Source organism: Protomyctophum parallelum, assembly GCF_964188405.1.
Source record: "Protomyctophum parallelum genome assembly, chromosome: 1".
In the NCBI taxonomy this organism is placed as follows: Eukaryota; Metazoa; Chordata; class Actinopteri; order Myctophiformes; family Myctophidae; genus Protomyctophum; species Protomyctophum parallelum.
The window spans coordinates 15,658,411-15,730,499 of NC_139697.1; the positions used below are offsets into that span (position 1 = coordinate 15,658,411).

General features: G+C 43.0%; 4 protein-coding genes across 5 annotated transcripts in view; 1 reads left to right on the forward strand and 3 right to left on the reverse strand.

Annotated features, from left to right (window-relative positions):
- LOC310860070 (oxidation resistance protein 1-like) overlaps positions 1–10,768 on the forward strand; it is a gene marked incomplete at both ends in the record, with an annotated part of 15,157 nt that extends 4,389 nt beyond the window's left edge. The window contains 10 exons of the mRNA XM_083766832.1: positions 356–540; positions 2,412–2,599; positions 3,831–4,008; positions 4,201–4,345; positions 4,676–4,756; positions 5,220–5,306; positions 6,443–6,595; positions 7,792–7,887; positions 9,688–9,761; positions 10,633–10,768. Of these exons, the coding sequence (XP_083622958.1) occupies positions 356–540; positions 2,412–2,599; positions 3,831–4,008; positions 4,201–4,345; positions 4,676–4,756; positions 5,220–5,306; positions 6,443–6,595; positions 7,792–7,887; positions 9,688–9,761; positions 10,633–10,768 (1,323 nt within the window). The remainder of the gene's footprint in view (positions 1–355; positions 541–2,411; positions 2,600–3,830; positions 4,009–4,200; positions 4,346–4,675; positions 4,757–5,219; positions 5,307–6,442; positions 6,596–7,791; positions 7,888–9,687; positions 9,762–10,632) is intronic.
- A 1,385-nt stretch (positions 10,769–12,153) lies between these two features.
- On the reverse strand, positions 12,154–19,548 carry ntaq1 (N-terminal glutamine amidase 1). Of its 2 annotated transcripts, none has more exons than XM_083779776.1 (6): positions 19,414–19,548; positions 18,185–18,284; positions 18,029–18,079; positions 17,131–17,276; positions 14,060–14,184; positions 12,154–12,989 (listed from the first exon to the last, which is right to left on the reverse strand). In XM_083779776.1, the coding sequence occupies exons 1-6, from the start codon at positions 19,476–19,478 to the stop codon at positions 12,886–12,888; spliced, it is 591 nt and encodes a 196-aa protein (XP_083635902.1). In that variant the 5' UTR covers positions 19,479–19,548; the 3' UTR covers positions 12,154–12,885. The 2 variants fall into 2 exon arrangements, with proteins under 2 accessions (XP_083635902.1, XP_083635903.1); XM_083779777.1 differs by having other exon boundaries at positions 18,185–18,279; positions 19,414–19,546.
- A 960-nt stretch (positions 19,549–20,508) lies between these two features.
- On the reverse strand, positions 20,509–37,888 carry lrp12 (low density lipoprotein receptor-related protein 12). Its single transcript, XM_083779706.1, has 11 exons — positions 36,705–37,888; positions 35,728–35,784; positions 35,430–35,562; positions 33,549–33,748; positions 32,851–33,206; positions 29,971–30,120; positions 29,417–29,638; positions 28,658–28,924; positions 27,651–27,853; positions 26,762–26,894; positions 20,509–24,756 (listed from the first exon to the last, which is right to left on the reverse strand). Exons 1-11 carry the CDS (start codon positions 36,766–36,768, stop codon positions 23,680–23,682), a joined length of 2,862 nt encoding a protein of 953 aa, XP_083635832.1. The 5' UTR covers positions 36,769–37,888; the 3' UTR covers positions 20,509–23,679.
- A 1,509-nt stretch (positions 37,889–39,397) lies between these two features.
- On the reverse strand, positions 39,398–48,061 carry rnmt (RNA (guanine-7-) methyltransferase). Its single transcript, XM_083779764.1, has 11 exons — positions 48,040–48,061; positions 46,541–46,634; positions 46,229–46,358; positions 45,309–45,440; positions 44,113–44,228; positions 43,777–43,958; positions 42,831–42,995; positions 42,553–42,670; positions 41,541–41,639; positions 40,868–40,901; positions 39,398–39,872 (listed from the first exon to the last, which is right to left on the reverse strand). The coding sequence occupies exons 2-11, from the start codon at positions 46,628–46,630 to the stop codon at positions 39,835–39,837; spliced, it is 1,104 nt and encodes a 367-aa protein (XP_083635890.1). The 5' UTR covers positions 46,631–46,634; positions 48,040–48,061; the 3' UTR covers positions 39,398–39,834.
- Positions 48,062–72,089: the final 24,028 nt, after the last annotated feature.

Here is a 72,089-nt window from a genome sequence, read left to right on the forward strand (position 1 = left end):
AAAGTGGCGCTGTTGTGCCAGAAACAGAGAGAGAGAGATAGTGCTGCACTGTTGCCTGCTAATGAGAGACAGAGAGAGAGAGGGGGGGGGGGGGGGGGAGAGAGAGAGGGGAGTTGCAACACTCAGTTCACACGGGTGTGATTTTACAATATAAAATGGGGGTCTCAGAGATAGAAATGCAAGTCAGTAGCCTGTTGCATATCAAACTGGGGGGCGTCCTTGAAATGAATGAAAATCAGAGCTAAAACATTTCAGATGAAAGTGTGACTAAAATTGTATGTGTGTGTGTGTGTGTGTGTGTGTGTGTGTGTGTGTGTGTGTGTGTGTGCGTGTGCGTGCGTGTGTGCGTGTTCAGGGTACGGTCGGTGGGGTGCTACTGGTCACTCCCAGCTTCTTGATGTTCGACCCGGATCGGTCTGACCGATTGGTCCAGCAGATGGGATGCGAGGAGTTTGGCGTCATGTGTTCCCTGGAGGAAGTGATGTCGGCGTGCGCGTGCACAGAGGTCACCGACCCCCAGATCAGACTGCAGCTGCCGAGGTGAGCCTCCCATTTAATTTGATATGGTTATAATGTGGTTATATTCATGTAGAAAACAGGAGAAGACACGTGGTCTCTTCGCACTGGGAGGAGACCCCGGGGCAGACCAAGGACCACGTCCCAGTGGGAGGAGACCCCGGGGCAGACCAAGGACCACGTCCCACTGGGAGGAGACCCCGGGGAAGACCAAGGACCACGTCCCACTGGGAGGAGACCCCGGGGCAGACCAAGGACCACGTCCCACTGGGAGAAGACCCCGGGGCCTCACTGGCCTTGGAACGTCTCGGGATCTCCCAGGAGGAAGTCACTAATGTTGCTCTGGAGAGGGAAGTCTGGAGCTCTCTGGTGGAGCTGTTGCCCCCGCGACCCGACTACGGATAAGCGGTTGAAGATGGATGGATGGATGGCACTCTTCGCCAACGTATGAATGGTTCTAGGTTGCTAAGCAACGGATACGACCGTAAATGAACCGGAAAGGTTTGCTTGTGTATGTTTGCAATGACACACACACACACACACACACACACACTAAACTACACACTGTCTGTGCGTCTCCATAGCAACCTGGACCTGCCCACGCCAAGTGTTTCCCATAGCAACGACAGCGCTAGCCCCGCCCAGTCCTGCTCCGAGTCAAAACAAACACACCCACAAGACCTGACAGAGTAAATATATGCCACACGCAACCCCTATTGATTGATTGACTGATTGATTGATTGGGTACTTAATTAGGAAGACATGTAAACACCACACACCTGCTGGAGGACTTAGTCCATGAGCCAGACAAGATTTCATTATCAAATGAGTGGGAAAAAACATACCTATATTAAATTGTTTATAGTGTCAATATAAGTAAATTAATATACGATAACCCTTCCACAGGAGTAGCTTTTTCATATATATCATTTTTTTTTTTTTTTTTTACCAGGTGATGAATAGGAAATTGTCTATCTGATATCATTATATCATATCTGATATCATAACATCAAAGCTCGACCATGGTCTTGAACCTTGAGATTGTTAGTGTCAGGTGATGTTTTTTTTTTTTAACATAAATGTTCTCGCGGGCAAATCCATACATTCTACCTTAGAAGTCGTGGTTTTACTGTTGGTACATTAAAGGACAACTTTTTTTTTCAACCAAGGTTCATGTTTTAGGTTGTTATTAGAGAAACTAAAAGATGAGTGTTCTTTTTTTTTTCATTTGCTGCTTTCTTTCGTTTTAGGGATTTTAGCTGTTTTTGACAGGGGGGCGGGGGCATTCGAGCATGGGGCTAAATATGTATTTTTTTACAACATTTTATAGCGATTTATTTTTAATTATTTACTATAGTCCTAATAAACCCCTGGAAATTTCATCTGGCCACAAAACATCATGAGATCTACTGAATGTGTCAAACTGACATTGAGCCTATGACACACAGTGTGGCTTCCCCCCAGTAGGCTACCTTCACATTCAGTAGATCCTGTGATTTATTTGTGGCCAGATGTAATTTCCTGGGGTTTATTAGGGCTAAATAATAAAAAAATAAATCTCCATAATATTTTGTAAAAAAATACATATTTAGCACCATGCTCGAATGCCCCCGCCCCCCTGTACAAAACAGCTAAAATCCCTAAAACGAAAGAAAGCAGCAAATGGGAAAAAAAGAACACTCATCTTTTACTTTCTCTAATAACAACCTACAACATGAACCTTGGTTGAAAAAAACTAAAGTTGTCCTTTAAGTGCCAATACTTTATTATTTTAGTTTTCACGCATGTACATTTTGAATGCAGGACATTTACTTGTAACAGAGTATTTCTACATTGTGGTATTGAGAGCTTTTACTTAAGTAATAAACAAAGTGCTTGTTGTTCTGACGCCATAGGTCAACGAGGGATGGTCCAGAACCTGACCCCAGGTCAGCCCCGGCATCCCGGGAGGACGACCAATCAGACTGTCAGGATGCCCCGGCCCCGCCCCCATCCCATGAGGATGACCAATCGGAGATGGACGAGCTGAGGAAGCTGTGGAAGGCCAATGAGGAGCAAGCTGAGGAGTTAGCAGGAAGTGAAGGTAAACGTCTCTGGGAGGCTATAGTGCCGAATGGCCTTCGCGTTTGAGTAAGGACGCGCTGTGATTGGCCAGTGCACTTGTGCACATACACGCTGTGATTGGCCAGTCAAAGTGGCAGTCGGCTACATTGTAGCAGTGCAGTGCACTCATTGAGTTTACGTGAATTCAAGCAAAATAAAATGTCACGACTGAAAAATGTTTGCTAGGCCAAGTCCTAATATGTAATAAGTTGTGAAACAACATGAAAGGAGCCACCACACACTAGCCACCACACACTACCACCACACACTAGCCACCACACACTAGCCACCACACACTAGCCACCACACACTAGCCTCCACACACTAGCCACCACACACTAGCCACCACACACTAGCCTCCACACACTAGCCACCACACACTAGCCACCACACACTAGCCACCACACACTGCCACGTGCCACCACACACTGCCTCCACACACTAGCCTCCACACACTAGCCACCACACACTGCCTCCACACACATAATTTATACAGTATGTATGATGTTTCGGTAGCCATACTGTACAGGTATAACCAGTTAAAGAAATTACAGATTAAGGCGTTAACGATTGTGACAACAAACACCAGTTCAAATATCTGAGATCAATAGAGTTTCTGGAAGACTGAAATACCTATAATAATACAAGCTTTACATATAGGCTACCTATAATAATCGCACTGCGACGTGTTGTAAAGCTTGTAGATAGACTATTTTTGAGTGTGTGTCCCTGGGTCTGTCTGAGTACGAAAGTAGCATTATAGCGTTTTTTCACAACCAAGTGTCACTGTTGCACAGCCTAACACACAGACACACACATGCCAGGGAGGGCCAGTACAGTACAGTACAGTACAGTACAGTACAGTACAGTACAGTACAGTACAGTACAGTACAGTACAGTACAGTACAGTACAGTACAGTACAGTACAGTACAGTACCACACACTTCAGACGGGTCAGATTCTAGGGAATCCAAATGACTGAAATCAGTCGTGCATACATGGCGACTGAGAATGTTGATCTAAATGAGTTTATTGGTATTATTTCCGTCATAGTGGTGCAGTGCAGCGCGACAGCGGAGCGGGGCTTCAGACATCTAAATGAGTTTATTCTTATTATTTCCGTCGTAGCGGTGCAGTGCATTAATAGAGTTTGTTGTTATTATTTCCGTCATAGCGGTGAAGTGACTTTATTCGTATTATTTCCGTCGTAGCGGTGCAGTGCAGCGCGGCAGCCGAGCGGAGCGGGGCTTCAGACATGCGCTTCCTGTGCTTGCGCGTCCTGAAGCCGATGAGGAAGACATTCGTGTCTCTGGCCTGCTCGTCCATGCAGCAGTACGCCCTGAGAGAGAGAGTCAAACACCAGTACTGGTTCTGTGTTCCACGAGAGAGGTACGCACGCGCACACACACACACACACACACACACACACACACACACACACACACACACACACACACACACACACACACACACACACACACACACACACACAAAACTATTATAAACTGTTAGGGAGGGACTAGTGGAGAAGAGACCCGCGCACGCACAAATATGAAATGTTTCTCTCTCTCTCTCTGTCAGATCACATCACATCCTGTTGTTTTTTCTCGGAGAGGGGGAGGGGAGGGGCAGTGGGCGTGGCTTCCTGGTGGTCAAGAGGAAGGGGGGGTCGGAGCCTGGCTCTGACCAACCACCTGTCGCTGATATCTCCACCAAGGACTGGGAGGTAAGATAACGTGTGTGTGTGTGTGTGTTTACATGCCTGTCGTGTTGGATACAGCATAAATTCCAAGCAGTGCAGCCAGGTGTGCTGTTGGTGCGTTCATACGGGCAGATGAAAAGATGAAAAGACAGATGCATGGTTTCATCTGCCCCGTGTGTCTGTAATAGAGCGGTCATTATCCAGAAATAACACACTGCTGAATTCAGCCATTGACCGATCAGAATCAAGCATTGAACCAAGCCATGTGATAAATAGACGTATACGCGCCATATACAAGCACATCAGCATAGACCACAGGTAACGTTACGTGTGTTTGTGTGTGTGTGTGCGTAGGTTGTATCTCAAGCAGAGTACCAGCGGAGGGTTGATGCGTTGAAGAGTGACGACCTGCGATCGCTCTGCAAGAGACTACAGGTATACCTGCTCACATATAAGTTATATAACCCCTTCAATAGACCCCTAATAACCCCTTGAGGGTTTAATAACCCCTTCAATAGACCACTAATAACCCCTTTAGGGTTTAATAACCCCTTCAATAGACCACTACATCTTTAAGACATTTTTCAATACCTAAAAAAAGTTAAGAAAACAAAGACATGGAATTCAATGGGAAACAAATGCCATGGCATGCAGTCACCTCTCGGGTGCTTCTGTATTCATTCCTACTAACAACAACACTACATATTTAGGGAAGTGGTGCCGACAGATTTAGCTGTTAGCAGAATTGTATCACGGAGCCCTAGGAGGCTACGCTAATCCTATAGGCAAGGGATCCCAAACCATTCAGGACAAAATAACTCTGTCTCTCTGTCTGTCTCTGTCTCTCTGTTTCTGTCTCTCTGTCTGTCTCTGTCTCTCTCTGTCTCTCTCTCTCCAGATCAGTACAGCAGAGGTGGAGTCAGAACCCTTCAGACCCACTCTGAGCCAGACCAGCAACCTGCTGACCCAGGAGCACGTGCACAAGGTCACACACACTGTGTGTGTGTGTTTGTGTATGTGTATGTGTATGTGTATGTGTATGTGTATGTGTATGTGTATGTGTATGTGTATGTGTATGTGTATGTGTATGTGTATGTGTATGTGTGTGTGACAAATAGAAGGTTAAAATGCCTTCATGACACGGATGCTGTCCTGGTGTTAATGGGTTACAGATGATGTTTTCATTATTTTAATTCCAGTGTGTTGTTTTTTTTAGCCTACAAACAAGGTGTTGCAGTCAGGCTGATGGATGCCATGGAGATATTAATGTCTCTGTTATCATATTTCACTGGGTCTGTCAAACCGTAGATAGAAGCATTGTTTTACTATACCAGTACATTGAGCACAGTGTAAGCACATGTGCTTTTGAATCGTCAACTTCAGTTTTCCCTCCACTACCATGCTGAGCACCTTGATATTCAATTACATCAGATATTGTATTTTAGAAAAGTTCCATATCTCCATAATCCATATTTAAACTTTTTATATACCCATATTGTGTCCCAAATATAAGACGACCCCCATTTTTCTTGACTCATTTGTGGAAATCGAGCATCGAATGTCAAATAGTCTATAGTCCCCGATTATAACACAACCTCGTTTCTTATTGGGCCAATAGAGCGTCGCAGTCCCTCCCCCTTTCAGAACGACCAGTGGCCCAGGAAATGAAATGCAATGCATTTCTCCTATCGGATTTTCTTTAAAGACGGTTACGCCGCGGACAAAGCCAACTCGGATCGTGAGAAATCATGACAATGAACACAATGTTTTGGGCCGATCAAATAATTTATAAGAAGAAAAACAAAACAAATAGTGTTGTCTCCTGCCTTTATTTTCTTCTTTCTCTTCGGCCCAAAATATTGTGTTCATTGTCATGATTTGTCACGATCCGAGTTGGCTTTGTCCGCGGCGTAACCGTCTTTAAATAAATACTTTAAAGAAATGCCTATGAGAAAATGAACGGCGATTTCTTTTCCGGGTCTCTCAAGGGGGCGGGACTGCGACGCTCTATAGGGTACATATTCTTTAGCAAATTAATGCCCTATACTTTGTCATACTACAGTGTCACACAAAAGTATAGCAAAAATAGCAATCGGCGCCTCTCTTTCCTGTCCTATATAGCTGGGTAAACACCTCCCCCCGCGTACGATTGGCTACAACTGGTCGCTGGCGTTCAGCACAGCCACTCACGGCATGAGCATCAATACGCTGTACCGAACCATGAGGACCCTGGAGACCCCCGTCCTGCTGGTGCTGAGGGACACCCAGGGACAGGTACGCACACACACACGCTTGCTATGATGAATCCCCATTCTGACCTGAGATCAGATTCTAAAAATGTCTTCTACATCCTGACAGTTTTCTGAAAAAGCGATGTTTCTATGTCAGTCGTTCTTCGATTTTTCAATCGAAGACCTACAAGCTCGTGCCACCGAGTGGCGCGCTACGAGCTTGTAGGTCTGCTATTTTTTAAATAGCTAAAGCATAACGTAATGCTAACACCAAAAGGGGTTCCCGCCCCAAAATGGGTTAACTATATAGAAGTGTCTATTTTTACGTCTCTAAATGTTTTGATGAATTGAACATGGTGGACCCTCTTGTAAACAAGTGTAATGCTTAATTGGGTCGTCCACTCACAGTTAACAGTCTTTGTATTGAGTTTGTGCTTGAAATGTACTGTCATTCTGCAAACTGTTAATAAATATTTCAATCAATCAATCAAAGCACACACACACCCCAAACTACCAACAACAATAAGATGCGGCATCAAGGGAGAAGATCAACCATGCCAGCAATACAGACTGCTTCCAATTGTCTATGAAGAAGTGGACAGCTGCATCATGTCATATAATCTCCGCCTGTCCCCTGCATTGACCTATAGCCTCACGTATAGCCAGCCTTCAGCTGCTAACGTATTGCCCACATCGATACGTAAGGCTATAGAATAGACCTCCTTCAGAGGACAGACTCTTTCTTGTAGGACCAGAGACGAGGGCGTGGCTGCACAGAATAAGAAGAAACAACATTTCAACAGTGACTCAGCAGCAGTGTACCAAGCTTGGTCGTTTAGCTCTCAGAAGCAGCCTCATACAGTCATTGTATGCCACTGTCAGTCGTCTGATACTGGCCTGCTTGTATTGATTGACAGGTGACACTGATAGACAGGTGACACTGATTGACAGGTGACACTGATGGACACTGACAGGTGGCATTGATTGACACTGATTGACAGTTGACACTGATGGACAGGTGGCATTGATGTGCAGGTGACACTGATTGACAGCTGAGAGAGACAGACACAGTGAGAGCCACAAATACATGCAATAGAAGTTGTAACTTGTTCCCATGTGCTTACATGTCTGTCTGTCTGTCTGTCTGTCTGTCTGTCTGTCTGTCTGTCTGTCTGTCTGTCTGTCTGTCTGTCTGTCTGTCTGTCTGTCTGTCTGTCTGTCTGTCTGTCTGTCTCTCAGGTGTTTGGAGCACTGGCGTCAGAGCCTCTGAAAGTCAGCGATAGTTTCTATGGAACTGGAGAGACCTTCCTGTTCACCTTCTGTCCCGAGTTTGAGGTGAGGTAGACCTACAGGTCCTGTCAGGTTGTAAAGACCTACAGGTCCTGTCAGGTTGTAAAGACCTACAGGTCCTGTCAGGTTGTAAAGAGCTACAGGTCCTGTCAGGTTGTAAAGAGCTACAGGTCCTGTCAGGTTGTAAAGACCTACAGGTCCTGTCAGGTTGTAAAGACCTACAGGTCCTGTCAGGTTGTAAAGAGCTACAGGTCCTGTCAGGTTGTAAAGACCTACAGGTCCTGTCAGGTTGTAAAGACCTACAGGTCCTGTCAGGTTGTAAAGACCTACAGGTCCTGTCAGGTTGTAAAGAGCTACAGGTCCTGTCAGGTTGTAAAGAGCTACAGGTCCTGTCAGGTTGTAAAGAGCTACAGGTCCTGTCAGGTTGTAAAGAGCTACAGGTCCTGTCAGGTTGTAAAGAGCTACAGGTCCTGTCAGGTTGTAAAGAGCTACAGGTCCTGTCAGGTTGTAAAGACCTACAGGTCCTGTCAGGTTGTAAAGAGCTACAGGTCCTGTCAGGTTGTAAAGAGCTACAGGTCCTGTCAGGTTGTAAAGACCTACAGGTCCTGTCAGGTTGTAAAGAGCTACAGGTCCTGTCAGGTTGTAAAGACCTACAGGTCCTGTCAGGTTGTAAAGAGCTACAGGTCCTGTCAGGTTGTAAAGAGCTACAGGTCCTGTCAGGTTGTAAAGAGCTACAGGTCCTGTCAGGTTGTAAAGAGCTACAGGTCCTGTCAGGTTGTAAAGACCTACAGGTCCTGTCAGGTTGTAAAGAGCTACAGGTCCTGTCAGGTTGTAAAGAGCTACAGGTCCTGTCAGGTTGTAAAGAGCTACAGGTCCTGTCAGGTTGTAAAGACCTACAGGTCCTGTCAGGTTGTAAAGACCTACAGGTCCTGTCAGGTTGTAAAGAGCTACAGGTCCTGTCAGGTTGTAAAGAGCTACAGGTCCTGTCAGGTTGTAAAGACCTACAGGTCCTGTCAGGTTGTAAAGACCTACAGGTCCTGTCAGGTTGTAAAGAGCTACAGGTCCTGTCAGGTTGTAAAGAGCTACAGGTCCTGTCAGGTTGTAAAGACCTACAGGTCCTGTCAGGTTGTAAAGACCTACAGGTCCTGTCAGGTTGTAAAGAGCTACAGGTCCTGTCAGGTTGTAAAGAGCTACAGGTCCTGTCAGGTTGTAAAGAGCTACAGGTCCTGTCAGGTTGTAAAGACCTACAGGTCCTGTCAGGTTGTAAAGACCTACAGGTCCTGTCAGGTTGTAAAGAGCTACAGGTCCTGTCAGGTTGTAAAGAGCTACACAGGTCAGGTTGTAATTGTAAAGTGTGAGACCTACAGGTCCAACTCGGCTGGCGGTGACAACTCACGACAAATAAACGCAATTGTTTGGGCCGGACAAATAATTAGAATGAAGAAAAACAAAAATATATAAAAAGTGTTTTTTTCTTCTTTCTAATTATTTGTCCAGCCCCAAAACATGTTTTTATTGTTGTCATTAATTTATTGTCACCAGCTGAGTTGGCTTTGTCTGAGGCGTAAAGGGTCTTTAAATAAATACTTTTTGAAACGTCTATGGACAAATGAATGGGAAATTCTCTTCCGGTGCCCTCGAAGGGGGCGGGACTGCAGCGCTCTATAAATGGGTGGCAACATTTCAGCCAATCAGCATAAAGTACCCATTTAACAGCTTAAATTATATAGTGTTCCAGTTTGTTTAATTTGTATCCTGTGTGTACTAGTATATAGTTCTGTGTTAAATGAGTTATATATCAGTTTTGAGACTGTGTGTGTGTGTGTGTGTGTGCATGTGTTCCAGGTGTTTAAGTGGACAGGAGACAACATGTTTTTCCTGAAAGGAGACATGGACTCATTTACCTTTGGAGGAGGAGGGTGAGACACACTCTACTGTCCTACTGTACTGTACTGTCTGTTAATGTTCACGTCCGTTTACAATTCTACCATCCTGTTTACACTATGCTTATAGTACATTTTAAGGTCAGCCATTCTTTTAGGTCAGTTTAGAGTGGAAAACGGAAGTACTTGAGTAGTAAGCTCGCCATTTCCGACCCCGCGCAAGCTATTTACCACTTGTGGCCACACGACCGCAGTCTAATGTCCATTATGCAAATGAGTCCTTTTGATGAGGGCTAGGTGAATAGTAATGACTAACCACAGATTGCAATGATGCAGATTTATTCTTCGTTCTTTTGGTTAAAAAATAAGGTTTCCAAAAATAGTTCACAAAAAAAAGGTAATTCAAGAAAAAGGAAAACAATAAATTTACAAGCCTCAAATTCAAGCCCATGTCTATTGCTGTATACCTTTTACTGAGGGTGTGCTTGAACTATGAACTGAGCTACTGACTGGTTTCCAAGGGCAGAGCTATCTAGCATTATTGTGCACTTCCCTCTATAAAACTGTCTGGAATCTTAACCCATTTTAGGCGCGAACCCATTTTGGTGTTAGCATTACGTTATGCTTTAGCTATTTAAAAATAGCAGATCTACAAGCTCATAGCACGCCACCGAGTGGCGCACTACGAGCTTGTAGGTCTGCTATTTTTTTTTTTATCGAAGAACGACTGACATATAGAAACAGATTTTTCAGAAAACTGTCAGGATGTCAGACATTTTTAGAATCTGATCTCAGGTCAGAATGAAAACTGTCAGGATATAGAAGACATTTTTAGAATCTGATCTCAGGTCAGAATGTGTTAAGTGTTAACCACGTTGCTCTAACAGCCCGTCTCTCTCCCCTGCAGAGGTGACTTTGCCCTCTGGTTGGACGGGGATCTGTACCACGGACGCTCCAACCCCTGCAAGACCTTCGGAAACCCCAGTCTGTCCAAGAAGGAGGACTTTGTGCTCCAGGACATCGAGGTCTGGAGCTTCCAGTAGACCCAGCTATGGAGCTTCCAGTAGACCCAGCTATAGCCTCCGACCCAGCCTCCAGACCAGGTCTGGAGCTTCCAGTAGACCCAGCTATAGAGCGTCGCAGTCCCTCCCCCTTTCAGAACGACGAGTGGCCCAGGAAATGAATCGCAATGCATTTTGCCCATATAGGCTTTTCTTAAAGTATTTATTTAAAGACGGTTACGCCGCGGACAAAGCCAACTCGGATCGTGACAAATCATTGATGTGACAATGAACACAATATTTTGGGCCGATCCAAATCATTAGAAAGAAGAAAATAAAGGCAGGAGACAACACTATTTGTTTTGTTTTTCTTCTTATAAATTATTTTATCGGCCCAAAACATTGTGTTCATTGTCATGATTTGTCACGATCCGAGTTGGCTTTGTCCGCGGCGTAACCGTCTTTAAATAAATACTTAAAGAAAGTCCTATGGTCAGAATGCATTGCATTTCATTTCCTGGGCCACTCGTTGTTCTGAAAGGGGGAGGGACTGCGACGCTCTATAGCCTCCAACCCAAACTCAACTATATCTCTGAGAAATATGGGAGAGGGGATGGGGGAGGGGAAGCCTCGCCCCGCCGCAGGGGCGAGGCTTCCCCTCCCCCAACCCCTCCCCTACTGGGCGGGGCCTTGCCTTACTGGGCGGGGCTTTTCCTTTTCTTTTACATGACTTGGGCGTTCACACTACAGTATCTAGTCTCTCCAGACAGACTGTGGACTCACGTCAAGGAAAATAGGGTGCTGTTTTTCTTTTTTTGCCGACGGGCTCTCAGATTGGCATATCTGTTATAATAAAAGACTTTTCAGTATACCAACAGACAGAAGAGAGACAGACACAGGGACAGAAACTCCAAAACAGTTACATTTTCTCCTGGTTTGTGTGGAAAATATATATATTTTAGTTTCAGAATGTTCTATAGATAATGTGAATTGTGTAAAAAAAAAGAATCACACCCGTCGTGTGAAGTGAGCTCAATTTGCGTCCTCACTTTCGTCTTCAATGTTTGTGTTTAGCCTACGTAATATTTGTGTTTACACAAACACTCCAAAATGGTCATAGGAGGGGCTAGAGCCCCTCGAAAATAGTCAGAGTCTGCTGCTAGTCTCCGGAAGCGCCGGTTTTCAAAGTGGGGTCCTGGGGCCCTGCATAGGTCCTTGAGAGTATTCCAGGGGGTCCCCAGCTACTTAATAGGATCCAAACGGACCCTTAAGGGTGCCATTTGTACCTTTAAACGGGTCCATTTGTACGCTCTCATAGTTACAAGGATTCTGATGAAGGAAAGGATTTTAGAGTGTCTTGTCAGTAGCGCTCTGCTGCTCTCTGGTGGTTCTATAGGAATGCTGCGGCCTTCAGTACAAAATGCACTTACTTTATTTTTCATTAATAGGAACAAAAGGAATATAATGAAGATGATATATCCATAAACATATACATCAGTTCTATATTATATCACTGTAGAAATTAGACACCTATAATAATTAGCATTACTGATTTGCTGGTGTGCTGTGCCCTGATGTTACTGATGTTCAGTTCTGGTGTTTGGTGTTTTTATGTTCGTTTAATGTTTTAATGTTTCAATATATAATGCTACTCCTGACCTGACATCACTTCCTTTACTGATGACCGGACAGTTTCGGTGTCTCTGATGGGCGGGGTTTAATCATTCTGGGGACGATATGATTGGCGGAGGGAAGAGAAGAGGATGAAGGAAATAAATGATTCAATACAAATACAAATGTCGACCTACACATGTGTGAATATTGTATGTTATGTTTTTGTGTGTGTGTGTGTGTGTGTGTGTGTGACTACAAATTCAGATTAGGTGTGCGGATTACAGTTTAGACATGATGTGTACAGATCTTATCTTATCTCAAATTAAGGCCTATTCATAGTCTGGATCTTCGGTGGTGATGTGACCACCGAACTACAACATGACGTCACTGAGGTGACCACCGAACTACAACATGACATCACTGAGCCGCGGTGAAGAGCAAACCACCGCAACCGCTCCAGCCCTTCTCCCTGTACTTCTGATTATGTGGACATAAATAATCATTTCAAGTGTGTGTGTATGTGTGTGTGTGTGTGTGTGTGTGTGTTATGTATGTGTGTAATGTTGTATAAAGTTCGACAGGGTGAATATTTGACCAGATCCTACGCTGGAGTCCATGCTGATGAAGTCATCCAGATTCATTGTGCAGTCTGAGGAACGCGCACACACACACACACACACACACACACACACACACACACACACACACACACACACACACACACACACACACACACACACACACACACACACACACACACACACACACACACACACACACACACACACACACACACACACACACACACACACACACACACACGTACGTTATGGTATTATCACTCTAGTAACTAGTAATGTTCCTTCCTACCTTTCTCTACATACAGCAAGCCAGTTGTAAACATCACAGATTGAGGCTTAAAACAATAGCTTTTATTAAACTAGGCTGTAGAGCATCGAGTCGGTAACGATGGAATCGACTCGCCATCAGACGCCTTTTGTGGCGGTTCTGGACAAACGTGGGTCCGACCGACTCGACACCGGGCACTGCACTCCCTGTGGGGGTGTGGAACGCGTGTGTCAAATTTGAAGTTGGTGGGGCGAACGGTTCTCGACTTACGTGCATTACAGAGGTACACACACACACACACACACACGTACAGAGACTTGGTGCATTTATAAATACATTAGTCTCACGTAGTAACTATTCCACTAGCCTCTGTAGTCGGTACCCAGGCTTTCATTTTCGTCGGTGCAAAAAATGAAAGCCTGGGGAAACGCATTGGCCGCTCTGGTCTAGAAGTGGGAGTCAAGCCTTCCGGGTGGGCGTCGCTCCAAATGATGTGACGTAGCGCTGCACTAGGGGGGGGGGGGGGGGGGCTGACGGACAGATCGGTGAACCAATCAGGGCGTGAGCAAACCCGCCCCCCCTAGACCCTGGCGTTGAGGACCACTATATTTCCACACTCACCCCAGAGAGCCACACACTGCATATACTGTACATACTGTCTGGCAGCAACCTCCTATCTCCGTATTTAAATTGAGTAATGAATGCCTATTTCACACAAATGTAGCAAAAACAGATCTACAACTGCGACGCATTTTGAGCTAATATATCCGTATTCCAATATTAACCTGTGGGCCGCATTAAGTGAAGGTGGAGGCTGCATGTGCCCACACGTGTGTGTGTGTGTGTGTGTGTGTGTGTGTGTGTGTGTACCTGGTGTGCGTATACAGGGGTAGGGAGGGGGGGGCATGCGCCACGCCCCCTCATCGTCCTTCATGTGGGAGCGGTCCGAGGCAAACGTCAACAGGAAGCTGTCAGCGGGGTTGACTCGAAACTTCCTGTTTGAAAAATAAGCAATCAGTGATGCAAAATAGCCTGCATCCTGCAGCTCACTAAATTGAGAAAGGGCGCAATCATGTCACCATCCAGGGGTCCTGGGATGCAATACTACTAGAATAAAGGCGCTAGAGTGCCCTGCAGATGAGGCAGATTTTACTCTGAAAAGCCCCGCCTTCCATTTCCCCCCTAAAACCGGGAGGTATAATGTTCCATTACTACCTCGCGCTGTCAAGTGTGATCTCTCTCTAGAAGCTTTAATATTCCAAACGATTAGGACATAACAACGGTGTTCTGATCAACACTATGGACAGCGCCGTAGATTCAGAGATAATGACAAGATTTGTCGGCACGTAAACACCAAGGACTATCTAAAGAGGACGGGAATGGTGGACTCCATGTTGCTCCCTGGAAGGAAAGAAACATGCGCAGTTGAGACCAGGAAGTTGTACATGCCCAAATTTGGGCATGTATGCATTGCCCAATTTTGGGCAATACATGTCCAGGAATTCTGAACAAGGTGTTGCCTAGCAACGGGAGCTGACAAAAAAATGGATTACAGCGATCCCGTTTGATACATTTTTGTGCCCCCTCCGTGCTTTCTTCACGACCCAGAGTGTGGGTGAGTCCACAACTCACATAGACTCCATATTTGGGCATAACAGTCGACTTGAGATACAATATTTGGACATGGACTACTCGATGGACATGACCTCGGTCACCACGATGAAACAAGCAACTGTATAAGGCAGCATACGCCACTGATCATAGAATCCATTTTTGGGCGTGACCGACATATTGGGTCTCCATATATGGATATGACTGACTAATAGTGACTATACAGACTATATAGGTAGCGACACCATTCACATCACCAGAACTCAAGCACCGTAGACAGCCATATAAAATTCAGTGAGATGTAGGCAGAGGAGAAAACTGTTTTGGTTGCATGCTGACCCAGTTTTAATATTTGAGAGAAATCACATTTATTTTCTCCCACAACTATATTCTGGCATTTTCTTCTGTGTAACCTGTTACACAGACAGACAGACATCTGGCATAACACCTATACTGTGCAATTCACCTGGTGAAACCATCACCAGGGGGGGCGCTCTCTCTCTGGTGTTTTAATTTCAGGTATACCATGCATAGGAAGGCTCTTAGTTTGGTTTGTATTTGTTTGGTTTGTATCATAGCCCTGGCCCTGGTTGTCTTGGACTTGAAGGGCAGTGCCAGTGCAGGTCACAATGAATTGAGAACAGGAGGTTGTGAGCTTGGCTTTGCAGCGTGCAAGACGGCCGGCCTGTACCCAGGATTTGGATCCATACCAGTTCCCATGTTCCTCGATCCAAACTTTAAGAGATTCCCCAACATCAGCGAGTATGGCCTACCTTTTGGAATTAAATCACAAGAGACGATCGTAGACGACATTCTGTCAGCTACAGGAATCTACGGTCTAGGGGAGGAGCTCGACGGGTTAAAAGCAAGAAAAGGGCATATTTTGGTGTACATAAAGTTCGAATGGTTATTAATTTCATTTGTAAGCTGTGATCAATCTGATTAAAATGTGTATAATCCTTTTACATTCTGTCACTTTACCATTTGGGGTGTGTGTGTGTGTCCTTGTGTGACTGCATGCTCTACTACAGCTGTGTGTGTGTGTGTGTGTGTGTGTGTGTGTGTGTGTGTGTGTGTGTGTGTGTGTGTGTGTGTGTGTGTGTGTGTGTGTGTGTGTGTGTGTGTGTGTGTTATCTTTCACTCTCTATCGCTCCCAGAATGTGCAGAATGCCCACTTTCAAGTTTTCACATGTATAAACAACCTTTTGAAAATATCAGATCTACAAGCTCACAATGCGTTGCATTGCGACGCATTGTGAGCTTGTAGGTCGGCTATTTTCAAATGGCAAAAATGTATACCGGTACAAGGCCAGAGTGGTTGTTAATGCATGTTGTGTAATAATAATCTAAATCTACAAACTAACTAAAGTTTTCAAATAAATGTAGACAATATTTCCCTCTGAGATGTAGTGGAGTAGAAGTAAAAGCACTGACATTTGGAAATACTCAATTAAAGTAAAGTACAAATGCCTCAAACTTGTACAGAATTAAATGTACATATAGTTACTTTCCTCCACTGACAAGACATGGAGCTCCATGAGTGTAAAATGTTTTCTAGCTGAAACCTTTCTTTTCATAACACCCCCTTCACCTGTACATTGTTAGAACACATAGTACAGTATGAGCATTATGAGCCAACAGAAGATGTATTATGTAGCAAAGTATGTGCTACTGTACTGTATAGTATGTAGTCGTGTGGAGATAGCGTCCTAATTGGCACGGCGTACAGTGGTGGTGACGAGGCTACTGTAACTGCTGCTGTGCTGACATGCCCACGCTTTGTGTGATCAGCGTCAGTCTGACAATGATATTCTTCTTTCATCCTCGCAAAACATTATACTGTATATATACAGTATATACATCATACTGTCTGCCATAATGGTATCCTGGCCCTTTCCTTATAAATACGGTACCTGTGGTAGGAGGGTTTGAGCTCTAGTTTATATCCTATGTGATAAATACGGTACCTGTGGTAGGAGGGTTTGAGGTTTATATCCTATGTGATAAATACGGTACCTGTGATAGGAGGGTTTGAGGTCTAGTTTATATCCTATATGATAAATACGGTACCTGTGGTAGGAGGGTTTGAGGTTTATATCCTATGTGATAAATACGGTACCTGTGGTAGGAGGGTTTGAGGTTTATATCCTATGTGATAAATACGGTACCTGTGGTAGGAGGGTTTGAGGTCTAGTTTATATCCTATGTGATAAATACGGTACCTGTGATAGGAGGGTTTGAGGTCTAGTTTATATCCTATATGATAAATACGGTACCTGTGATAGGAGGGTTTGAGGTCTAGTTTATATCCTATATGATAAATACGGTACCTGTGATAGGAGGGTTTGAGGTCTCGTTCGGAGCGGAAGGCCAGTTTAGCGTACTGCGCCAGCGGACAGGGGAATGGCAGCTCCGTGTCCAGGTCATAGACCCAACTCTGACCCCTGCTGGCATGGAGGAGAATCACATGGTAGTCCTGCAAACCGTGGGTGGAAAAACAAAACAAGGTGGCTCGCAGCAACTCACTTTAAAAGTCTTTATTCAGTAACGGCAGCGGCAAATACATTAACATTTCCACCTGATTTTGTTGACTAATACTATGACAAAAATGTTTGTCGACTACCTTTTTTCACTGACAAAAACTAAATGGAAATTAAATGAAAACTAAGCTATGATGACTAAAGACTTAAATATATATATTGACAATTTCATCAACAAATAAAAACCAGATGAATAAAATAGCCGATCTAAGGGCCGATTCATACTCCTATTTTACCGCTGTTTCGGCGCTGTAGTGCCGAAATGATTTCGGCTCGTCAGAAATTTTCAGTAGCACCGAAGAGCCGACTTTAGGACGGTACCCGCCCCCCCGAACCTCAAATGACGTCAAATTGTAGGCTCTTCAGCGCCGAAACGACTTTTATTCGGCTCTAAAATAGGAGTATGAATCGGCCCTAAGCCAATAATGATGCTGCTCTGGGTCTAATCAACCCAATTGATGATATTTCTAATGTGATTAATCCGTTCTCAAATCATTTATATTAACGGCTATGCTCATTTCAGCACGGCTGGATAGCTTAATTCAACCAACTTCCAGGTCATAAGAACTACCAGTAGTAGTAGTGTGTGTTGTGTGTTGTGTCATTGTGTGTGTGTGTGTGTGTGAGTTGTGTGTGTGTGTGTGTGTGTGTGTGTGTGTGTGTGTGTGAGTGAGAGAGAGAGACCAACCCAGACTACAGGCTGATCCCCATGTCCTGACTTCTGTTTCCACAGAGGGATCTGTTGAAAGACAAACACGCGCGCACGCACACATTATTATTTTATTCTAGTATACATTATTTCAGGGCTAGGTCTATGTGTCTCTGATAATATTATGAAACCCACCATTCTGTTGTCGTTGGAGATGAAAACTGCGTGAACTTCCCCCAACGTGTCTGGTTTCTCTGCCTTGATGAACTCGCACAACTTCCACACGTTTTCTTCACTGCGCGACAATTATACAGAATGTGTAAATGTAAATGTTGCATTTATACATAGCACCTTTATCCAAGGCGCTTTATTCACACACACAGATAGTGGAGGAAACCATGCGAGGCACCAACCAGCACATCAGGAGCAATTAGGGGTTCAGAGTCTTGCTTAAGGACACTTCGACACCAACTCTGGGGGAGCCCACAGGGATCGAACTGTCCGGCTGTTCTACCGGCCACTCTACCCCTGAGCCAATGCCGCAGAATCTCCCATTTAAAGTTTCCAAATGCATACATAACATAATCTTTTGAAAATAGCAGATCTACAACCAGCACTGCATCGTGATTCGCGACGCATTGTGATTTGTGAGCTTGTAGATCAGCAATTTAAAATGGCCAAAATATATACAGTATATGGCTGTACTGTATAAAGTAAAAGTAAAATATTTGCCTCTGAGATGTAGTGGATTAGAATAAAAAAAATACTAAAAGTACAACAGAACTAGTACAGTACCTGTAGACTACAGTACCTGAGAAAATGTACTTAGTTACTTTACATCCACTGCTAATTTACTTAGCTCTAGAATTTCTCATATCATATGATTCATATCGCATCACACACAGTACAATAGGCCTACATGTATTCCATAATAGCACTGCAATGGCTGATATTCCATACTCATATTCCATGTATTATATACCTCAGCAGCCATAACACAATAATAGAACACGCATACTATGGCTCTTGTCTAGAATGTCTGAACCAACTTGTGCAAGAAAGAAGCATTTACATAATTATACATCAAAAACTTCCCTCCACGAAAATGCATCTAGTCTAGTGCTGTATCTATGTCATTGTCTGTACAGTGTGGAATTTGTATGGAATAGAATCCGTTCTACACCATTTATTTGACTTTGCAGGTGATTTACACACAGTAAACTCCTAGTCCTCAGTGCTACATTTGCTAATACAACAAGACTAGCCATGATTCATGATCATCATGGCAGTCATGTTCCAGGGCTACAACAAGACTATACAAGACTAAAATGTACACAGTAAACTCCTAGTCCTCAGTGCTACATTTGCAAATACAACAAGACTATACAAGACTAAAACGTCAAATATGATTATATTTAGGGTACCAGTAACAACTCGTGTAAACGCATTCCTCCCTCGACGGCGTGATGTTTGTGTAGTCTTCATTCATTATGACTTTTTAAACTAAATACAACAACAGAAAGCAGTGGAGCTACAACATAAACACAACTAAACAACCGTTCCGCTTGCTTGGTGTTACAGTAAACGTGCTCCGGCGGATGCCAACACGCTGCATAAGGTACTTTTTGTGCCTTGTAGAGAAGTTCCAGGCACCATTCTGTTTGTGTGTGTGTAGCATAGAGTATATACTCTAAGTTGTGTAGTACTACTGAAAAATATATGCATATTTTAAATATACTTTAAATTAAATATCTTGACATTTGATAGTCAATGTTTTCACCAATAATATTCATAATGTTTAGAAATGTCTCTGAGCTGGGTTGGTCTCTCTCTATCTCTCAGAAACCCGGAAATGGCTTTCTGGCCGACACAGCATTTGGCATCTTTGTATAATCGCCCACAGCCCTACACAGTTCTCAAGAGGCCCGGAAATTAAGGCCCTACCTGGGCCCTCATCAAACCCTGTACACTCAAGACACTGCCCCCGCTGCCACCCTTAGATCTCCATATATGGAGCTGACCTGTTCCGACATTCCATAATGTTGATCTGACCTAATCAAACCCTGTACACTCAAGACACTGCCCCCCTTAGATCTCCATATATGGAGCTGACCTGTTCCGACATTCCATAATGTTGATCTGACCTAATCAAACCCTGTACACTCAAGACACTGCCCCCCTTAGATCTCCATATATGGAGCTGACCTGTTCCGACATTCCATATGCTGATCTGACCTCATCAAACCCTGTACACTCAAGACACTGCCCCTGCTGCCACCCTTCGATCTCCATATATGGAGCTGACCTGTTCTGACATTCCATGTTGATCTGACCTCCTGTACACTCAAGACATGCTCCATTATGGCCAGTAGAGAATTCATTCCATGTTGATCTGTCTGAGCCCCCATGCCAAAGCGCCAGTGCTCGCCCAGACCATCCGTCTGGGACGCGACTTCTGGCCCTCAGGGCGTCTTACTGGTAAATATCAGACCATTTAAAAGCAAACTGAATGTTTTCAGCTCAGTTCAAAGTTTATTATCACAGACAACAGAATTTTCAACATTTATGCCACATTTACTTTACAGTTTTTCGTTCTTTTTTTTCTTTTCTTTTTTAAGAAGTTAACGGAAGAAACAGAAACATTCTTTGTTTCAACATCTTTCCCCCATAAATAAAAAGTATATATATCTTTTTTTTTCATTCTGTTCATAACATTGCGGTGACGTCATTGCATCATCCTTACTTTATAACAGGCAGCGTTAGTTTAACGCCTTTATCATCACTTAACAAAAAAATAATAACAATAATAATATAGAGCACAAGACAACTGGGACATGCATCTCAGGTACCAGCTACTGAAATTAATATCAATAATAATAGTAATAAATATACACACTCACACCAGGCTCATCAGAGTACCAAAAGATTTAACAAACCAAATAAATAGAACGTCGGGATTACTAGACCACTGGACCGCTTGACCAGTGAGAAACTAGTAGTAGACCAGTGGTCTACTGGTCTGGACTATTGACTAGGTAGTCCAGTGAACAAGTACCATTAACCCATTAAAGCCGGGTGTCATTTTAGATTTAAGCTATATATATATATATATATATATATATAGCAAATTAGCAACATACGTTTTTCAGAAAACGCTAAGGATTTAGAACAGTAGTTCTTAAAAAAAAAACGAAAAAAAAAACTGATATACAAGTTCACAGTGCATCACTTCGTGCAGTGCTGAGAGCTTGTACATCTGCTATTTTTTTACATTTTGGAAAAATCTTGGAAAATAAATCTGGGGTTGTAATAAAAAAAGAAAATAAAAAAGAAGAATGCAGAGGAATAATTTCAGAATAAAACATAAATATAAAAATAAACCGTAAGAAATGGTGAAAATAGCTAAAAAGGCTATTTTCACCATTAAAACAGGCTTAAGTTCAGTGGTTCATTCAGGATAAGTCATTTTATTTGTAAGTTCCAAGAAGAGAGGAAACACTAAGTAGACCAGCGGACTAGCTCAGTGGTTCTCAACCTGTGGGTCGGGAGCCCCAGGGGGGTCCCCACATGATTATTATTTATTCAAAAGCAATTGACAAACTATATGGTACTATAAAAACTGGATGAAACATTGGTCAAATTGTCAAATACTAAGAGTAAGGGGGGGGGGGGATGGGAAAATAGACGATCTACAACTAAGCTCGTAGAGCTTGTAGATCAGCTGTTTTCACCATATTAAAAATAAATAAATAAAATTTTAAACTAAATGTAATACTTCAACTCAAGTGCTTCGCAGGGTGGGTATGGGTAGGTCCCCAGTTCAAATGTGATTATTCTGGGAGTCCCCACCGGAAAAGGTTGAGAACCACTGGACTAGTAGCTGACCACCACTCGACTAGTTGACCAGGACCAGTATTATTAGGGACGGTTCAGTAAAGAGGCAGTAGGCCTGTCACAATGATTACATCGCCGTCTAATTGCCCTTCGTTAAAACCACACCCCAAAAAGCGTCTATTATTTTGCATGGCAGAGTTGTTGAAACATACACAGCTTAACTTTGGAGAAAGTTACACGACTCAGCCACCCAGGTGATGGCAATAATACTAATTATTACCGTAGTCTTCCAATGCATTACATGTAAACGATCGTAAGTTGATTGAGTTGCATAGCGTTGCACCCTACATTTCTAGTTTATTGAAATAATGTCATGCACATTTTATCCGCAGGCCTGGTTGACTACATTTAGAAGACATTTTGAAGCTCTTGCTACTGAAACGATGGAGAAATCCCGTCATTTACCATGCGTCTCAATGGGTGAGAAGAACAGCTTCCCATGTATCCTTCTCTTGCCAATATTGGACAAGGACAGGGTTGAGGAAGGACTTAGCAAAGGGCTAATTATTGGAGATACTTTTGCATAATCGTCAATCACTTCCATGTTGAAAAATGTCCATACATTTTAAAAAATAGAAGAAATGACGTGTTGTTGATCAACTATTTCCGCTTTGTTTTGTCACGATTATTGTATATTCAAGTTATTTCTGCCCTATGTAATTTGTGATTACAAAGCCTAAACAGAAATACAAATTATTCAGCAAATTAAATGTGTAATCGTGACAGGCCTAGGAACCAATAGACCAGTGGCAGGTCCAGGAAACGGTACCAGTTTTGGGGCGGTAACCCCTTTTGGTGTTTTAAGCATTATGTCATGCTTTAGCTATTGAAAAATAGCAGATCTATAATCTCATAGCACGGCACAGAGTGCCGCACTACGAGCTTGTAGATCTGATTTTTTTTGAAAATGTGTGAAAATGTGGCGTATATCTTTGAATGTATATTCTTTCAGAGCGAATGTGTAACTCAAAGCTTTTGCTGCTGTCGTGGCCCCTGGAACAACATATTTTCAGATGGGGTTTTGGTGGCCAATTTACATTTCTGGGGTTCTTGACATGGAATAGTTACGAGAAGAGAACCACTGACATTCAAAACAAGGTTTTTCAGAAAACTGTCAGGATTTTGAATTCATTTGTAGAATAAAATGGGTTAACAGGTCCAAATGCATTGTTGTGTTGTTCAGTGTTCATTCGTACCAGTCCCCAGGGAGACGTGATGTCTGACTGTATTGTCACCGTGTTACACAGGTGATCGTACCGCGTTGGGGAGGAGTCACTGATGGTACCGCCCCCCCCCCCCCCCCCCCCCCCCCCCCCCCGCCAGCCCAGCAACAAGGGGGAGGGGGGCAAATTAAAAGGACGGACCAGCAGGGAAATAAGTGACCGTGTTTGTGTCGCCGTACCGAAGTTAGTTTTGTCCAGAGTTGCAGAAAACAAGCCAGAAACAGAGCCCAAGTTGAGTTGAACAGAACTCGTCAAGTCAAGTGAACAGAAGCCAGTCTTTCCATTCAACCTGTGGGATTGTTTTTTTTTTTTCTTTAGGTCGTCTGGTTCCCAACTATGTGACCAAATGGATCCTCACGAGTTTACAACTGGAACCGAATGGACCCTTGCAGGTCCTTGAAATGAATAGCTTTTCGTACAGACTACCGAGGGATGGAACCGTATTTGACGTCATAATGGTTCCACTCTCTGGGAGGGGGGGGGGGGGGGGGGGGGGGGGAAACCACAGTGTGTTTCAGTTCGTTAGTTAATAAAAGGTGGGGTTAATTGAGTTTTCTTTTACATCAGTCTTAATTAGCAGAGCAGCAGCAGCTCGTCATCGCTGCTGGCGGCCTCCAGACACTGGTCGGGGATCTGAGCTGTGTGGACCTTCCCACAGCGCTCGCACGGCCCGTCCCTGTTGCTGCCGCGGTGGTGGTGCTGGTGGTGGTGATGATGCCGCTGGGGGGTGTGGCCTAAGGAGGAGGAGGAGGCGGGGCGGGGCAGCAGGGGCCGGCAGATCTCGGCGACGCCCCCCAAAGAGGAGGCGGAGTCGGAGTCGGACGGCGGGATGAGGAGCTCCACGTCGTCCTCGTCGTCTCGGCTGGCTCTCCTCTCCGCCGCCGCCGCCGAGGCGCTGCCGCTGTCCACCAGGTGGTGCAGCGGGCTGCTGGCGTTCTGCTGGACGTGGTTGTGGTTCTGGACGGGCCGCAGCCTGCAGCGAGCCCAGGCCAGGCTGCGGGCCAGCCGGCCCAGCGCCGAGCTCAGCTGACCGCCGCCGCCTGCCACCGCCGCTGTGTTGTGGTGGAGCTGTGAGGAGGCGTGGCCCGCGGTGACATCAGAGGCGGGACCACCACGGGGGGACGCCGCCGCCGGTCCGACCGCGGCGGTCACCGCGGCGGGAGAAGACCCGGCCGGGTCCCTGGTGTTGGCGGTCGACGTCACCGAGACGATGGCGGCTTCCACCGCCACGGCCGGGGGCGTTTTCTGGGGGAGCGGGGGCGCCACCGGTCCCCCCCCTACCGACGACGCTGCGCCCCCACCACCACCTCCTCCTCCTCTCTCCCTCTCTCCGTCCCTCGCCCCTCCTCCTCCTCCTCGGTCGCTCTCCGTGTCCGTGTCGTCAGAGTCCAGCGGCAGCGGGCCGCGCCGGCTCCCGGTGGTGGTGGTGGCGGTGGTGACTCCGGCGCCGCCGCCGTCCTCCGGGTCGCCCGAGGAGACCAGCGCCAGGGAGCCCGAGCGGCGGGAGCGGGACAGGCGGAACAGACGCCTCCAGAGGTTACCGCCGCCGCCACGGCGGCTGGACGAGGAGGAGGAGGACGAGGGGAGGCGGAGGGAGGTGAAGCCCAGCTGGGAGCGAACGGCCAGACGAAGGTTCTCCAACACGGACGCCTGGACGAACAGACGGACACACAACGGTTAGCATTAAGACCTCTGGACGGACAGACGGACACACAATGTTTAGCATTAAGACCTCTGGACGGACAGACGGACACACAACGTTTAGCATTAACCCATTTTGACAGTTTTCTGAAAAAGCTATGTTTCTGTGTCAGTCGTCCTTCGATTGTTCAAAAATAGCAGACCTACAAGCTCGTAGCGCTATGAGCTTGTAGATCTGCTATTTTTCAATAGCTAAAGCATAACATGATGCTAACACCAAAAGGGGTTCCCGCCCAAAATGGGTTAAAACCTGACGCCTGGACGGACACACAACGGTTAGCATTAGAACATCTGGTGCTGCTGCTATGGGAGCAGTAGGCAAAATAGTAGCACTTTCAGGAAATGAAGAAAACCTTATATTTTGAAAACAAAGCAATATTACTGCCTCATCAAAGTTGGTGTTGTGACTTTATAAATTGTCAGTTACTTCCATGAGAGGGGGAGAGGTGGTGCAGTTTTAGCAGACAGTTTGAGGGTCGAATGGTGTTGGGGGTTTTTGTCCCAAGCGCCTTTTACTCCTTTTCATTGGTTCAACACACAGACATAAATGGCGTTCAATAGCACTGATTTATGAAGAAATAAAATCAAAAACCTCAAAAATGGAGTTACGTGGTTTCCTCCCAACAATATATTGTCACTGTGGGAAGAAAACCTCATATATCCATATTTTAACTTTATATGATTTTAAAGGTAAAATTTTAAAAAGAATCACCCAAAAAAGTACTTTTATTACACACCTCAAAGCCTTGAATTCATGGACATTTATTTGTTTTGGTGGCATTCCTGAGCCAATATTTCATGACCGGGGGAGTCTTCAGCAGTCCTGCTGACCAGGCAGCATCAATTTATTGGTTCAGGGATGCGACAGAAACCAATACATCACCATGAATTCCAGGCTTCATGTAAGTAGTTGTGTAACTGATAGAAAATTAGGTCATGTATTGGGTGAATGCTCTACTTCATCATACAAGAGTGTTGCACGAAAGTCATGAAAATAGCCGATGGGAGCTTGTATAGTATATCGGCTATTTTCACAATTACGTAAAGTCTCGCTTTACGTTTGTGTAGACGCCCTGCTGAAGACCAGTTAATGGTCGAAACATGTTGGCTGATGCCTTTTTAATTCAATAAAGGCTTTCCTCTTTTTAACTTTGAGTGCCCAGATCGTCTCTCTTTTTTCTATATGCCTTGATCTCATTTGAGCACCTTTTTAGTACCATTATCACTGAAGGAGCCATTTCTGCCTGTGTGTACCTTTAACCCGTTTGATGGGCGGGTTCACCATGGGAGGTGTGTGTCACACAGGAGTGACTTATGAGAACACAGGTGCAACAAGCCAGGTTGAATGGTTTGGTTAGGTATGGGCACAACAGGCTATGATCACACGGTTTTTACCGTATCATTGTATTTGCATAACTAAAACTGCTGTATTACAAAATGTGTATAATAAATGGGAACCTCACCCTACAGCAGTAAATGCCTGGACAATATATTACATACGCGTCAAAAACAGTTCTTGCATGTGCCCAGCCGAGAGGCCAAGTATATAGTTTAAGCTTGCCTCTATAATCACCTTTTTATAACTCCGGTGAGCACCTGGTTATTCCCTCTTGTTCTCCTACACAACTAAAGCAGCTGTGTATTGTTGTGTAATTATTAGTCACATATTGATATGTGTGTTAGGTGTGTGCATAGACATATAAAGGTAGACGCCTCTTCCGGCTCTGGGCCGTCTGTATCTCAACGGAAGGCAACAAGGAGGCAACGGGATGCATTGGCAAGCTTTCCCGAGATTCCTTGTGATGCATATAGCGGAAGCAAAACGGAAGAACGGAAGGGGCCAATCAGAGACGCGTGCCTTCAAGATTCCACTTGACTTCCTCCTCCCGTTGCAGACACGTCGCACCAATGAGGCATCTGTATTTATTTTGTATCTATGGGTGTGTGTGTTTACCTGGTTTCCAGAACACACGGGGAAGTCTTCTACGGGTGGGATGAGTCCCTGGGCGATCAGCTGACCATAAGAAGGCGGGGCCTCCCGCCGCAGTAACTCCGCCTCCACGCGTGACAGCTGGGTCTCGAATGACCTGAAACGACCAATTATCATCAGTCACAGGGCCAGAAAGCCGCTAAGCAGGGTCCAATCACAGATTTAGATGACCGGTCATTGCAGTAATACTGAGGACATCCATGTTAGGGGTTAGGACGGTTGAGTTAAGGTCTAAAGCTAGTATAAGTTTTGATTTAAGATAGTATTAGTTGGGTTTACGTTTTAAGTAAGTATAGGTCAGAGAGGGTTATACATATCTTACATCTGAGGTTGTTTTTGTATACTATTTAAAATTTAAATAGTTGTGCGAAAGAAAATTTGTCCCAAAGTGACAAAGAAATACTGCTACTTGTTTCAAAAAAGCCTTATACCCTGTATAACATGTATATATTAATGATGCAATGTGAGATAGCTCTGTTTACAATTTTTTTAATATTTTGACACTAAAGGTGGTTGCACACTGGATGTGTTTTTTGGAAAACACGCTGCTAAAAATCCAAAAAACGCATCCAGTGTGCAACCACCTTTACTTTGGCCATGTAAACGTATGTTTTCTCATGCCAACAAAGCTCATTTTAATTGAATTGTATGGGTTTAGGTTAAAGCTAGTATTGTATGGGTTTAGGTTAAAGCTAATATTCTATGGGTTTAGGTTAAAGCTAGCAATAGATATGTTTAGGTTAGAGATTATTGTATGAGTTTAGGTTAAAGCTGGTATGAGATGGGTTTAGGTTAAAACTGGCAATAGATATGTTTAGGTTAGAGATTATTGTATGGGGTTAGGTCATCGTACCTGCGTTCGAACATGCGTAGGGAGTAGAGCTTGCAGGTGCAGCCCAGAGCGATGACCAGTAGTAAGCCACAGATGAGGCTTCCGATCACGGCGGCCGTGATCACTCTGGTGGGGACAATGACGGGACAGTTGTCCTCGTCACTGCCGTCGCCACAGTCGTCCTGGGCGTCACACACCCACGACTCAAACACACAGCGGTTGTTCTGAAGACAAGACAAGAGAAGAGGAATGAGCCCACAGCTCATCCTTTGACTGTACATGCATCTATTGTTACCTTATCTATCAATCAATCAATCAATCAATACCAGCGTACAGTGGACGTTGGGGACTATAGATCACCTTCTAGTTCTCAACCTTTTCAGGCTGTTTTCTGTTTACTACATTTTAAAATACTAGAGCAGTGCCCGTTTGGCACAGGCCTACTTGGAACGATGCCAAGTTGGAAATGCAAGCTTGCCCCACTCAGATATTATGTCTGTGTCCCTTTTATGCCCAAATATGGAGTTCTTTGTCAGTCATGCCCAAATATGGAGTATATGCCGACGTCAGAATCATGTCAGAACAGGCCAGCTCCCTGTGTCCTCTGCCCTGTCCAGAGCCCGGGCAGAGGCCTTTTTGGGGCGGTTCTGGACTACTGTGGGTCCGACCGGGCACTGCTCCCCCGGTCGTAGTGTGGAACACGTGTGTCGAATTTGAAGTCGGTGGGGCGAACTGTTCTCGAGTTTTGTGGATTACACACACACAGACGTACAGACAGACAGAGACTGCATTTATAGATTTTAAAATATTTAAAAAAAAAAACTCCAAGATTTTTCTATAATCTAATCAGTTCCTTAAATAAACACAACAACAAAACGTAGTGAAAATAGCAGATCTAAAAGCTTCGTGCCCCATTGTGACTGTGAGCTTGTAGACGTGCTATTTTCACCAATTTGGGTGCCCTCTTTTGGGTCTTGAGCTTAAAACGTTAAGAGGGAACCACCACCGGGTCTAGTACAAGTGGTCACCTTGCAGTGGAAGTTCCCCGGCTGGCAGAAGAAGCAGTTCTTCTCGTCGGAGCCGTTGGGGCAGCGGTTCTGGTAGTTGCAGCGGTCCGAGCGGGGGTAGCAGGCTCCGTTCCGGGAGCAGGGGAACTCGTCCTCCTGGCAGGACGAGCAGTTGAGCTCGTCGCGGCCGTTGGGGCAGTGCCAGTAGCCGTCGCAGCGCTGCTGCTCCGTGTAGCAGCCCCAGTTCCCCCCGCACGGGACCTCCCACGGCAGGCAGAACCCGTCCACCTGAACCACACACACACGCAGACAATGAGTCATTTTAACCCATTCTGACCTGAGATCAGATTCTAAAAAATGTCTATTACATCCTCACAGTTTCATTTTTAAACTTGGTTTGCATGCTGAAAATAGCAGATCTACAAGCTCACAACGCGTCGCACTGCGACGCGTTGTGAGCTTGTAGATCGGCTATTACGACGGCATCAAGGCCGCCAAAATACATTTCAGGCGACTAAGTCAACTGTAGATTTAGTCGACTAAAACCGCATGACATTTAGTCGACTAAAACTAGACTAACACTAAAACATTCTAGGTGACTAAAACTAAATGAAAACTGTTCAAAAAACAAAACAAAAGACTAATATGAGTAAAACTAAAATCAAATGTTGCTGCCAGAAACAACACTGTCACACACACTTTTTTCTGTGCACAGGCATGGAATCCAAATGACTGAACTCAGTCGTGTCAAACTGAGAACTGTTAATCAACGGGTGGTACCTGGTAGGTGACGTTGAATCCCCGCGCCGCGTTGATCTTGTCGGCGTAGAAGTGGATGGTCAGCTGGCCCGCCGAGGAGACGACGCTGAGCGGCGCCCGCGAGTCGAAGGCGGTCAGGACTCGGAGCAGGCGGCGAGGAGACGCGTCCAGGCCGTCGTACACCTTGACGTAGTCCCCGTAGCCCGTACCGTCCAGCTTGAAGTCTATGAACCGCAGGATCACCTGGTAGAACACACAGGGGTGGGAAGAAAAGTACTTGCATGTTTTACTTAAACTAGACGAACACTAAAACATTCTAGGTGACTAAAATGTGACTAAAACTAATTTAAAACTGTTCAAAAAACAAAACAAAAGAGACACACACACACACACACATTTTTTTTTTTAGATCTGCTATTTTCGGTGCACAGCATGCTTTCACAGAAGACACGCTGGCTTCTACAAGCTCGTAGGGCGCCACTCGTAGATCTGCTAAAGCATAACATAATGCTAACACCAAAAGGGATTCCCGCCCCCAAAATGGGTTATATTCAGAGGTCGGGGTCATTACGTACCTTCCTGTGGTCTCCGGTGTCAATGGTCCAGGTGCAGTTGCTTCCCGGCGGGTAGAAGTCGGGATAGTTGGGCGAGGAGAAGGATCCGTAGAAGTTCTTCAGGCGCTCGCCGCAAGAAGGAACGTCACAGTCGATCTCGTCGCCCAGGTCCTACACGTTGCCAGGACAACACAACATCAATATGTCATCATCACCGACTAAGATCCCAATAATGTATACTGTAAATATTTTAATATGTTAATTAGATTATATCTCTGCTGTCTGGCAGAAACCATCTAACTCCAAAGTGTTCATTTTTCAAGGAAATGAAGAATACCATATATTTTTGAAACAAAGCAATACGGCCTCTTCAATGTTGGCATTGTGACTTTATATATTGTCAGATACGTGCATGAGAGAGGGGGAGATGGGCGGAGTTCGCTGCTTTAGCAGACAGTTTGAGGGTCCAAAGGAGTTAGCCGATTTTTGTCAGAAGAACATTTTAATACTTCCCAATTCAGTTAAATTCAATTCCAATGGCTTTATTGGCATGAGAAAACATAGGTTTACATTGCCAAAGCAAAACGTGGAACAATACAATCAAAACAAAATGATTGATGTTACAATTGGAAATCAGAATGTCCAATAAATCAATTTCTACAAGTTCACTTTTCATTGGTTCAATATTTTTGAGGGGCACTAGCCCCTCCTATATTCAGCTATTAGTGTAGATTTTTGTCTTACACAAACTTTCCCATTGACAATGAATGGAGAATTTACGTCGTGATGATAAGAACGCCCTTCACTTCACACGGGTGTGATTTTTATTTAACCCACACAGACGTAAAAGGTGTTCAATATCATTGATTTATGGGGGGAAAATAAATAAAAATAAAAATGGAGTCAACTGGTTTCTGCCGGACAGCGACGATATTTAATAAATACCCTTTTTCTTTCACACAGAATCAAATGTTGTGTGGTCATGATTCACCAGGAGCCCGGAGTGCTTGGTTCCCTGCTTAAAATAATTTCCATATATATATTCTTTTTAAATCACCAAAGTCTGACGTAATTTACACATCTAGTTCCAGGGCGTTCCCAGGACCCAGCTAAATGATAGTTAGGAATCAAATGGACCCTTATGGGTCTGTAACTCAGAGTGTGTGCAAATGGAACCAAATGTATGAGTCTGTAACTCTGTGTATAAATATAGGACCCAAATGGAACCTAATGGGTCTATAACTCAAGAGTGTACAAATGGTTCCAATTGTACACTCTCAGAGTTAAATTAACATTGTTTTTACAATATACATTGGGATCCCAGATATAGAAATGCCATTAAATGGGGGGTTCGTAGCCTAATGCATGTCAAACTTAAGGGTCCTTGAAATGAAAATGGTTGAGAATCACTGCTAGAGCCATAAACATCTTATGGGGGTCCCTGGCATATATTTACTAGGGCTGACCTCGATTAGTCGAATAGTCGACTAATCGATCGGAACGGGTCTCAGTCGACTGACCACCTTAGTCGACTATGCAAAAAAAAAAAAAAAAAAAAGATATTATTATTATTTTTTGCCCCAAAAAATTGTATATAAAAATACAATATTTACAAATATATACAAAAATATTGTATTATTCCACTAGGTCTGTGGGGGACATAAACACATTTGAACATTCTGACTGTTCAAATCTCCAATGTGCATCTGGAGTGTGTCTGCCTGTGTGGCAATGTGCCACTGCCTGTGACTTGAATCGCACAGTGTGCTGGCCTGATAGACTCCAGAATCTCAATCTCACCTGCTGTGCTCAATCTGGCTAATGACAAGCCTCTCAGTTGTTAAAAAAAAAGATTTGAACAGTCAGAATGTTCAAATGTGTTTATGTCCCCCACAGACCTAGTGGAATAATACAATATGTTTGTATATTTTTGTAAATATTGTATTTTTATATACAATTTTTTGGGGCAAAAAAAAAAGGTTTTGTTTTTTGCTTAGTCGACTATTAGTCGACTAACAGCTAATTTATTCATCTATCAGTCGACTATACAAATCCTTAGTCGGGGACAGCCCTAATATTTACTATTGTCAATTTGGGGGTCCTTGACATGAAACAGTTTGAGAACCACTGTCCTACAAAGACAGATGCACCACGGTGGATTCAAACCCCCCAAGGCTTTGCGGTGGTGGGCAGGCACATCCCCGCTAATAATATCTGCCTCGCTTTAAGGAATGGGAGATCGCTCCTCGCTTAGTCAGCATCTTTGTGAAGGTAAGGTCATAAATTATGACACGATACATGGCTGGATCGCAATTGATTAGCATACATTAACATAAATTACAGCGTCTCTCTGTCTCCCTGTTTGGTTGTATGTCTGGCTGTCTCTGTCTTCCCTCACAGGCTATGCTCCCATCAAATGCAGGCAGACAGGTATACAGTGAGTCTGTCTGTCTGTCTCTCTAGCTCAGTGATTTTCAAAGTGGGGTCCAGGGATCTTCAACATTCAATGGACCCTTCACTAAACCTCACCCCAAAAGCGATTATCCAATGTCAATTGATCGTGTTGGATAGTGATTCTCCCTCTAACATTAACTCATAGTTCTAGTTTATTGAAATAATGGCATGTACATTTGTCCAGTGCATAGCATAATAATAACGGCAGGCCTGGTTCACTAGAATAGATACTGAAATTATTGATTATTTATATGGAGAAATCCCATCATTTAACATGCATCTCAATGGGTGAGATCGAAGACACAGCTTGCCTGGCAGAGTGGATTTGGTGGGGCTTAGCGAAGGGTCAATTGGATATTTGTACACTGTCAGCTATGGGGGGGGTTGAGAACCACTGTCTTACCTATGCTTCTATCACACTTCAGGCTGTCTCTCTGTGTGTCTTACCTGACAGTCTATGCTTCCATCACACTTCAGGCTGGCAGGCAGACAGGTATACAGCCTGGTGTAGCGAGACAGGCAGGGGAACTGGTTGTAGGCGCACGGCTGGAAGGAGAAGGCAGCCGAGGGCTGCGATTGGTCGAAGGCTGCGGCGGCACGCTGCGATTGGTCCAGGTTGGCGTCGTCGGACGGCTGTGATTGGTGGAAGGCGTCGGCGGGAGGCTGCGATAGGTCGCCGCACAGCTCCTCGTCGGAGTTGTCCCCACACTCGTCCTGAGAGTTGCATCGCCACGACAACGGAATGCACTTCCCACTGGAGCAATGGAACTGGTCTGAGAGACAACTGGACTCTCCCAGTTTACCTGAGACAGACAGACAGACAGACAGACAGACGAAAGTTAGCACCCCAATCGCCCAGAACAAAGTTCACCGTCCTTTCTATTAGTAACACCCAGTTTTATCCAAAAGACGAAGGTTATTGATATGAAAACCGATCGCATCGCTCTACAGCCTAGGAGAACCCGTTGTGCAATCCTCGATGTTGCACAACAGTGGGACATCATCGAAAATGTTCGTGTTGAGCCACTCAACGGAAATCTTAAAACATGAATTACTCGCTATCTAAATCATCCCATCCATACAGATTGATATTTCTATATCCGTGGTTTAATCCGGGGACAGTAACTTGGTCTGCAGTGTCTCACCGGTCACGTAGAGCAGTCTGAAGCCCTTGGCGGTCAGACTGCGGTCCGAGTGGAACTGGACCCACACGTCCAGGGAGGAGATGAACGGAGCGGGCAGAGACGAGCCACACACCCTGAAGGCGTCCAGGTTCTTGTAGCTGCCGACTGACAGCCAGTCCGAACCGCAGCGACGGGACGTCTGCAGCTCAAAGTCCTGGAAGCTATAGGAGAGGAGAGGAGAGGAGGGTTGATTTTTTGACAGCACATTTGCATTTGGTTTCAGTGTCTTGCTCAAGGGCACTTTGAAGCTGGAAGTACCCTCACTAAAAACGCCGGGACAACACTCCACACGTCCCAAACTCTTCTCCCTTCTGGCTCCAAAACTGTGGAATGCACTTCCCATTGCAGTCAGAACTGCAGCATCACTCCCAATCTTCCGCCGTATTCTGAAAACCCACCTTTTCAGACTCCATCATACCCCACCCCCTTAGATAGCATTTCTGTAGACTTAGATAGCATTTGATACAGACTTAGCATGTTATGTAGACAGCACTATATATGCATTGTATGTAGTCATAGCACGTCATAGTACATATGTATAGCAAAGTATAGTATATATGTATAGTTTATATGTATAGTTTCATTATATAGATATTCCACTGTTACTTTCTTAGCTTACCCATGTTTCATGATAAATGCTTTTATGTGATGTATTCCCATGCTTTTTTTGTTCTTGCTTAATGTAAATCGCTCTGGATTAAGAGTGTCTGCTAAATGCCTAAATTGTAAATTTGACAGTCACAAAGGGGGGAGGCCCATGCGGCCGCTCTACCTCCTGCCGTTAGGGTTGTCACAATGATTACATAAACGTATAATCACAATTATTTGAGATAATCACGATTATTTACTCATAATTGTTTCCATGTTGAAAGATGTTCATACATAAAAAACAAAAGCAGAAATAGCAGATCCACAAGCGTATAACGCGCGTTGTAAGCTTGTAGATCAGCTATTTCCGCAAATGTTGAGTGGTGGCTAACCACTCCTATAGACAGCAATGTGTCCCTATGTGAAACGTGTCCAAGCACGGAAATTGTGTTTGTTGACCATTAAGTGTCACTGTTGCGCAGCCTAACAAACACACACACACACACACACACACACACCAGGGATGAGAGCTTGTACAGTACAGTACAGTACAGTACAGTACAGTACAGTACAGTACAGTACAGTACAGTACAGTACAGTACAGTACAGTACAGTACAGTACAGTACAGCACCACTCAGTTCAGACTGGTCTGATTTATGAGCGTCGCGCCTGTCACAGACATGCACAGAGCAAGTTCAGTCAGGAAACTCAGTGCAGTTGCTGCCGGGCCGTTCATTGATACTGCTGCGCTGCTGTCTGCTTAAACTGTTGCTGCTCCTCCACCCCAGCTACAACCTGTCATTTTGAACCTGCTGTTTAGGTACGGTGATTCGGAGTCCATGAATGATGCGTATGATCTGAGTACCTAAAAAGCAGATCCAATGCATCGCCACACCATAATATAAATACATTGCTCATTTTATATTTAATGAATATATATTCCATCCATTGAGTTGTCCTGACAACTGAATAAAATGGACAATTCTTGGTTCAGTCATTCGTCATATCTGCCCTGCCCTGTGCACTTATTTTAAATAAGATGCCAAAAAGGCAAAACAGAAATGTAATTCCTATTCATAATGTTCCAATTTCCAATGCCAAAAACACGATTAAATAGTTCATCGCAATTACATGCGACAATTAATCTGCAACTTAAATTTTTTGAATGTGTAATGGTTACAGCCCTAACTGCCGTCCATGCTTGCTTGCTGGTGTGTGTGTGTAATGTATGTCTGTGTGTAGTGCACGTGTACCTGATGGTGATAACATCTCCTAGCGGCGCTCGTATGTTCCAGGAACAGTTGACACTATCAGGATACTTGAAGGGCCATCCTGGACTGGTGATGACGCCACTGTTGGACACCATCTGCAGAGTCTGACCACAGCCTGCACTCACACGCACGCACACGCACGCACACACACACACACACACACACACACGCACACACAGAAACAGGTGTTTTTAGAATCGGCCTCAGGTCTAAATGGGTTAAAAAGAAGAAATTATTTTGAAATAACAATACAAATCATTCTGCGACTCAATAAACTCACCGGTAGTTTGTCCTGACACGTACACATTGTCATTATGTTGAGAGCCGACTGACTGACCTGAGAGAGAGAACACACACACACATACACACGCACAGTTATTACAATCGTTCAAAATGAAAACAAGTCCATAAATAGAACACATTATATATATTTTCCGTGATTTCTTTCCTAAAAATGTATAATTTATGGCCCGCCAGTATATTCATATGAATTTAATATTATTATTCTGAAGTAAACACAAAGCATTACTTTACCCAACACTGATGATAGTGCTGTCAAACAAGGCTTTGAAGCCATCTATGCAATGAAATCTATGAAAAGGTTTAATCTGAAACACAATGTTGTGTACGTGCAACTGCAGTGGGGATCCCTCCCTGCCTCATCTCTCTCTCTCAGCTATGGAGTCCTTGGTCTGGAAAAACCTTGAAGACACCTGCTATAGACCAGTCTTTCTCAAACTACCACCAGACCAGAGGTCCTTGAGGAGTTACAGGTCTGTAAGGTTCATACTCCTATTTTACCGCTGTTTCGGCGCTTTAGTGCCGAAATGATTTCGGCCCGTCAGGAATTTTCAGTAGCACCGAAGAGCCAACTTTAGGATGGTACCCGCCTCCCCGAACCTCAAATGACGTCACATTGTAGGATCTACAGCGTATGAATCGGCCCTTACTCAGAGTGTATAAATGGAACCAAATGGACCCGTTCAGATTTGATAGTGCAGATTGTGTGATAGAAAAGTTCAAATATGATTATTTTGGGAACCCTTGCTAATAGACTAGATAAACACTAGATATAGGCTATAGATAGTGGTTCTCAACCTTTATGGCTATTTTCACTACTTCTTAAACATTTGTTCTAATTTATAGAATTTCTTAGATTTCTTTCATGTCTTCATGACATTACTGGAAAAAAAGATAATTGGATTTTGTTATCAATTCATGAAAAGTTTTGAGATAATATATATATAATAATCTTACCAGTGATGTAGAGCAGCAGGATGAGCAGTGGTCTCCAGGGTGACAGGGTCTCGCTCCAGGCCATAACTAACCAGCTTGACCACCTTTCTACTCATTAACCGACCAATCACCTCGCTTTCCGATGCATCTAATTGAATAATTAACCAACCAATCTCCCCGATAACCAATTCATCTGATTAACAGTTAACCAGCCACTCGCCTATATTCACCTCGATAACCGATTCATCTAATTACCAATTAACCAAATCACTCTCCTATTCACCTCGATAACCAATTAATCTAATAAAATAGTTATAACAAATTAACTGATTCATCCAATATTATGAAAACCTGATCACCTCCAACGATCAGTTATCAATAAACCAGCAAACATGTATGTTATGAACTGTTTAACTGGAATATTCTATTGGTTATTAATAATTATTATTATGTTACTATGGACCTTATGTCTTTAATAAAGTTTGATTGATTATTATAATCATTATTATACTGGTCAAGCAGTATGTAATGGAAGTGGTAAGCAGTATATTATACTGGTTATTATTAATATTATTATACTGGTTAAACAAACATCCAACTCTTCCAGAAAACAAGTGAAGATAAATGTGGAATGATATTCAAGCAGTCATCGTTGTAATCCTGTAGTTTCACAGTAATCTACCGCAGTAGGTGTCCTTATTATAACAGTTAAAATGATTGATTTATTTACCTTCACAACATCCTCACACAAAAGACAAAGGCTAATAACAGGCTAACGGTGGCTAGGGGCTATAGCTTCCCGTTACAAAATAAACAAACGGCTGCGAATAACAACACACCAACCGTCACGCAAACGTGCACACGCGGCGTCATAAACCGTCCATAATGTGACTGTGGTGCACGAATAAAACAACAAACTAATAAAAAAGGAAAATAGCGTTGCTGTTTGTTAGCAGAGCAGCGTTAGCATGCTAACCTTAGCTAGCTTCCTGGGCTATTACAACAACAAAGCTAAGCTACAAAAAAAACCTGGTCACGTGACGCAGTAACGGTACATCATGTTACTGTACTGTGGTTGTTTGTTGAGATGTTGTTTAAATTAAATATGTGATGAAAAACTGCTATTATTTATGAGATGTGTTCTATTTCTAACACACTGTGTGTCGCCATTTGCATCCCATCCCATCTCTGCTTTCTTCTCTCTCCCTCTCTCCCCTCCTAGAGATGAACAGCTGCTCAGTGCTCACTCTCTGTGAATGTGTGTGCGTGTGTGCGCGCGCGTGTGTGTGTACGTGTGTGAGTGAGAGAGACAGAGAGAGAGAGCGAGAGTAGTAGTTACTATAAATTGTCTATTTGTATTATACTACATCTTAATTATTACCTTATCTTTACTTGTATATAGCTGCAGGCTATGTATTTTCTGACAGAAAAAGCATATAATTCTATAGCTCATATATAGGCTATGTTTTTATTTATTTACACAGCTCTGTTTTACATATTTCATTATTCTTTATTCTAATTCAAGGTTGCTACACATTTTTCTTAAACTACCGGTAATTGTTCCCACTCACAGTTTTATAGCAACGTTTTATTTTCATTTTGCCACTCAGTAGACAAAGTAAAGTTATGTAAATGGGGAACGCATAACTTTCAGGTATGACAACACCATATATAATATCTATAATGGTAGTTACGTTTATGATGTACATAACACCATACATGTATACTCTAATAGACATCTCGAATGGTGCAGTGATTGTCATTGCGTCTTGGCTGTGGCCGACCAGGTCGCAGTGAGGTTTCACGTATGTGCTGCTATGATGATGTTGTAGTCCAGATAATCTCACTCGAGACTATGATGTTGTATACAACATCATCATGTTCACAATGTGAGACTATCTGGACTATAGTCCAGCTAGTCTCACTCGAGTCGAGACAGACTGTCGACTTGCGTCAAGCAAATTCAAAGGAAGGAAGTTCTTCCTTATTTGTTTGACGATGGGTTCTCAGATTGGGTTGTACCAGACCATGAGTGAAAGGCAAAAACACCCATTAGGAGACTCCTTACACCTGCCGTGCTTCTGCGTTTTTAATTCCTCCTGCCTGAAAATATCCGTAGAATTTTGGACAACTCAAGCCAGACTTTATGGTAAATGAACATGCTCATAGGTGTTACAATCGCACTTGATACTTATACAGGGCCATAATGATAATATTAATTCAGTGAATACTAACTGAATAATATAGTTCGGAGCACTCGTACACTGAAACGTATCCAGGGCAAAAAAAATAATCAAAGGCTGTAGAGCATGTTGCTTATCAGAATTGAAAATGCTAAAATCTAAGAGGTTTTAACATATATTTTCGTGAACGGAAATGACAAATAGATGACCGCTTCCTTTCTCTGCTTTTGGGACGTGTAGCTCCAGACTCTATATAGCATTCGGAGATTGTGGAATAGTTGTCTGGCTAAACGAGACTAGTGCGGAGATAGTAATCATTTTAAACATGTACAAAATCAGAACTCCCAACTCTGTACTCACTGTGAAGCAAACCAATAAGATTGTCAATAAAATGTTTCAAAAAGTTTCCAGAAAAAAGATAGCCGATCTACAAGCTCACAATCAATCACTTCTGTAATTCCAATCCTAGCTTGTAGATGGACTATTTTCAGCACAAGACCATAAATTATTCATGACGATATCACCCAGCAATCAGTGTGGAAAAACCATTTATGTCTAAAACGTACTTTTCAGAAAATGAAACAAGGTACAAGTGTGGATCTAATGTAGTCTTTTTGATCATTTGCATTACCGGTAGTTAAATATTTACAAAACCCACACTAAGCACTTTTGATCCTACTTTCAATTGTTTTTTTGTTTTTTTTAATACAGGTCACTCACAACATGTCACATGGAAAAAGGGAAGAAAAACAAATCCTGTGTTTAGCTGGTTTTACATTTTCTAATGAAACAGTACAGAAATATTCAAATAAAAACTCAATGTTTCCTTGTACAAAACGTGTCTCAACTCATTCAGTGCCTGTCATTCACACTATCAGTAAATCTGGATTGTGCCATTCACTCTGTGTGTGTCAGTCTATCGGGATTGTGCCATTCACTCTGCATGTATCAGTTTATCTGACTGGCAGTCAGGAGACCTTCTGGAAGGCAAACACCAGGTATATACCTACAGACAGAGAGAGAGAGAGAGCGCAAATTATGTGTCGGTAAACAACATAAAACTAGTTTTATATTCAAAGATAATAGTGAGTACCACAGACGAAAAACTGTCTAAGTCCAAATTTCATTCTGACCCCTCCACGAAAAGGCCTCGTTGTCCTGAACCCTTATCTATCATTTATACATTATGGATCAATAGTGTGGACTTAAGACTGTTTTTCGTCTTTGGCATTCAATTATGTACAACATAAACAAACTTCAATATGATTACATAATAATAATAAGTTTCTTATTTCTAAAGGTAATCTCATAGCTGAGCTCAAGTCTCGGTCTCAACAGAGACCTGGTCAGACAGCAATGATAAGTTACAGACCAAAAGAAAAAACAACTCATTAAATGTACATGTATGCCAACACAACATATTCATTTTCAATGGGAATTTAATGTTTGTGTAAGATGAAAATCTACACTATAGCTGAATATAGGAGGGGCTAGCACCGCTCAAAAAAATGGAAAGGGAGTCAAGTAGGGAGTGTCAGAGGCACTTTGCTGGTGCTTTGTGCCTCACTACTCATCAGCCATTATAAAATACTCGGTAAACTGCGACCTCTAGTGTCAAATTACTTTATGACACCATTATATGTAAGACAAGGATTAACACCACAGATAGAAACAACAGTACTAGGGCTGCACTAAGCTGCAATAAGAAAAACATAAGAGTAACTAAAATGAATGAGGATGAATCTAGATCTTAATCTTTTTTTGGTTTAATTGTGCAGCACTACTACTAGCGTGCAGCTCAGAGGAGCAAATCGAGATGTTATAGTTGACCAAAACCTTATTATTCCTTTGTTTATATGAAAATGAATGAATGGGTCTGTGGTCCGTTAGCTATTACCTGTGAGTCAGAATATAATTACCAATAGTAATAATCAAACATCAATCAAGCATTACATGACTAATGGGCAACACCAATACAACAGAGTAAAACATTCAACTCACTTGTTGCCTCCCACTCGGACTTGCTCAACGTTCCCTGCAGAAAAGAAAAAAAACAATCAGAATTTTAGGAGAAATGAAAATGTATCAATTTAATTTTCATTTCACTTTTCTTTTCCCCCCAACCGAGACAGTGAGTAGCCTTGGACACGCTAATATATATCTAGTCACTTTGGATCGTCGACAAGAAGTTGAAGGAATGAAATTAAGTCTGATAATGATGGGCCGTGCATGTTCACAATTCACATCATGTATATTTTACAGTTATTTAACATAATGGATGAAATAGACAATTTTACATGATTGAGGTACCCGGATGTCTTAAATGCCCACCTGTGCTTTATCCATCATAGTTATGCAAAATGTTAATGTTATTGCAGTATGGTAACATAACTAATATGTATATACTACACTATAGTGTAAGTTGTAACAATGGAGACGTTTATCAGCCCGCGGCAGTGGCTCAGGGGTAGAACCGCAAGGTTCCCCCAGAGTTAGTGTCGAAGTGTCCTTGAGCAAGACACTGAACCTCTAATTGCTCCCGTTGTGCAGGTTGGTGCCTTGCATGGTTTCATCCGGCATCGGTGTGTGAATGTGTGAATGTAATGCACAATCTCTGTAAAGCGCCTTCGGAAAAAGGCGCTGTGTGTGTGTGTATGTGTGTGTGTGCGCATACCAGAGGCAGTGACGCTCCAGAGTCCTTGTGTTTGGCAGCGTGGTCGTATTCCCCTGGTGCCTCTGTGGCTGGAGTGCTGCTGCCTTCACAAGGATAGGACTAGACAGACACAGACAGACACACAGAGACAGACATACACACAGAGACAGACAGACACACAGAGACAGACACACACAGAGACAGACACACACAGAGACAGACACACAGAGACAGACAGACACACAGAGACAGACATACACACAGACAGACAATGGGGTCCCAGGGGACCCCCAGCAAAAGTAGTTAATACAGCATCACAATCATTTTAACCACTTTTATCCATATGTTGGCTCTTCAAAAACAGCAGATCTACAAGCTCACACTAGCACGTCACAGGCCCCATCAATGTCACCTAAAATCACCTCTGATGATCTTGTAGAGCAGTGGTTCTCCACCTTTTCAGGCCACGACCGCCTACAATAATCATATTTTACCCCCCACCCTGACAAGCACTTGGAATGTAGGAGTGGTGGCATGACATTTAGGTACTGTCGGGACATCTTTGCGCTGCGTAAAATATGCCTTCTACATCTCCAACTATGTTCAGCTCCTCACCTCGCCACATTATTTGCTTAATTTCCTTTATTTACTGCGGATTGCATTCACACCTGCACCGAATCGTAATCAAGTGCGATTGGAAGCGAAGCGAAACCCCCGTTTTTGCTCGGAGTATAATGCGGTTCTTTGATACGCATTACGATTCGAATGAGCCTTCACACCTGCCAAACAAAGTGCACTTTCTGAAAATGCGCAGCAGGATTCGTTTTAATCGCAGCAAAGCTCTCTGGTATGAATGTGACCTTAGTTAGACTCAGTTCCACAGCTAAATTTTGAGGATTGGCCAGTAGTCACTTGAGTGAAAGTGTAGCGTGTGTGGACTGTAAATTGTTGCAAAACTTGCAATACTTGGTTACTCTGCATGTGGTTGCTATGGCTACTGTGCGAGTGGTTGCTGGGTGGTTGTCGTGGTTACCTCCAGGCCCATCATCCTCGTCAGCAGGTTTCGGTTCTGTTGGTTCTTGATTTTGTCCTCAAAGAACTCAGAGAATCTGTATTTAAACAGCAGCTTCATCCCATAGCGTTTAGCAATCCTGGAATATACACCACACATTGATTGATTGATTGATTGGACACGCGCACACACACACACACACCCCTTGTCAAACAGTGTCTTCTTCAGACTACATTTAGTGTTAAGATAAATACGACAGACAGACAGACAGACAGACAGACAGACAGACAGACACTTACTCTACAAGCAGAGGAAAGTAAACCAGGAACTCGGGAACATCGACCACGCCCTCCAGGTTGAAGTTATACTGACATCCAAACAGAGGATACTGGCCCTTTTGGTCGAAACGAACACTGTACACCTCGTTACCAAACGACAAGCCATCAGACAGCTCCAACCGCTTCCTGAGAGAGAGAGAGAGAGAGACAGAGACAGAGAGAGAAAGACAAACAGAAAGAAGGGGAGAGGGAAAGGGATGAGAGAAAGAGGACAGAGGGAAACAAATGGTTTACTTGATTGTGAAGTGAGGGGCGCTAATATATGAAAGTCTAACTCATGTTCATTAGGTGATGTAAAACGAACGATTCAAACACAAACCTTAAACGCCATTAACAATAAAGAGACAATATGACGTAAATGACACATTATGACGTGAATCTTCCCTTCGTTGTCAATGCTTTTACAAAACAAACATTGAACTAAAGACAAACATTAAACCTGTGTATAGGAGGGGCTAGCACCCCTCAAAATCACACACACACACACACACACACACACACACACACACACACACACACACACACACACACACACACACACACACACACACACACACACACACACACACACACACACACAGTAGGAATTCACGTAGGATTTCTTTTGTATATCTGTATACAAAGGCAAGTGCTCAACATGAGGAATTGTAAGACATTTGAAGTCATTTCCAAATAGTTGTATAAAAATAGACATATTATTGATATGATATTTTTGGCTAGATATGGACTAGTATTAAAATATCAGAAGTTGTTGATCCGTTACAATTTAGGCATTTAGCAGACGCTCTTAATCTTGAGAGATTTACAGTTATCAAGAACCTTTAATTCAACGGGTGAAACCAGACTCACACGGACGGGGGACCAAATTATGATTAATGTTGTCGTCATTATTATTATTATAACTTACACCAGTTCGAAGGCGTCGGTCGTGGTTCCGATGAAGAAGCCTCCGGGCTTCAGGGACTCACAGGCGTTCTTCAGCAGCGTGTCTGCCTGCTGATACGACTCAAACGAGTAGTGACACACAAACTGACAACTGCACACATCGAACAGCAGCTTCTTCTCTTTAAACCGGCCTGTCAACACCTCCTGGAGAGACAGAGAGAGACAAGACAGATACTTAATAATCCCGAAGGAAATCTGCTCCAGAAACAGCTCCAGTGCAATACATACATACAGAATAAAAAGAAGCATGATAAAGAATACATTACATCAGTAGAAATAGAATGCAGTAAAAAGATACCTTGGTGCAGTCAGCAGTGATGAAGTCAGCGACAAACATCCGGTCGCCACGGTAACATTTCTTCTGCATGTCCTCGTAACGACTCCGACATTGTTCTACAGACACCCCTGCGATGTCTAAAAATCATATAAAATAATACATAAATACACAATACATTGCTACAGTACTACACAGCTCCTCTCTTTGTAGAGAAAGGAAAATAGAAAAGGCCACAAGTCATATACAGTAGTCAAGTATCACATTATATTTTATGCAAAGAACTGAGATGGGGTTTGTTCAAGTCCTTTCATCCCCCTGTGGGAGCCTGCAACATTGGTTACATCGTCTATCAAAACACAAAACATATACAAAACATGTGATGAGGGGGCAGCGGTGGCCGAAAGGTTTGCGGAGCGGTCTTGATATCGGAAGGTCGCTAGTTCGTTAGGTCGCACGTTAAAATTACCACCACTGAAGTGCCCTTGAGCAAGGCATTGAACCCCTACCATGAGATGTTCTATGAGCAGGGCCTGGCTGTAAACAAGTTCTTACCTGGGTAAACATAGTAACTTTGCTTTGCTTTGCTTTATGATAAAAGATGGTATTGAGTCTATCGACTGCGTAACGGGTGCATTCTATTCTATCCCTAGTAATAGCTTAAGTACCCAGGTCTCATATTGTGGTCATACTCGCAAGTTGTAAATGGAAATGGAAATGGAAAATACTTTATTTAATCCCCGAGAGGAAATTGATTTGTTACAGCAGTAACAGGCAGCCAGCGTTACGCAGCGCCAAAGGATACTTCTCATAACAAACCTTGTACCTGTATCACTGTCATTTAAACCACTTTAACCATATGTTATACTTTGGCTATTCAGAAAGAGCAGATATACAAGCCATTGTGTCTCACTATGAGCTTGTAGATCTGCTATTTTTGAAAATTGTGAATATTTGTGTATAATATTTACAGTAAGTATTGGGTCCATGGCATGAAACAGTTTGAACACTACAGATATAGAAACATATATTTCTCAGGATTTTTTTTTTTTTTAATTGGTCTCAGGTCTTAAATGGGTTTAAGGGAAGATAACACAGCATGAAGGTTATTATATTGCCAGGAGGCAATTTTAGCCAATGGAGAAATAATTTACCAAACAACATATTTTCAAATGTAATGTATTATATTATACACTTAATATACACTGTACATATCTTACCTGCACAGACTAGATGTGCGATATTCCCTTTCTTCCATTTGAGCAAATCACCTCCTTTCCCACATCCCAGGTCCAGCACAGAGATGTCTACTCTGTCTGTACTGCTTTCCCTTACTTGGTCCAATATGTTACCTACAATGCAACAACAGTACAATAAGCAAATCACCTTTCCCACATCCAGACATACCAGTGTTACCTCTACTGAGAGAGAGATGAAGCAGGGACCCCCCCTATACATGTTGTATACAATTTCATGCAGATAAAATTCATTTTTCATAGATACCGGTAGTTTCATTGACTTGTTTAACAGCAGTATATGTTGGATTCATGCGTATTCTTACTTTCTTAACCAACCCTTAATAATTAAATAAACTCTGGATCTGTACTTGGTCTGCTCTCCCCCTAGCCTCGATAGCCAGGCTTTCATTTCGTCTGCGCGAAAGATGAAAGCCTGGAAAAAGCTGTGGGCTGAACAAGTCTAAAAGTGGGAGTCAACCCTTCCGGGTGGGCGTCGCTCTAAATGATGTGACGTAGCGCTGCACTAGGGGGGAGAGGAGGGGCCGGGGGTGACGGACAGATCGATGAGATCCAATCAGGGTGCGCGCATTTCTGAGGCGCGACCCGCCCCTCTAGACGAGAAATGTCTCGCTCTGGGTCAGGCTACTCTCCCCCTAATCAAACCTGTTTGCCAAAAATAGCAGATCTACAAGCTAACAACGCCCCGCACTGCAAGGCGTTCCCTAAAACCCCCTGGACAACGATCCACACGTCCCAGACGTCTTCTCCCTTCTTAGTAAAACACCCTGGACAACGATCCACACGTCCCAGACTTCTTCTCCCTTCCTAGTAAAACACCCTGGACAATAATGCTCCACACGTGCTAGACTCTTGTGTATGTTTGCAAAGTGTACTGTTCTCACCAATCAGGATGCTCTTGAGCCAGTTGTTGAAGTTTCTCATGTGAAAGATTCGACTGTGGCTTCGAACCGCCAACCCCGTCTCCTGTAGGCTGTTATAATGACTGGCGACTTTCTGACTGTGTCCTGTATACTGGCAGACGGAAAGACACACAGACAGACAAGTAAAGAAGTGAGAGAAAAGTACAGTGTGTGTGTGTGTGTGTGTGATTGAGAGAGAGAGTGAGTTAATCATATGGAACACAAAACTGCTGGGCAGCTGGGTAACCAAACATTACATTTTCTTTTCTGACTCCGATAGCAAAGAAAACGTACAGGTTTCATTGTAGGCGACTCCTCCTCATCTTCATTGGTCTTCCTCTTCACTCCTTTGTCTTCCTCTGCTGTGGTCGCTGGAGGTTCCATCACTCTGGGGGTCAGAGCGGAGGTCAAAGGTCATCAGAGCAGGGGTCACAAAGGTCATCACTAGGGTTCAGACCATTGTGGTGTGAAGAGGGTTTTTTTGTAAACCCCAATTACCTCTGAGAACATCTGTGCCTGCTATCGAGGTGAAGAAACTTAACTAACTGAATGTATGAAATATTCACATATTTTTAAGTTTTAGCAAAGTACAGCAGTGGATTTTTCAACCTTTTTCATATCAAGGTCCATCATTTATTTGGCATTTGAGCCACGGATTTAATTTAGCCTCTCGGACCAAAAAGTGTTAATATTTTGTTATCGTGGGGATAGTATTTGGTCCACAATTCCATGCTGTATTGATGTTGGTACCATAGAGGACAGATACGTTAACAGGCAAACGTTCATCAAAATCACATTCTTCTACATTCTCCAACTGTGTAGACTTTAAACAATAATTTAACTATTGAGAGCAAATGGACCCGTTAAGCGTCACTCTCAAGAGTTAAAGATCTATAAGGGTCCATTTGGTTACCAACTCTCCATCATTTAGCTGGGAACCCCTTCAGGGACCACTTGAGAATGGTTCCCAAAGTGGGTCCAGGGTCTCTCAGGGTTCCAAATAGCCCACATTTGTGACATTCGGCCCACATTTGTGACAAATTGATGAATCTGTAATGGTTAAAATTGAGTTTGAAGTTACAATGGGTTTGTATAGGAAGGGGGCGGGGTGGCTAAAAAATTAAATTAATATACTGACTCAAGCAACTTAAAAACTGACTGTCTACACAAGACTGAGTAGACAATGAAATGACCCAAAGTCTTGACATTATGTGAAATATCCAAAAGTCCAATATAATACCGTACATGTCAGACATTTGTTAACTGTTAAGCATTGCTGTTTTTAAAATATATTATACTTTATTTGAAAACTTAAATGAAACATTCGGTATAATAAGTACTTCGAGTACGTAAGAGCTTTTCTGGTTTTTATCCTCTTAGCAGTTTTTGTATTGACCTTAGCTCTGGTCCATTAGCTGAACAAGGCATTAGAGCTATGGATCAGAGTTATATTGACCGTAGCACCGGTCCATTAGCTGAACAAGGCATTAGAGCTATGGACCAGAGCTATAGCCATCTGTTAATTAATAACATTTTCAATCAATCAATTTCTCTAGAGTCTGAATGCATGATTTTCTCATTCAATGGAGTTCAGTTGAGCTAACAGTCGAGGCTAACGTGCTAGCTGACGTAACGCAGCTGATTCATTCCAGTTGCTTTGTTGTCCTGTATGAGCTGTTCAACAGAGCTGTTCAAAGAGTTAAGGTCTTCTGTGGCCTTCGCGCGACATTCAATTATTCCCACACGCATTAATGAAGTCGTTGTAAATCAATAAACAGAACGTGAACACTCACATGTACGCGCGGCTTCGTGTTGTTCTGGAAGGAACAACATCCGGGTCAACCTTCTTTGGCGTTAAGGGGCAGCGCAGCCTGCCTGCCGTCCTTACTGTGGCCATTACTGCCACCTGGTGGCTTCACATAATAAAGTCCTACACCTCACCACCAAACTATGAATAGGCCGTAGTCATTAACCAAGTACATTTAATTGAGTACTGTACTGACTCAGTCAGTACAGTACTCAATTAAATGTACTGTATGTAATGTGTGTAAAATAAGTACAAACAGTCACAGTCAGTCTGACTGTGACTGTTTGTACTTATTTTTGTTTGGCTTCCTTCAGAAAATGCAGCAGGATAGATAGCCTATTTAATAACAAGAAAAATGTGATAAAATCAAGAGTGCAAAGAGCAAACAAAGAATAAAAGTATAAATTTGTGTGCATATACTCTTGGTATATTGTATGTAGCCTACTTAGGTTAAAAAAAACACACCCATGTGAAGTGAGGGGCACTATATATACATATTTTATGACGTAATTATCAGACAAAACAAACATAGACAAAACAAACTGCATAAACTCTGCATGTCAATGGTGTTTTTAATGTTTGTATAAGGAAAAACAAACATTAACGGGATGCCCTCAAAATCTTTTGGGAATACTTGTGACTTTTACTCCAATACATTTCAAAGACAAATATTGTACTTTTGACTCCAGCACCCTACTACATTTTCTAAGAAGGAAAACAAAATGCATTATGAATTGATTGATTGATTGATTGAAATCTTTATTAACAGTTTGTAGAATTTACAGTACATTTTAAGCACAAACTCAATACAAAGACTGTCAACTGTGAGTGGACGACCCAATTAAGCATTACACTTGTTTACAACAGGGTCCACATTGTTCAATTCATCAAAACATTTAAGGACATACAAACATTTAGAGACATACAAATAGACATTTCTCTGTAGGTAAAGAACAGAACAGGAATTCATCATATGGGAAGCAAAAAAGGGAAAAGATACAATATACAGTGAGGGAAAACGTATCTACTTGCAACGTGTTGTGAGCTTGTGGATCTGCTATTCTCAGCAGTAGGCTATTATTTATATGTTATTTTTAGTACAGCAGTGCATACATAAAGAAAATGCATTTAGTATTTTTAAAAGCAAGTACAAATTTGACAGAGCAATTGTGTCTTGTAGTGCATTGGTTCTCACCCAGTGGTTCAGGGACCACTACCAGCAGTGATCCCTGAGCGTCCCATAGGACCCCCAGGAGGACCTTTATATTTTAACTCTTGTTGCTCCAGAGCAACATGACTTCCTCCTGGGGGATCCCGAGACGTTCCAAGGCCAGTGAGTCGATGTGTTTCCTCCAACTGCGCCATGGTCTGCCCCGGGGGTCTCATCCCAGTGGGCCGTGTGTCGAGGACCTGCCCGAGAGGCATCCTAACCAGATGCCCGAACCACCAAAGCTGGCTCCTTTCCAGGAATTGTTATTTTTGATTAACGTTTTCCTGATATCCCCCCCATTACATTCACCCATTCACCCACACACACACACACACACACACACACACACACACACACACACACACACACACACACACACACACACACACACACACACACACACACACACACACACACACACACACACACACACATTTATATAATGGCGTAGGAAACCATGCAAGGCACCAACCTGCACATCGAGAACAATTTGGGGTTCAGTGTCTTGCTCAAGGACACATTGACACTAACTCTGAGCATCGAACTATAGCGGCCACTCTACACCTGAGCCACTGCCGCCCCATGTGAGTGTGTGCGTAAGAGTACACTATTTTCCTCTGAGATGTAGTGGAGTAGAAGTACTCCAGTATAGTACAAATACCAAAAAACTGTACTTGAGTACAGTAGCCTACTTATAAGTAAATGTACTTAATTACTTTCTGCCACTGTAAATGTCATTGTGTGTTTGTTTATATGGCTGCCATGTTGTTGTATACGGTCATACACTGTTTCCACACCGCAAGCGCAAAACGTCCGACAGCCGCGGACAGAATTAAGAAGCTGTGCGGCGTGTGCGCAGCTGGTTTTTAGACAGCTGGTAGGATGGAAATTAAGCTCCACATCCGCGGACGATTGACGCGGAGGAGAGCGCTTCCGGGAATCTGGCCGTCGCGCAAGTCGTCAGCGGAAGTGGAGCTTCTTTTCCATCCACCAGCCGTCTAAAAACCCGGAAAATGAAGCTGCGCGCAGCCGAAAACGTGCACGGCTCTTTAGATAGTGTGGCAGCACCTATACAGGGCACAAAACCAAGTGGCGCAGATCAGTGTTGTTTTCGTCGACTAAAACTAAGACGAAAAATGTTCGTCGACTACCTTTTTCCACTGACGAAAACTAAATGGAAACTTAATGAAAACTATCTATGATGACTAAAACTAAGACTAAATGTACTGACAATTTCGTCAACAAATACAATTATTTTATTATTTTCAGCAAGTGTAAAAAACAGTCATTACGACGGCATCAAGGCCCGCCAAAATACATTTTAGTCGACTAAATCACCTGTAGATTTAGTCGACTAAAGTCTTATGACATTTAGTCGACTAGAACTAGACTAACAATAAAACATTCCGGGTGACTAAAATGTGACTAAAACTAAATGAAAACTATTCAAAAGACAAAGAACTAAAACTAAAATTGAAATTTGATGCCAAAAACAACACTGGCGCAGATTGATATGCGCAGGTGGCGCTCTGAGCCTTTGATTAGCAGCGGTCCATTATCGACTTCAGCGGTCATTATCCAGTAAATAACGGACCGATGATTTCAGGGATTGGGCAATCCGAATCAAGCACCTCAAACGAGCCGTGTAAATAATGGGCTGGTCCGTTTCCAAGCCGCGCTAATGACAGAGTGTCTGGTTCTAGTGTCTCCATCAGCAGCAGAGGGATTTAGGCCTACACGACATTCCAGAACATTCCAGACGGGATATAAAACTGTGTATGAAACCGATCCACTGCGGTAACCCGAGGCTAACGCCTGCTGACAAACACACAACACACACAAGCACGCACACTCGCACGCACGCAGAACATTTTAGATGTGATGGTGCAAGATGACATGGTTCTGAATGTGCCTTCACCAGATTTACAAGTTATTCAATCACTCACTCACTCACTCACTCACTCACTCACTTTCACTCACTTTCACTCACTAACTTTCACTCACTCACTCACTCACTCTCTTCAAAGAGCTTTATTGGCATGAGAAAACATAATTACTGTATGTTTACATTGCCAAAGCAAAAAGTGGAACAATACAATCAAAACAAAATGTATGTGGGTCAGTGACGTGACACCACAAAAAAATATTTTTTGCATTTTTTTCTTTAGTTTTATTCAAGTTCCTATACTTTGAGAAACAAGTCGCACCATATGAGTTTTGCTATGTTTGGTTGAAAATTCTGAAGAAATTAGGAATTAAATGTTTTAATCTTGAGTACGTTCACAAAAAGCATAATGTCCTGCACAACATTCAGAAGGTTTTTGACAAATATATTTTTTATTTATACGTGTTTGACACTGAGGACAGCAAAGGACAGCATGTCACATCACCCAACCATGTACAAATTAAAGTCAGAATCTCCAATAAATCAATTTATATGTACCGAGATCACTCAATGCAGAGTGCAGGAATACACAAAATGATTAGTCTTTACTCTTACTCTTACTCTTTACAGGGCGGTTATGTTCCATTTGACATCCTCCTCCTACCTCGGGACTAGGTAGAATGATCCACACATCCCAAACCCTTCTCCCTTCTGGCCCCAAAACTATGGAATGCACCTCCCATAGCAATCAGAACTGCAGACTCACTCCCAATCTTCAGACTCCATCTTAGCCCATATAGCACTTGCCGTAGCACTTGCCCTATAGCCTCAATGACCTGCAGGTGTATGAATAGGCTCAATTTATGTAGCTTAAACAGCACTTTATGTAGACATAGCACTCTATAGTGTACCGGTATACGCATATAGTTTCATTATATAGATATTCCACAGTTTGTTTCCGCTTACATATGATTCATGATGACTATTTTTTGTATTTGATACCATGTTTCTTGTTCTTGCTTACTGTAAATCGCTCTGGATTAAGAGCGTCTTGTACTTTCTTTGTCATTGTTTTCTTTTGGCATTAGTCATGTTTTCAAAATCCCTGTGGGTGATTGTAATCTGTGGGAAGTAGCCTATGTGTCTCTGTCTTGGTACAGTGGACAGATGGTTAGGAAATGTAGTTCAGTTTCACTCACTCACTCACTCACTCACTCACTCACTCACTCACTCACTCACTCACTCACTCACTCACTCACTCACTCACTCACTCACTCACTCACTCACTCGTGTGCACATCTCTTGCCTGTATTTAGGCCACAAGGTGCTGGATGTCAATTAAGGCATCAAGGCAAACATCAAAGAGGAGGAAGACACATCCGCACACTTAATAATAATAATAATAATAATGGATTTTATTTATAACGCACTTTACATTCGCAAGACTCTCAAAGTGCTACAGCAGTGAATAAAAGCAAAAGAAACAACACACCATTAAAAACATCTAAAAGAACAGGAACATTTAAAACACAAGGCTATAAAAATGCTTTGGTAAAAAGGAAAGTTTTTTGAGTCCTCTCTTAAAAGCGTCTACCGACTGTGGGGCTCTCAGGTGGGCGGGGAGAGCGTTCCACAGTTCGGGGGCGACCGAGCAGAAAGCCCGGTCACCCATGGTGCGTAGGTTGGTCTTTGTGGGTTTGAGGAGGTTGGTGTTTGAGGAGCGGAGGGAGCGGGATGTTTCTAGAGCTCCATAGGCTTCATTAAAGGCAAAAATGCAACCCCACACGGTACAGTTGCACTGCTCACTTCACACAGGTGTGATTGTTCTTTTAAATAGCAGCTATCGGGTATTTTCATGTGGCCGGAATGTACTGTATTATAGGGCTGAAGTGGTTAATGTATGTTTTGTAGTAATAATCAAAATCTACAATTAGGCCTAACTAGTAACTACAGTTTACAAATAGATGTACAGTAGTTGATCAATACAATAATATTTGGATTTGAGATGTAGTGGGGTAGAAGTAAAAGTATTGGAAATTAGTATAGGCTACATAAGTAAAGTAAAAAAACCTCAAAAGTACAGTTCTTAAGTAAATGTACTGAAAACATCCATCATTTACATCAATGATGCTGAATGACCTTTCATTTGGATGAACACACATATTTAAGAGAAGTTTGCAATATTTAATTAGCAATTGCAAATATGAAAAGGTTCTGAATAACACACTTTATTGAAGTGGTTTTATATTGTTCAAATAGGCTATAACCGTTAAAGGATAATTCCATGCTAGAAGGCTTTCTTAACTTTATTTGTAGTTGTTATGTCCAGGTGTTATTCTGTGCAAAAGTGCATTATTGGCTATTTCCCCCAATATAAACCCTCAATGGGGGTTATGGGTTTTTGTGCTAATTCGCTTATTTCCATCGCAATAATTAGTAAAGTGTGCCGCTTGGGATACTATTTACATTATGAAGAGAGGATATATGAAACGTATTCCTTTGGTTGTTTCTTTGTTTGCTTGCTGGTTTATGATTTAAATGAAGCCATGTCTTTATTATAGCCTTTTGTCATATAGATGCTTTCTCATAATTGAAGACATCCTGAAATAAGGGTAGATTTCCCGGTCTTTCTGAGTGAAACATGTCTCATCTTACCCCGTTCTGCCCATTATAGCAGCGAGGTTTCCCATGTGAATTATACAAATGCAGCTTTTACAATGAGCTGGCATCTTTACGGGAAGTTCCTGACATTCATCTAACCCAGTGGAGCTGGGGGCTCCTTCTTACGTTGGACAAAAGCTGCAAAGGCTGACACACAAGTACACATGGGCACTGCGGCACGCACACGCACACCACACACGCACATGCGCACACACGCACGCACACACACACACACACACACACACACACACACACACACACACACACACACACACACACACACACACACACACACACACACACACACACACACACACACACACACACACACACACACACACACACACACACACACACACACACACACACACACACACACACACACACGGCAGACCAGTGTTGATTTTGTGTGTTGAACTATGAGGACATTTTTTGGTCGAATAACTTTTTTCAGTGACGAAAACTAAATAAAAACTAAGCTATGACGAAGGAAAGTATTGACAATTTCATCAACAAATAAAAACGACATAGACTAAAATGAGGATGAAGTCGTTGGTTTGGTTCAGCTCTGCAAATAGCAGATCTACAAGGTCACAACGGTCTGTGGTGCGCTGTGAGCTTGTAGATCTGCTATTTTCAGCATGCAACCAGCCAACCAAGTGTAAAATCACACATTTCGATGCCATCAAGACCGCCAAAATACACTTTTGTCGACAAAATCAACCTAGTCGATTAATATCTTGTGAAATCTAGTCGACTAAAACTACGGTAGACTAACTCTAAAACATTTTAGATGACTAATATGACATGCATTTTCAGTCAAAATCAACACTGCCCTGGCGTTGTGCCAAGTGGCGGCTCACACTGTGAGCCTCACAGGACACTATAGCTAATGCTGTCGTCGTCAAGGTGGCATTCAACTCCTAATATGCTTATATTTACCCTTCTCTTCCACGGTCAGGAACAAAATGTTTTAACATCAATATGATTTTAGTTTTTACTCAATCAACTGTCAGCAAACTATTTGAAAGTGTATTAGAACCTTATGCTTTAGGTGGGGTGAGGGGAGTGAGAGGAGTGGAGATGAGAGGAGAGAGAAGGTGAGAGGAGTGGACATGCGGGAGGAGAGGAGACATGGGATGAGGGGAGACATGGGATGAGGGAAGTAGAGTGGAGTGGAGGTGTGAGGAGAGAGGAGAGGAGAGGAGAGGAGAGGAGAGGAGAGGAGAGGAGAGGAGAGGAGAGGAGAGGAGAGGAGAGGAGAGGAGAGGAGAGGAGAGGAGAGGAGAGGAGAGGAGAGGAGAGGAGAGGAGAGGAGGAGGGAGAGTGGAGGAGAGAGGAGAGGAGAGGTCCTCTCCTTTCATTGTCTCCACCAGCCGAAGGCATGGGGAGAGTATGTTTTGCACTCCGTCCGTCCGTCCGTGTGTCCGTGTGTCCGTGTGTCCGTGTGTCCGTCCGTCCGTCCGTGACCAGCTAATCTCAGCCACCGTTAACCCGGTCAATGCCAAATTTTGCACACACACTCCCTGGATGCCAACCATGAACCTCTGCCCCAAACTTTCCAGAACGGCCTGTTATAGCGCCACCAGGAGGCCGCTTTGTGCAAAACAGGTTTTTGCACAGCACACCTACAGATTTTGTCCAAACATCACGCAAATTGGTACACAGTCTCTCTAGAGCCATTCAACCAAACCGGTCTTTCATATTTCTCACACTCCATCCTGATTGGTTAAGATTGGCTTCCAAAGTTCACAGGAGTGCTCAGTTTCAAACAAAATGCTGCAAATCATGAACACATCGCGTGATTTCCGTGAAATTGTGCACCCACATTCCCACTAGGCCGAGGACAAAATGCCACATGAACAATTTCAACTCAGCCTCAAGGTGGCGCTATAACTGGCCGAAAAGTGTTTTTACCTCTAACTGCACGGATCTGTGGATAACCTGGTGGAGACCTGTGCCCAGAAGGGCACTTTTTCTAGTTTCAAATTTGTTCCAGAAAACTGAGATAAATACACCTGCTAAGAGTTTGCCTGTAGACAGACCGACAGACAGACAGACAGACAGACAGACAGACAGACAGACAGACAGACAGACAGACAGACAGACAGACAGACAGACAGACAGACAGACAGACAGACAGACAGACAGACAGACAGACAGACAGACAGACAGATAGAGTGACAGTCAGAGAGATAGGATCAGTGGGGATTTGCAGCCCTCTATAAACATGTAAATCTGACCTTACCATCTTTCAAAGCTCCTGTGTGTGACAGAGCCTCTCTGTCAGACGGAGCCTAATGAAGAGAGAGCTGCCTTTTAGCCGCGCACAGAGAGGGCCTTTCACACACCGAAAACTAACTCCTGCTCCATTATAAACTACTCCCGCCCGCTCTCTCTCTCACTCTCACTCTCTCTGTGTGTGTGTGTGTGTGTGTGTGTGTGTGTGTGTGCGTGTGCGTGTGTGTGTGTGTGCGTGTGTGTACGTGAGCTCGCACGCACGCACGCACAAACACACCGCTGTTACATAAACATTGGTCTAGTAGTTGTTGTACTCGGTTGATTGGTTTGATGCTTCAGCACTTCAATCACCGTTTGTACCGAATGTTTATTATTGTCACAGCTCTTCATTATTACTTAGAAAAAAAACCGTTACCGTCCTGTTTGTCGTTAATTGCAACCGACGACGGTTTGAATTCAGGGCAAGCATATAGTTCTCGAGCCCCGAGAGGTGCGTTGGAGAGAGGCGAGTGCCCGGCCCCGGCCCTATCGCGTGCCCTCAACTATAGTGAATGTCTGTGGCCAGCCAAGGGCCTGCGCCTAGAGGTGTTGAGCGGTGCTGTCGACTGATCCAAGCGGAATGCTGGCAGGGTTGGAATCAATCAGCAATTTTTGCGTGTACTGAAATTCGCACATGGTGCTTCTCTCACAAAACTAGAATTGGATTGTCTAGTTTTTATTTGTTGATGAAATTGTCAGTATATTTATTCTTAGTTTTAGTCATAAAAGTATATAAGTTTTGATTTAGTTTCCATTTAGTTTTTGTTATAGTGGAAAAACGTAGTCGACGAACATTCTTTCCGTCTTAGTTTTAGTCGAGGAAATCAACAGTCCCACACAGTGAGAGAGTTGTCTGAAGGATGTACATAAACACCTGTGCTCATTTTCACAACTATAACGAGCCAGCCAATCAGTGTGGAATGTGCAGGTGTGAGTTTCAGTTCATTCAAGGTGGCTGAAACTCAACCGCAGGTGCAGCATCATCAGTGTGGCAGCCTGCCACTGTCCCATGCAATTACTGCATGATAAACAATCTGTATTTATAGAACTATTCTACTACTCACATGTTTTACTTAAGTAAAGGTATATCAATACCCTATTATAGAAAAATCACACCCTTGTGAAAGGAGGTGCGCTCTTGTCAATGTCAATGGTGTTTAATGTTTTGATGTTTAATTTAAGTCATATTTAGCGGAATTCTGACGTAATTTCTCCGTTCATTGTCAATGGCAAATCTTGAGACGTGTGAGGACAAAAGCTGTTCATAGAAGGGGCTAGCGCCCCTCACAAATAGTCTGTTACATATACCGTACATGTAAAGTTATAGGCATTCAAATTTGACTTAAAGACTAGAGTGGTGCCCGTTGAGCACTGGCCTACTTGGAACGATGCAAGTTGGAAATTCCCCCCACCCAGATATTATGTCTGTGACCCTTTTATGCCCATATATGGAGTTCTTTGTCTGGCATGCCCAAATATGGAGTCTATGCAGAATAATGTCAGGCCAGCTCCATATGGACCCCGGGCAGGGGCCCTGTCCAGAGCCTGGGCAGAGGCCTTTTTGGGGCGGTTCTGGACAACCGTGGGTCCGACCGACTCGACACCGGGCACTACACTCCTGCCTGCGTGTGTCGAATTTGAACATTTGAACGTGGATTACAACACACACACAGACATTAGTACACGCACACACACACACACACACACACACACACACACAGAGTTTTGTATTTTCTTGCAGTGAAGAAGTGGTCCGCACACAGGCTTTGCTCCAACAGTGGAGCAAAGCCTGTGTGCGGACCTCTACCTTTGTCCAGCACCAGCCAAGAACTGGATGTGCGCAAGCCACCTGCTTTTTAAACTTTTGTATTTTCTTGGCCTACTTCCGGAGGAAGGCCAACCGAGCTCGATCAGAGTTTTTCAAATTGGCCTCATGGTGGCACTATAACCGCTTATAGTGCTTCATATTATTTGAAGCTAAAATGAAATAAAAAATATTGAATCAAGCAACTTAACATAAGTTTACATAATGCCTTTAATACACAGAAGCACCCGGGAGGAAGTGGCCATATTTAAGGGGAGGGGCCAAACTGAGTTCCTGTTTGAACACCAAAAAAAGAGGTGGTGTCCCCAGAGGCAAAAACAAAGGGAAAACATTTAACCACATTGGTTAAAATCCGTCCAAAGTCGTCAGCCGTTTGGCGTCTTGGAATTGAGAATGCATTGTTTTTATTTAGATGGATGGATGGATGGATGGATGGATGGATGGATGGATAGATGGATAGATGGATAGATAGAGGGCATCACAAAAGCTATACAAGATGTCGGATGTTCTCCCATATAGGCTTGTAACACCTTGATTACAAAATACTGTGTATGCTATATCTTCAATGCAACATTAAAGGTGCTATTTGACATTAAATGGTACACATAGTTCATTATATTTAATAATAGATCATAAGAATATATACAGTAACGTGTATTTCTGTTTGGAAATACAACAGTACAACAGTATATGAGAATACAACAGCAAGTGGTTTTGGAACCAAATTGGCTGTGAGCTCTACTTGAAATGTTACTCATACGAGTCGCACGCACGCACGCACACACACACACACACACACGCACACCCACGCACCCACCCACACACACAGCCAGTGGTTTCCATTGGGTGCAGTATCTGTGCGATAAACAGAGTTCGAGTTACAGGATGGACAGGATGAATAAAGCTACTGTGTTTATACGCAAAGTACACACCAGGAATACACACTGACAGTCACTATTACCGTTTACAGCAAAGTGCAAGAATCCATTAATTATAATAAAACAAATGTTTTAGAAGTATTTTTGGGTCTCGAGAGAGAAAAGAGTTTGCTAACCAGTGACCACTGCACTAACATATAGTATTATGCTATTTTAGACAGATTTGATGTCATGCAGTTTCGTGCATGACATCCCGTCACTGAGGTTGATGGTGTGGGATGATTCTGGGACCGTCTTCATTTCATAAAAAAATATTATTCTCGTTTAATTTCAATTTAGAGATTCACTGAAATATGGCAATAACAGATTTGACAAACAATTCGATCAACTTATCATCAACATTATTGTATATATATATATATATATATGTAACCCCAGCTTCAGTAGCACCAGGTACCGGTCTGCTTTTTGGAAGCACTGGTATGAATATTTATTGTAAAAACTATGTTTTTATGGGTTAGGGGTGTTTCTTCTCTGTATGTACTGTTTTATGTTGTCTGTTGTTATTGGACCCTGAGTCTGAACAAATAAAGTTGATTGATTGATTGTATGACATGACAGCTTTGCCTTCTGGCTCAGCTCTCTTTTCATCACGATAGCAGATCTAGAAGCTCACAACATGTCGCAGTGCGACACGTTATGAGCTTGTAGATCAGCTATATATAGTTCCTGCTGCTCTGATTCTTCGTCTGACCTCCTGCTCCGTCCTCCACTCACTCGTGAACAAGACCCAGAGATACTTAAACTCCTGCGCGTGGGGTGCAAAGTCTCATTCTCTAATTGGTTTCCTGCTGAAAACCATGCATGTATGGCCTCAGATTTGGAGATGCTGATTTTTCACCCGCTGGCAAAATTGCCTATAAGCTCTAATAGCACTACTCGTTCTCCCCGTGTGCCCTAGGGGTATGGGTATACCCTTACAAAAAACATGCAGTAATCCTGGTCTTTAAACTACCTTCCCCTGGCCAGCCTGGGAAAGGAACTGGTCAGAATAACGTGTTCCTTCCACTTGCTACGTCCGGCCGGGGAAACTCTCTCCTGTCAGGTGAAAAGAAGCAGCTTGGACTACTCATGCATAGAAGGAAGCATGAGGTCAATCTGCTGCCCCCCCAGGTTGGCAGAGGAAGTGTAGAGCCCAGGATTACATTAGATAATTGACACTGGGTGAAAAAAATGGGTTGCAAAATCGTGGGATAAAAAATATAAAATAATAGCACTACTCTCCGGGTGCATATCTTTGGTCCGACCTACTAACTACTAACTGTCCGACATGTAAAAGACACCCTATGATCCTATACCACAAACCTCTAACCTAACCCTAACCCTAGCGTATATGTGTCTTAACTGGCAACGCATGTCGGAGCCGCCCACGGTTGAGTCTTGGCCACGCATGTTGGACAATTGGTATGTCGGACTAAAGTATGCCCTCCCTACTCTCCCTCTGCCAACCTGGGGAGAGCCCCAAACTGAGCTCATGCTTCCTTCAATGCATGAGGAGTGAGCAGGCCCCTTTCTTATCCCCTGACAGGGGGAGTTTCCTCAGTAGGATGTAGCGTGTGGAAGAAACACGTTTTCCACTCCATCAGGCGCCCCAGCTGGCCAGGGGGAGACAGTATAGAGACCAGGATTACTGCATGTTTTTTGTGAGGGTACCCTATACCTATAGGAGACACAGGGAGAACATGCAAACTCCACACAGATAGGCCCTTTTGCTAACCCCACCTGGGGGATGGGGCCTGGGCACTGATGACGTGGAGGAGAGAACACACCCCCAGTGCCCACAGCATCCCCAGCAGGAATGGAACCCAGGACCTTCTAGCTGTGAGGCAACATGCAGTGCTACCGACTGCACTAACCGATTTTAATGGTTTATACTACACGCCTGTAATGAAACAACTGGCTCTTCTCTCTGGGCTGAAACTGAAGCTCCATTTTGACCTGCTGAGACTGAGCTAAAAGTGTTCTGGTAGGTGAGGAGTCAGGAAAGAAAATACCGCCAGGGAGAAATGTTGTGTTGGAGCCAGAAGGCAGGTCAGAGAGAGGCTGCAGTTCTTCACCTGATTACTAAAACAAATCCCTCTAATAGTTGTATAATACAATAGCAATCACAATTGTTGAAAGTGACAGTGATCGAGACTGCTGTTGTTCGTTGGTTGGTTGGCTGATTGATTGATTGATTGATTGACAGACACCCTTATTGCAAAAATGCATATGCATAAACATGTGCCCATATACGCTCAAAATGCTCCATGCAGCGTTTACTTCCATTGTGACACCTTTGGATGGCTTCACACACACATGATGTCATCCAGGTTCAGCATATTATCCTATGACCTCATAAGGAACAGGATATGACCTCATAGTAACAGGATATGACCTCATACTGTAGCAGCATGAGGCTGTCGCCTGTCGGTTTCAGGCCAGCAGACAGAGACAAAGCAACGCTGTGAGCTTCTGTTCTGATCTGATTGGCACTGCACATTGCATGCGCATGCGCGTGCGCGTGCGTGCGTGCGTGATACGGGGGGATTCCCCCATTGAAGGGACATTTTCATGGAAATAACCTGACGAACACAATACATTCTGTGTGTGTGTGTGTGTGTGTGTGTGTGTGTGTGTGTGTGTGTGTGTGTGCGTGCGTGCGCGTGTGTGTGCGTGTGCTCTTACAGGTTAAAAGATAAGTGGTACATTCCAAGAGTTGGAATTAGAGTTAACATTACAGGGTTACATTGTTAGCATAATTGTCCGGGTCAGATCCCAGGTATTTCCGGGTCTCTGGTTTTCCTGAAGACCTCTACACTGAAGCCCTATAACCGCTCATCTGTATTGTCACATCACAGGCAGATTTTGTCACAGGACCAGACAGTGGCCTTGTGGTTAGAGTGTCCGCCCTGAAACTGGGAGGTCGGGGGTTCGATCCCTGGCCGGGTCATATACCAAAGACTGTAAAAAAAATGGGACCCAATGCCTCCCTGCTTGGCACTCAGCATCAATGGGTTGGGTTGGGTTGGGTTGGGTTGGGTTGGGTTGGGTTGGGTTGGGTTGGGTTGGGTTGGGGGGGGGGGTCAAATCTACTAATCAAATGATTCCCGAGCACGGCTGCGGCTCACCGCTCCAAGAGATTGGTCAAATGCGGAGAACAAATTTCACTGCTGTAACGTGTGACAAATAGTACGACTTTGAGGTAAAAAAGTGTGAATTTCGTATTTGTGATGACAAAGAGGTAAAAGGTGAGAGGTAAAAGAGACAATCGAAGAAGAAACACATTTACTGTAAAATGTAGTTACCGTATATATTTCCAAATAGACACAAGGAGAACATATAAACTCCACATACAGTAGAAAGGCCCTTTCACCAACCCCACCTTCGGGCACTGATGACGCGGTGGAGAGAACACATCACCAGCTCCCACAGCATCGGGAATGGAACCCGAGACCTTCTCTAGCTGTGAGGCGACAGCACTATACCAGTTTCTTCAGTAACCAAAGAATGGCTCTGTGCATGCACAACGGTTAAAAAATAAGTAAAAGCCTGCTGCAAAAAACATCCCCCATATGGTTCTTTTTAAATGCCCGGGGTCCAAATCGATTATGTGTATTAAACGCCCGGGCTACTATTTGGAATAGAAGTCACATAACATAATAATAGGAGCATCTACTATTAAATTAACAGTTGAGTTGGCAATGCCAACACGGTTTAGCACTAGCAAGTTCGTATATCTCTTGCCTAGCTGTGGTCGCAGCAGCCGTGTGAACAGAATGTGGCTGGGATGGTGAATGTCCCTACTCCCTACCATCAGCTCCCAGTACTTCCCGCAAGACTTGCTGCACCCAAGCCGTGCTATACTCATACGCTGAGTTGGCGGTGCCCAGGATCGAACCCATGAACTTGTGGTCCAAAGGCGAGATCAGCACTACCGACTGAGCTATACCCGGACACACTCAATTAAGCGGTACTACACGAGAGGGTGTGCTTTACCATAATTATTGGCACGACAGCGTTGCTGCAGGAACGAGGCTTTAGCCGAGTTCCATAAGCAGCGCCAATAACCTAGCATCAGTCTATAACAGTCTATCAAAGAATACATCTCAACATTGAAACTATAGGAATGATCTAAATGACATTTTGGCCTTTGCATAAGCCTGCGAGGTCGTCAAGTGCTACGGGCTAAGGTTGGGTCTGAAGAGGTGAGTCTTCGGATTACAGCGGGAGGTTGTGAGTGAGTCTGCAGTCTGCAGAGGACTCAGAGCCCTGAGTTGCTCCTGTGTTGAACCAATAGCGCCTGTTTTAGCCTCTTTTTGAATTGGAATAGATTTGTCTCGGACAAGCCTTTCCACAGTGGACTACTTCACACTAGAAGTAGTTTGTTCAAACATCCATTTTTAGAACAACCATTAGAATCTTACTAGAAAAGGGTCAGAGTTATATTGCAATGCTATGTGGTTTGATTACCTTATCAGGGTCTGGTTCTTCCAAAAGGTGCTGGGGTTGGGTTGGGGATAGAATCACAATCAGTTTTATTGTCACATCACAGATTTACAAGGTGAAAAAGTAGGTGAAATATGTTTTCGTACATACAGTATATAGTTTCCATCGTTTTGCTATTCCATAGAAAATAAAATTACGAAAATGAGGGGGGGTTATATTCAATACCGTATATTGTTTTAGGGTTTATATTAAATGTACACAATAATAATAATATAAAGCTTTATTTATATAGCACCTTTCAAAACAAAGTGCTATATAAAGTGCTTTCAAAACAAAGTGCTTTACAAAAGGAACAGCAAAAATAAACAGCACACAAAGCAGGAAAATTTAAAAACAATGCAAAGCAAACAATAATAATACACTTAATCAATTGTACAGAATAGTAGAAACAGGAAGCTAAGGCAGAGTAAACAATCAATAGAACACAATCAGGAGAAATTAGGATTAAAAGCTAGTCTACAAAAATGAGTTTTAAGTAGAGATTTAAAATGTGGAACCGACTCAGCGAGCCTGATTTCCAGGGGCAGAGCATTCCATAGGGTGGGGGCCCTAAAGGAAAAGGCCATGCGACCAGTCGACTTCAGGGGCCCCTTTGGGCTATAGGATCAAGTGCTTTATTAGAGGATCTCAGACTGCGGGCTGGTATGTAAGGGGCAGTAGGTCTGAGATATAAGGTGGCGCAAGACCTAGGCTGGCTTTGAATGTGGTGAGTAAAAATTTGAAATTAATTCGAAATTCAACTGGCAGCCAGTGCAGAGAAGCTGCACACCATCTGCATTGTCAGGTATAGGCTAATGTATGGACAGTATTTAGGCTAATTGTCAGATGTGTATAGCTACTGTTGGACAGTATTTAGGCTAATTCTCAGGTGTATAGGCTACTGTTTGGAAAGTATTTAGGCTAATTGTCAGGGGCATTGCTGTATGGAAAGTATTAAGCCTAACTGTCAGGGGCATTGCTGTATATGGAAAGTATTTAGGCTAACTGTCAGGGGCATTGCTGTATGGTGCGTATTTGGGCTAATGGATTCCTCTGTTCTTTACCTCCACAGACGTACATTAGGCAACAGGGGAAATCAAACCCTGAAATTTAAGTCCTTTCTTTTTTTCTTCCTTTCTGTCTCTTTCACAGATTGCTGCCACAATGCCCCGCCACCCCCCTCCCCTCCCCAGTCTCTCTCCGCCCCTCCTTGGCATTTAGGCAGCTATAAAAGTGATTGTGTCCACCTGACGTGAGAGAGAGAGGACAAACTGCCATATTTAATCCAGTACTGTATTTATATATATATATATACACTGTAAATCTACTCTCTACTCTCCATACTCCAGCATTAAGTTGTGTGTGTGTGTGTGTGTGTGTGTGTGTCTGTGTCTGTGTGTTTGTGCGTCTGTCTGTCTGTCATCAAGAGCCATAGAGTGACCTCATATTAATTTACCATGCTTACCAGGTAAGTCAACCGTTATCACTATAGCAGGACTGCTTCTCTTCACTGTGACCGAAACACATGTTGCTGTGACAATAACAGTTAGATTATGGTACAGTATAATAGTTTGTTACTTGTGTTAATTGAAGATACAGTTTGGATATAAATTGTAGCCAAATGGGGTTTTTGTTTTTTAAAGGAAAAGAAAATATAGCCATGTACAAACATTTCCTCTCTTTTTTGTTATTATGTATTAATTTATTCGTGGTGAATTCTGGTGGGCTTTTAAATTGTAAACGATAAATCTCCTCATGTTTAACCGACTGGAGACGGTTTAAGTTTATCTTTGGAGATGCTTATCTGTGGAGATGCTACATTTTGGAGAGGTTTACATTCAGATACATTCAGATTATTACCTTTGGAGACGTTTACCTTTGGATAAATGGATAAATTTGTTTTACGTATATGTGAAACTAAAAGTCATCAGCTAGCCAAGCTTCACATTTGGGGAGATACTTTCTTGAGGAAGTACTAAGAAAGAAAGAAAGAAAGAAAGAAAGAAAGAAAGAAAGAAAGGTCAACACGTTTGCATGTGTTATCCACATTTTTGAAGTTAATTAATGCAGTTCATGTTTCAGAGAAAATATACCAATATTACATTAAATGGACAAATCCCTGTGCGCGGTCCCTTTGATTTACAAGTGGGACCATATACATGGATCATCATAAAATAAATGATTAATGAAACACATGCATTCTGTTGAAGGGATGGTTAACTTCCTACGTTACCCATGATGCATTGCTGCTGCATTTGGTTTGAAATATTTTAATGGCATTCAAATTTTTATTTGACATATTATATATTGCATCTAGTCGGGAACAGGCTCTTGACTCACGGTATATGACTAGGGAATTCCAATTCTATATCCCGGAATGCAGTGGTTCTCAAAGTGGGGTTTGTAGATCTGCTAAACAACTTGAAAATGGTGAAACATTTGGAATAATTTTAACATAATATTATTTTAGATGGGGCCAAATACAATATCAATTTGGGGTCCTTGCCGTGAAAAAGGTTTGACATCCACTGCCATAATCAAGAACATATAAATGACAAAATGCCTACCAATGACATTGTCGATGGGGATTCCAAGCTAATAGAAACTGCAGCGTTTCTCTTCCGGTAAAGTTAGCACTGCTGAAATATAGAAGCCATCAATAAAAAGGGGGGAAAAAAGGTTTTAAAGTCTTGTTTGAAATGGCCAAACGTGCCTGCCTACTGATGATGTTACTGGTAGGCATGTTTGTGAACGGTCCACAGGCCTACACTGAGGCACAGAGTGAGAGGACAGAAATGGAGCCATCTTGGAACATTAGTGAGGACCTATTATATGAAGATAAGTTGAAAATGGGTCCGCAAAGGTATGGGTAATTAACAGTGGTGGAAAGTAGTACATTTAGTAGGCCTACTGCAAAGTACAATTTTGAGATATTTGTACTTTACTTGAATATTTCCCATTTCCAATACTTTCACTTACTTCTGCCAATAATTCATTTGAATAAGACAATTATTTAAATTGTAAATGGACTGCCTTCCTCCAAATACCTTTAAAATCTATTTGACATTCCACACACGAACGCTGGAAACCATACAAGGCACCAGCTGGCTCATCAGGGGCCGTTAGGGGTTCAGTGTCTTGCTCAAGGACACTTACTTTGACATGGTGATATGATATGATATGCAGTATAAATATACACAAGACTTCACACAGAAGAAATATAACAATGTAATATCATATAGTACAATGCAAGAACCTGCAACTACCAGGAGATGTTTTGTGTCCCGTCATTCATATCCCAGAATGCATTGCATGTGAACAGGTGTTCATAGAAATATGGTATATACATTAGATTCCCCTGTGCTGCGGGTTACAATTCCCCCGTGCTGCGGGTTGCAATTCCCCCATGCTACGGGTTACAATTCCCCCATGCTACGGGTTACAATTCCCCCATGCTACGGGTTACAATTCCCCCATGCTACGGGTTACAATTCCCCCATGCGACGGGTTACAATTCCCCCATGCTACGGGTTACAATTCCCCCATGCTACGGGTTACAATTTCCCCATGCGACGGGTTACAATTCCCCCATGCTACGGGTTACAATTCCCCCATGCTGCGGGTTACAAATCACCCGTGCTACGGGTTACAATTCCCCCATGCGACGGGTTACAATTCCCCCATGCTACGGGTTACAATTCCCCCATGCTACGGGTTACAAATCACCCGTGCTACGGGTTACAAATCAGCTGTGGCTTCCTGTGAGGTTAGGGTTGGGGATAGTGTTAGTAATGGTCGGACTAACGGGAGGTCGAACCACACCTCCTAATGTAGCCTATGCACTGCATGTCCCTCACTGACCTATACGGCATTACACTGACAGTACTGATTGATTGATTGATTGATTGATTCTTGATTGACAGGATTGTGATTCTGTGTTCTGTTGCTGTCCTGTTGGTGGAGGGAGAACTGGACACCAATGGTAAATACTAAATACATGATTGATTGATTAAATGATTGATTAATTGATTGATCTGTGACATAAATCACACTGAACCTCCAGAGCTTATTGTGGAGCTGTGTGTGTGTGTGTTGCGTGCGCTGATTCGATTTGATTACATGATTTGATAGATATGATGATATAAGATGAGTTGTGTTTGTGTTTTCAGATGCAGCGATACAGACAGTGTCTACAGGTAAACATTCACTGTATCAATACATATTCATATTGATAATCACATATGACAGCCATAAATATGAATAACGACTAGAAATGACAGCCATAAATATTGGAGATGCACAATATTGAAATTGTGAGCTTGTAGATCTGCTATTTTCAGAGCGCAACACCAACCAAACAAAAATCGACTCTATTGGAAGTCCCTTTAATTTAGTCTAGTTTTTAATTTTGTTGACGAAAAATGTCAGTACATTCAGTCGTCTAGTTTTGGGCATAGCATAATATTTAATTATGGATTATGGACATGGATTTCTAAACAAAATGTGTTCAACGCAAAATGCTGTGTTCAAGTTCAGGAGACTTCGGAGAAAAAAAGCTATTCTCCTGAATGCTGGCATGGAAAGGAAAGGAGTGGCATTTGCATTTCTTTCACCCATAGTAAATCGTGGTCTGGAACGAGCACTTGTTTTACAGACGGGTAAAAGGGCATGGGCTGAAGCCCCCTTTGATGTGTGCATGTCCCTGGGGGCCCAGGGGCCACGTCAAGAGCCCTCAGGGGGCCACAAGTGCCCCTTCATGCTCCAATCCGCAACAAACTATAGTCACAACTTCACAAGCACTGGTCAGTGTTGTGACACTTCAAATGGCCATAAGGACTAGATTTTATGTCCGTCTGTCCGAGAACATTGTTACATCGTATCATAATAATGTCATAATATTATGTGTCTCATTTGTTTAGCGTTTGATTGAACATTAAACATATCACAGGCCTGTGATATGTCTGTCTGTCTGTCTGTCTGTCTGTCTGAGCAGTTAAAAAACAAACGTTTTCCATTGTCTTTGTCTGTGCCAGATAAAGACTCAACGTCTGATGAGGCTCCGACAGGTAGGGATTGCCCTCCTGATCATTTTAATAACTTAATAATAACTTAAAATATACAAATATGTCTTCCCTGCGTATTTTTGGTTTCTTCCTGAAAGCCGAAAGTCTTTGAGTCAAAAGGCCCAGTCAAAATACTTGTGGCTTTAGTGACACACTAAAATCAGCCCCTCCCCTTATTGTTATACAACAACAGATGTGGGCATGGCTTCAGTTCAGGTGGGTGGTGCAAAGGTGAAACCTAGGTATACAAAAGGCGCGTTCAGAAATAACGCACCGGAGCGCACTCGCCTATTAGTTTGCATTGCTCAGTGCGCTATTTCCGAACACACCCTTAATGAACTGGTGCGTGTGGCCACACAAAAAAATTTTTTAAACACTTTATGTACATTTAAAAAAAATCTTCCTCCAAGTATATAATAATAATATAACACCCGATGATCATGTTTTTGGGGGAAAATCACGGCACCCCATCGTCAAGGATGCAGTCACACTGAAAAGTCTACAATGCAACTAGTAACTAAAGTTTTCAAATAATTGTAATGGAGTAGAAGTATAGAATATTTGCCTTCTTTGTGATGCAGTGGAGAAGAAAGTATTGGCAACTGGAAATACTCAAGTAAAAAAATAAATACATCAAAATTGTACTTGAGTACCGTACTTAAGTAAATGTATTCCTACTTAGTTACTTTCCACCTCTGTAATCCTGACTGTGTGTGTTGTTCCTACAGAGAGTATGAACGCTGTTTCTCCTGACCAGCCTGGTAAGAATCGAGAGAGATTTTACTTATTATTATAAACAATATCTTAAAATATTACCCATTGATTTATTACAGTATAGTATTATTAACCATTGATTTGTCTCGATTTATTTTATCTGTATTGTTAATCATTGACATTGAGTTATTATCGGATGGAGTAGTATTGGAGGGTGTGTCAAACAGCACACTTGCTCACATTTGACTTTATATTCTAGGTTAGGTTGCCACCTACTGGCCACATTGCATATTACACGTTTATGGTTTGAACATGACGGCCAGTGTTTTTTTGAGTGGTGCGACCACTCCAAAGAACAGCAATGTCCCTATATGTCCCGATGTTTAGAGTACCAATAGGGGGTGCTGTTGCACCACTCGCTTCAGACTGGTCTGATTTTCTTTCTGTGTTCAGATGGACCAGATGGAGTAGCAGCACCCATAGGTGAGACTGTCTGTCTGTCTGTATGTCTGTCTGTCTGTCTGTCTGTCTGTCTGTCTGTCTGTCTGTCTTCCCATAACAATTGACTTCCAATGAAGTATTGAAACAGACAGAGTATCATTGGTGGAGAACATCGGCACATCGGTAGCATTATGTCATTGTGTGTCTCCTTTGGTTAACGTTTGATTGAACATTAAACATATCACAGCACAGTTGCTCTTTTTAATTAGTGATTTCACTATTTCAGGCATGGTTCTTCCAGAGCCATAGAGTAAGACAGAGTTTACGACAACTCCGTTCACTTCATAGATAGATAGATAGATTTGACCTTTAATTAGTTCTTTCATGTTCTAGTCAATTGATCACACATATAGTGTTAGACTCTTTGCCTTTAGCCATGTTTGCTTATACTAATCTAATGTGCTTCATGCCATTCCAGACACCAGTAGCACCAGCATAGAAACTGGAGCAAATGGTGAGTCTACTGTATATCACTATCATTCATTCATGTACTCATTCTCTGTCATTCATTCAAGATTTTTCAATAAAAAAATGTACAAGCTTGCAGCGTGGCACAAAGTGACTCGCTTTGAGCCTGTAGATCTGTTTTTGAATTTATAGCCAATGGTAAAAATCTAAAATGACACAGATGCTTTCCCCGGTTTTAATGGGTTAATTTCTCTCTTTTGTCTTAGCCCCAGCAGCCAATGCAGTGATTGCAGTAGGTGAGCAAAGTGGGGAGAGGGGGAAGCATGGCAAACAATCAACAATGTACATTTCTGACAGAACTGAATGTTCTGTGTATTTACTACTTTCATATAAGCTATTACATTACCTAAAAGAACACAAGAATGTAGTAGTGGAATGTGTTTTAATAGCTCTCCAAAGAGAGTAAGAGACACTTTTATGAAAGCAGCATTTGTTGTGGAATGTGTTGCTCTGCTCATAAAATCATAATTATCCATTCCACCGGGGATATAGTTGTTAGCTTCAATTATTCTAAGGCTGATCAGCTGTCAGCACTTTCTAACCAGACCACAGATGTCATGACTCCCATATGGAGCCATATTAGGGCCAATCCCAACTGATACATGTACTGTAGTACAGAAACCCCCTTTACAACAACAACAGCATACACAACACAGAATTGTTCTATAGGTACTTTATGCCAGCTAAAGTAAACCTGTTGTTTGTTCATTGAGTTCAATAAATGATAATAATAAATGATAATGTCCAGTCAGACAGGAGTGACATGACAATAATATAATGGAAAGCCAGGAACAGATCTTTCTAGTATAAACCAAAGAATTACAAGTGTGCAAATTAAGAACGAATATACATTAAGTTAAATACATGAAAAGACAGAACAAGCAACCTTCTTGACAAATTGCTTGCGTCAGTGCAACGACAACTGCAATTTCCCAGAAATTCACCTTTCTAGTTATTGTTATTATTGTTGTCGTCGTCATTTTGTTGTTGGTGGTAATATTAGTAGTAGTATAGTAGTAGTAGTAGTAGTAGTAATAGTAGTAGGAGTGTCATTATTATTAAACTGGCACATATACAGTACTCTTCAAACAGCTGGCAGAGACCCTGGTGCTGTCCATGGTGCTGAAGCATCTCCACACCACTACACCTCATTCTAATAGCAACACTCCCCAGTGTCTGTGCATACTGTGTGTTTAATAGCAACACTCCCCAGTGTCTGTGCATACTGTGTGTTTAATAGCAACACTCCCCAGTGTCTGTGCGTACTGCGTGTCTAATAGCAACACTCCACAGTGTCTGTGCGTACTGCGTGTCTAATAGCAACACTCCACAGTGTCTGTGCGTACTGCGTGTCTAATAGCAACACTCCACAGTGTCTGTGCGTACTGCGTGTCTAATAGCAACACTCCACAGTGTCTGTGCGTACTGTGTGCGATTCGTTGACAGTTACGGTTGCCACCTCAGTCATGTAAAAGCCCCGGGACACATTCTCGACTGTTGGATTCTTTGATTCACCGTTAAGGGACGTTTTACAAACTAAAACTCTCCGCGAGTCAAAGACGACACCGGGTTAACAATAGACGATGAAGAAATAAAGTCATGTCTGGGGCAAAACCACTCCTTTTACTGCTTTCAAAGCTCCCACGTTCAGCATGTTGATTGAGTGGCCTACAATCTAAGCCAATCAACACAGTCTTCATCTCTAAGCTATTTGATTGGGTAAAATTCAATTTAGAAACAGTTACGTTTCAATAAACAATAATAGAGTGATTTTATTTCCTGGACGGGTGGCAAAACCTAGCATCAGTAAGAACATAAGTTAAACTATTAAGTCATGGTTGTGTGTGTGTGTGTGTGTGTGTGTGTGTGTGTTCGTGCGTGTAGATACAGCTGCTGCTTCTGCTAACAGTGTTGAAGATCAAGATGGTGAGACAACACAACTTAACAGAACACCGAACAACTTAACAGAACACACAACCCCACCTCGTTACTGATCAACCTTCACTATAACATGTCATTGATTC

Bases quoted from the DNA above. Each gene is read 5' to 3' on its own strand.
- ntaq1 (XM_083779776.1), bottom strand. From the start codon at position 19,478: ATGAATGAAGACTACACAAACATCACGCCGTCGAGGGAGGAATGCGTT. The intron at 18,080-18,184 runs GTGGGTTTCATA...GTCTTTCAACAG, and splicing joins TCTCCAACGACAACAGAATG to ATCCCTCTGTGGAAACAGAA. The intron at 17,277-18,028 runs GTTGGTCTCTCT...CACGGTTTGCAG, and splicing joins GGGATCAGCCTGTAGTCTGG to GACTACCATGTGATTCTCCT.
- lrp12 (XM_083779706.1), bottom strand. From the start codon at position 36,768: ATGGCCTGGAGCGAGACCCTGTCACCCTGGAGACCACTGCTCATCCTG. The intron at 35,785-36,704 runs GTAAGATTATTA...TCTCTCTCTCAG, and splicing joins CCTGCTGCTCTACATCACTG to GTCAGTCAGTCGGCTCTCAA. The intron at 29,639-29,970 runs GTACGTAATGAC...GTGTTCTACCAG, and splicing joins ACACCGGAGACCACAGGAAG to GTGATCCTGCGGTTCATAGA.
- rnmt (XM_083779764.1), bottom strand. From the start codon at position 46,630: ATGGAACCTCCAGCGACCACAGCAGAGGAAGACAAAGGAGTGAAGAGG. The intron at 43,959-44,112 runs GTATCTTTTTAC...CTGTCTCTCCAG, and splicing joins TCACTGCTGACTGCACCAAG to GAGGTGTTGACAGGCCGGTT. The intron at 42,671-42,830 runs GTAAGTGTCTGT...TGTATATTCCAG, and splicing joins TACTTTCCTCTGCTTGTAGA to GATTGCTAAACGCTATGGGA.